The sequence below is a fragment of the Vanessa cardui genome, chromosome 8, assembly GCF_905220365.1.
Source record: "Vanessa cardui chromosome 8, ilVanCard2.1, whole genome shotgun sequence".
Classification (NCBI taxonomy): domain Eukaryota; kingdom Metazoa; phylum Arthropoda; class Insecta; order Lepidoptera; family Nymphalidae; genus Vanessa; species Vanessa cardui.
The window spans coordinates 4,185,608-4,257,696 of record NC_061130.1 but is presented as its reverse complement, the minus strand read 5'-3'; the positions used below and the strand labels follow the sequence as shown (position 1 = coordinate 4,257,696).

The 72,089-nt window shown below is 35.2% G+C and overlaps 3 protein-coding genes across 3 annotated transcripts; all 3 read right to left on the bottom strand.

The window, feature by feature from the left end:
- Positions 1 to 24,557: 24,557 nt before the first annotated feature.
- On the bottom strand, positions 24,558 to 54,033 carry LOC124531753. The gene is made up of 8 exons (XM_047106267.1): positions 53,837 to 54,033; positions 43,763 to 43,956; positions 38,915 to 39,070; positions 32,789 to 32,960; positions 31,596 to 31,692; positions 28,750 to 28,838; positions 25,661 to 25,727; positions 24,558 to 24,614 (listed from the first exon to the last, which is right to left on the bottom strand). The coding sequence occupies exons 1-8, from the start codon at positions 54,031 to 54,033 to the stop codon at positions 24,558 to 24,560; spliced, it is 1,029 nt and encodes a 342-aa protein (XP_046962223.1).
- A 2,480-nt stretch (positions 54,034 to 56,513) lies between these two features.
- Positions 56,514 to 62,476, bottom strand: LOC124531751. The gene is made up of 3 exons (XM_047106265.1): positions 61,904 to 62,476; positions 61,135 to 61,240; positions 56,514 to 56,530 (listed from the first exon to the last, which is right to left on the bottom strand). The coding sequence occupies exons 1-3, from the start codon at positions 62,474 to 62,476 to the stop codon at positions 56,514 to 56,516; spliced, it is 696 nt and encodes a 231-aa protein (XP_046962221.1).
- A 112-nt stretch (positions 62,477 to 62,588) lies between these two features.
- On the bottom strand, positions 62,589 to 64,362 carry LOC124531750 (actin cytoskeleton-regulatory complex protein PAN1-like). The gene is made up of 2 exons (XM_047106264.1): positions 62,788 to 64,362; positions 62,589 to 62,615 (listed from the first exon to the last, which is right to left on the bottom strand). Exons 1-2 carry the CDS (start codon positions 64,360 to 64,362, stop codon positions 62,589 to 62,591), a joined length of 1,602 nt encoding a protein of 533 aa, XP_046962220.1.
- Between the last annotated feature and the right edge of the window lie 7,727 nt (positions 64,363 to 72,089).

Sequence of the window (72,089 nt, the reverse complement as noted above, 5' to 3'; positions counted from 1 at the left end):
ATATGACATGTAAGAACACGTATATACTTATAAAACAAATATAGATTATTGTACTTATTAATACAATAACACAAATCTATTAAGTCCAGTTAGAAATAGAAAATCTTTGAAAACCTTACCTACGGAAAAAATACTCTAATTAAGTCTAGTCAATATGTATCTCTTATTAAGTAAATTGTTCATAGCATTTGACATGTTCTATTTATAGAATTAACTGCGATTCATCAATCAATCAGTTTTTTAATCTTTCTCATAAAAGGTAGAACAACCTATACATTTAACACAGTAAAAGTTATAAAAATATTGGAAACACACATAGCGAAATGTAACCCTAATAAAGTTTAAATATCGAACGGAATTGATTTACAAGATAAATGACAGCCGAGATCGCTTTCGGGGAAACGTCAGTCAAAATCACAGCAAACATACATTTTTTGACACGAATTAAACAATCGGGACATTTTATATATGTATATATATTGGAGCTGATATGGCCCAGTGGTTAGAACGCGTGCATCTTAACCGATGATTGCGGGTTCAAACCCAGGCAAGCACCACTATATATATGTGCTTAATTAGTGTTTATAATTCATTTAGTGCTCGGAGGTGATGGAAAACATCGCGAGGAATCCTGCATGTGTCTAATTTCATAGAAATTCTGCCACATGTGTAGTCCACCAACCCGCATAGGAAAAGCGTAGTGGAATATGTTCCAAACCCTCTCCTTAATGGGAAAGGAGGCCTTAGACCAGCAGTGGGAAATGTACAGGCTGTTACTTTTATATATATTGGCATTTGAAGCTCAAATCTAAGAGTAACCGTATTTCCAATAGTGGGTTATCAACGGGTATCTGGATCTTGCATTATAAAATTAACTTATTATTATGTTTATTATACATTATTTATCTATTATTTAATTAACAAATGACATAAATTGATGGACGATAGCGAACGCTGATCTGGGTTCGGAACTTGTCAATGTGTCCCAAAAGTTTTAGGACTATCGAATCAAATTTAATTTAGTTACCATTTTCGTATTTCACTAATGACACAAGCGATCAAACAACACTATGGAACATCATATATATAAATTTAAGCTGAGATGGCCCAGTGGTTAGAACGCGTGCATCTTAACTGATGATTGCGGGTTCAAACCCAGGCAAGCACCACTATATATATGTGCTTAATTTGTGTTTATAATTCATCTCGTGAAGGAAAACATCGGAAGGAAACCTGCATGTGTCTAATTTCATCGAAATTCTGCCACATGTGCATTCCACCAACCCGCATTGGGACAGCGTGGTGGAATATCTTCCAGACCCTCTCCTTAATGGAAGTAGAGGCCTTATCTGAGCATTGGGAAATGTACAGGCTGTTACTTTACTTTATAAATATAAATATATTAACAAAACAAAGTAACAGAACAATTCCATATCTAATAATTATCCTTCTTTTATCAAATCTATTACTAAAAGGATAAAATTATTCAAGAGGATTCGGAGTCTGAGGGTCTCAATCGCGATGACTCAATTGTGAAGCAAAGTAACTCCCGACGAGGGTCCGTAGGGTTTTACGGTCTTTATTATTGGGCTATAAACCATAAAGGCACCCCGCTTTATAAACGCTAAAACAAAACACAGGCGGGCGCATATTTTCTGCTTCATACACTTCGACCAACATTACACTGCGCAATCAAAAGAAAATATACTTTTTGGGGGAACCTTTTGATCCCTTCTCAGCGTTCGGAGTATTAGCGAGGAAGTGATAATGGAAATCTTGTGAATCAATCTCGTCTTAATTGTTTCAGTCTTGGGAGGTATTTATTGAGACACTTGGATTTGTTACTGGAAGTTTATACCTTTATATTTTATTCACGCAACTCCAACGATTCTTAATGTTTAATATTAAATGTGTGAAAATATATATATATTAAATCTTTATAAATAAATCGTACGTGCGTAAATAACAGAACTCCTAGGTTAGATCGATATTGATATGTTTTTGTATGTGTTTGTGTAAATTACTTTTTGGTTTAGGTTGGACCCTGTGTGACGTAGGTGAGGCTGCGTTTGGAAGTAAATGAAAATCTTATTTCATCCGTGCGAAGCCCGTTCGAACAACTAGCATATTATTCTCTATATATTTATAAATAAGCAAAGAAAAATAGTATGTTTTTAACTCATCAATATATAACATATATCGTACTATAAATATAATACTATCATAAACAAACAAGTACCTATTTTATTACATATTATTACATAGATCGTAGGAATTGTTTGGTTTCATCTCGACTGTTGAATTTCAACTTTGGATATCGTGTCCGTCTCATCGGAACACCTAGATGTTGATAAGGAGCGCGATTTTTAAGGTATTTTCTGTCTCTTTCGCTCTGTGGTTTCGCCAAGAGATTTTCCGAACGGATACGTCTTGGTAACTGCAAGCTCGTATTTCCAGATGTCCATATTCAGTGGTAGTTAATTTCCATCAGCTGAGTCTACAGTGAGTTTGCTAAATATTCTATAAAAAAGAACGATAAATAAAAACGATAACAGAAGTGAAATCTATTAGTTTGTTTATTTGTTATATAGCCTCTTGAGAAGGTTGGGCGGATGAATCTACACTCTCCATGAATGGGCCAATAAAATGTTTGATGAAACTATATTGGTGACTATGACATACTTATAAAGACATTGTGTACGTTACGTCATGTCATGGAAACGAGCGACGATATAACTCATTCTATTCATTATTACAAAAGATATGTTGATGTTTTTAAAATTAATAATAGAACTGAAACATTAAACGAGCTTGATGATACAGGACGGGTAAAACATAAAGTATTCAATAGAAGCGACTGCAAAAATATCTGGTAGACTTATTGTTAGTAATATTTTAAGTTATAGAATGATTGGCCTGTGTAAGAAGTGGTGGGAAATAGGTGAAGATGGCTAGGTAGATGGGTCAATAAGTGAATGGAACTCCTTTTTGATAGGATGAGTGGACGGTTCAATGAATGGTGTGGTGGTGAATTGGTGAATGTGTGTGATTGGTAGATTATTCATTTGATAGACAAAAGGTGAAATATGTGATTTACGTTTAGATCTGTGGGAAAATCTGAGGTCATTCACATTTAATATAGAGAATATATATTAACAGCAATTACGAAAAACAAGCAATGACGGTCCATAATATTATTATATCCCAAGGGTCTTGGCGACAGCCGCGTTGTCGAGAGATAATTATTTTGGCATTGAATCGACTCGCTGACACATCTATCTTTACACAAAGCTTCGAGTGATATTAATCGTTAACAAATATATAACATTAGTTTCAGTCTGCGTGTTAGGAATGAAAACGCACTATATGGGAGTCCAGACTCATCTAATTTTGTGCTATTTTTGACACACATCTTAACATCCATCTAAGCATTGGGATTTCAAATATTCGTAACATTTTAAATGGCAGCTAATACTGCTTTATTTAGGCAGTTTTATTATTTTAATTGAAATTATTGTATGATACAGTTTTGACGAAAGAGGGCTGACAGCATGCAGTTTTATATGCCTTAGCATTTATATTGTAATTTTTTTTAATGGCTTATTTTGTAGTAGGCCTCTTTGCAAGCCCGTCTAGGTAAGAACCATACATCAGATATTCTACCACCAAACAGTAGTGTTAAGTTTTGTGGTGTGTCGGTTTGAATGGTGACCCAGAGTAATGACAACCCACTTTCTAAGGTTGGTAGCACATGTGCGGTGTAAGGAAAACATTCTTCAGACCACTCCAGATGGGCTTACACAAAACCTCCACAAATTCTAAAATCCTTATTGAATTTGGAATGTTATACTTGATTATTCGAAATCAAAAATCTACCACCAGTTCGGAAATTAACACTACAGATTTGAGAAGAACCGTCGAAAGAAACAGCATATTTTTTTTTAAATTCATTTTTACAGTAAAACCTCCTTTACGTTTTAGTCAGCGATTAGAGTGCACGCATCTCTGTTCCGTACATGATAGCACGTATACGTAGCAACTGTATCCTACCATTAAGAGTTTTATTGTAATTGTGTATGTTTATGTTTTACACTTAAATACTTACAGTAAGTGTAATGTTGTCTTAGATTTTCGCTATTATTACACATTGAAATAAAACTAGTTTTAACGGATTTAAATCGCGTATATTAATTATTTTTATCATCCTGACGTTTCGAGCACTTTACAGCGTTCGTGGTCACGGGTAGACCTACCGTCTATATAATTCCGTTAAAACTGGTTTTATTACAGTAAGTGTCTAAACAGATTTGAGTTTTAATTATACTCTTATACAGGCCCTGTATAACACATTTCAGAAGATCTTTTCTGAGTTATCCGACGAATCTGCGACAACAATCTATAGGAATCTATAGCAATATATAGGTATATATAACAAAGCTAATGAACGATGAAGACCTCCGTTGTCGAGTAGTGAGTACACCGGTTTTCATGGGTACTCCACGACGTTCCGGGTTCGATTCCCGGCCGAGTTGAAGTAGGAATAGTTCATTAGCTTTCTATGTTATCTTGGGTTTGGGTGTTCGAAGTACCGTCATTACATTTAATTTTCCATAACACAAGTGCTTTAGTTACTTACATTGGGACCAGAGTTATGTGTGTGATGTTATCCAATATTTACATTTAATATTTAATGCTGGTGTCAGTGGTAGGTGATTTAGTACAGACACATCTGATCAGTATCTGTATAATTGCTAAGCAGTAATAAAATTGGTATCATCTCAAATTTATAGTTAGAATAAACATCTATATAATAATTCGTCTTCGTATTCAGGCTTTCTGTCGGTTTCATAAAATACCTAGTACTAATTACCGATATTAAGTGCGAGTGAGCCAGTGTAATTACAGGTACAAGGGAGATATCTTGAATTGTATTACGTGGTTCGATGAGGCAAATTTACAATTACTGCAACATAAACATGGACGGATCGTAAAAAGGCGAAGTAGAGCATACTTTCAGCCCCACTAACTCGTCAACATTTCCAAATAATTCTGAAAAAAAGAATAAAATGTTTATTGTTACAATGTAGAGCCGAGAAGTGGTCAGAACGCGTGCATCTTGATCGTAATCGTGGGTTCAAAACCAGGCAAGCACCAATGAATATTCATGTGCTTAATTTGTATTTATAATTCATCTCGTGCTCGGCGGTGAAGGAAAACATCGTGAGGAAGCCTGCATGTGTCTAATTTCATAGAAATTTTACCACATCTGTATTCTAACAATCCGCATTGACACAGCGTGGTGGAAAGTGTTCCAATACCTTCTCCTCAAAAGGGGAGAGGAGGCTATAGCCTAGCAGCGGGAAATTTACAGGCTGTTGTAATTGTTATTACAATGTTTATTTTGTTTTACGCTCCTTTATTTACACCAAAAAACATCTTATATATGATAAAAGTTTGACAATCAAAATATCGTATAAAAACTTCGTAAGCCATTTTAACACTTTAGGGATTGACGATAAGGATCAGCGAAATAACTTTGATTTTGTTTTATAAGAATATTCGCTAAGCCTAAGAAAACAAAATTGTATAGAACCTATTTATGATTTTTCATCCTTTTTAATGACACTTTTTTCCTTCTTAGGAAAAATTTAAGTAAAATGTACCCTTAACAATTTTGAAGGAACTTATGATTAATTAAGATTAGATTAATGATTATTCGATAGCTTAGTGATTATGAAACTTTAGTCTTAACGGATGATTTTGAGTTCGAGTCTGACCGCTGAATTTTCAGATCTACCACTTCCTTCCAACATTCTGAAAAAATATTTGTATATGGTGTATGGTGTAACAAAAATCAGGTATTAGAAGTAATAATATTATCGAAACCTTAAAACCTTTTTTATATGATATGACCTTTTTGATGACATTATATTAAATAGAATCGTCATTATATGACCTTCAAACTAAAAGTTTAAAGAATGTGGTCAATTAATTAGACAACACAAAACGTTGTATTGTAGTCATATATATTTTATAAAGTAAGACCTATAAAATATCTTCTCTTATATAAAAAAAAAGTATATAATATTTAAATCAAATAAATTCTAAAAGCATTAATATTAATAAATAAATACACGTAAAGCTATCCACTGACAGGCAAGCTGCAAGGTATTATTAGTTTGTATTAGACGTGGTTAATAAGACGAAGCGTAGGTAATAAAAAAGGAAGGGTCTCTTACTAGAAAATTAAACTGAGCCAAATCGAAAATTAGAGATCAAATTAATCATATATTATTATTATTTCTCTCCTTCACAAATCTACGCGTGCTGGCTTGCGATGTCACCGCCTAACTGTCACTTCGATCCCATCGCGCACGAAGAAATTTGGCAACTCTTATCTTTGTTGTACTGCCAAAAATGGAACTGTCTACCAGTGCACGTGTTCCCCTCCCTCCTCTTATAACCTGGGTGCCTTCAAAAGCGTCGTGAAGAGGCATCTTGCGGACCTTCATTGCGAGGGCAACTAGTGCAGCGCATTCCTACTAACTGTAATAGTCGTCTTCGCGTTTGGACTCCACTTTTACTTAACATCAGGTGGAGTGGAGTCACATGCCTACTCAGAAAGTATAACAAAAATTTTATAAATGTACAGTCGGGTAAGAAAAGGTTCGTCACCTTAAAATCTATTTTTGTTTGCTCAGTATGAGCAATAATCTGCTTTACCGATCGAGAATGACATATTGCGTCGCAATGGTTTGATGTTTAGATTCAAAAGGTACTAAGAGTTTGACTAGATAAAGGAATAAATTTTAAAACTGAAGAAGGTTTTCTCACTCTGACTGTACAAACAATTTAAGGAGATTATAAAGTTTCCATGTAACTATTATGACGCTTAATTTATTCTAACTTATTTTTATGATAAATTTCCAGATAATTTATTGAATTATTTTCCTTCTCTATATTTTTAGAGTAAATTCTCAGAAGTATAGCCATAAAAAGTTTATTTTTAAACCATTTTAAAGTATCTTGCAAAGGTCGAGAGTGCAAAGGCCTTCAAAGGAATACACGTGATTTTTATCTCCAAGATCCTACCTATCTTTTAATATTATCTGTTTTTAATGTAGTACTCTTAAAGCTTATTTGAAAATCATGATCAAAATTTTCCATCGTGGCCAATCCGGTTTCATTGAGTTTTTAGTTTTCTAATATATCTATGGCACTTTTTTTATTTTCATTATTATTTCCGTCGTTGAGGAAAGTTAAACTTAAATGCCTGTACGCTAAAAGTTATTTATTTTATATTGTATATTCAAATATATATTTTTATGATATGGTTATATAATCTGACTAATAAATTTAAAATGTATAAATTTATGTAACCATATATTTATGAATTCTCTTGAAATAGGCAATTTGTGATAAAGTAATTGTTTTTTCAATACAGAAGTTACCTTTTGTTTTTCTCAATCAATCAAAAAAAGAATTAAAAACAATATAGACTTTATTCAAGTAGGCTCTTACAAGCACTTTCGGGTTCGGAAAGTAGATTCTACCGAGAAGAACCGGCAAGAAACTCAGTAGTTACTCTTTTTCAACTTAGTTAAATTATCAATTATCCTGCTTGGAAGTCTACAGGTATTAACTCCACGCTTTTTTATCATCTACAAAATCTTGTATCGAATAATATGCCTTTTTTACCAATGTATTTTTTACAAACTATTTGAATTTACGAAACGGCATAGTTTAAAAATGTCTGCAATGGCAAATGTTCTTTCTTAGGAATCGAATCATTGCCTAAATCATTCGTTCAAATCACCTGTCATCATGATGTAGTTATTTTTTTTTATTTAGACGGAATAAGTTTATTGTATAAATAATTATATAAGCTTTATAGCAACGACAAGAACATAGACTTTGCCCAATTACTTTACAGTTCAATTTTATTTCTTATATTCCGATAGCATTATTATATACCGATAGGTGAATGTTAAAAAGCTTTATTACATATAGTATAACACGATTAAGACGATCATTAAAAATATACCACCGGTTCAGAAATTAACACCTCGCTACTGAAAACCGGTAAAAGAAACTTTTTTCATCTAACTGTATTTTTTACATTTATTGTCATACATTTACAATAAATATTAATATTTGATATTACCTTTTTATGAAACATACTTAACCTTTAGTTTACAAAAATATTAGGATATAGGTTCTTTAGTCGTTTGGTTAAATGTAATGAGGTCGTATAGTAGTTGCCTATTCTGAAACGATTTTAACACTTAAAAGATTTATATTTTGACACAATAAGCTAAATAAGAGTTTTAAAGTCTTTTGAAATATATAGTCCTTGAAAGTAAAATCTTCATAATGTGATTAAATACATATATATTACGGGTGATCCGAATAGTGATTGATTAGGGATGTACATTCCTTATTGCTGAGATAAGGCTTCATCTCCATTAGAAAGGTTAGGAGCATATCACCACACTACTCTAATGTAGGTTGGTGGATTCACCTGGGCAGAATCTCGTCGAAATTAGACACACGATTCGATTTTCTCATGAAGTTATACTTCACCACCAATATCGAGTTAAATTATAGACACAAATTAAGCACTTGAAAATTCCGTAGTGTTTTCCTGAATTTGAACCCACAATCATCGGTTAAGATTCACACTAACCGCTGGGACATCTTGTCCTTAAGGTTAAATTATATTAATTTTGCTTTAGACTGTTGTACTGATTTTTTATTGAATATCGAAAAATAAAAACTCACGTACTCACTTCTACGATAACAATAGAGAAACGAAAAAGTTTATTAATACAATATATCGAAGGCGATATTTATAACATTAAGGTATCGAAAGGAAAGTCTGTAATAAAATAACCTTTCCATATTATACCGATAATTTGGAAAAATATGTTTTGTTTTTGAAAGTGTAATAAAATGAGAAAAACAATCAACGTTTTTATTACGTTGTAAATCTGTACATTTATTGTTTCGTTGGTATCGCGATCGGTTAAGCGGTTGTTTACTTCGCAATTACGTTCCGTTTTATATTTGTTAAACAATATTAAAGATTTATCTTTTATTTCGTTAATTTTCTTTGTAATAAAATTAGATATCCTCATCCTCCACTACATAGTACATAGTATAAAATAAAGTCGCTTTCTCTGTCCCTATATCCGTTTGTATGATTAAATATTTAAAACTACGCAACGGATTTTGATGCGGTTATTTTTACTAGATAGAGTAAGGTAAGGTAAGGTAAGTAGAGGAAGGTTTTTGTGTATGAATAATGTAGTAAAGAAACACTGATCGTTTTAGAAGTTTCTAATGTGATGTCGTAAATAAATAAAGTTTAGTATATTTGTTATCAGCATTACACCCGTGCGAAGCCGGGGCGGGTTGCTAGTATACATAATATGAAACAAATTCCCTATGTATACTTAGATCTTTAATATTATACAAAGGATTTTGATGCGTTTTTTTTTTAATAGATACATAGAATGATTCGAGAGAAAAGTTTTTATATGTATATAATACAAGACAACATAGAAAATAAAGTATAAAAAAATCTTTATCTTATTTAATATCAATATTGCACACATATGAAGTTTGGGCGGGTCGCTATTAATAAATAAAATATGTTGGTGGGATTTGTGCGAGCCGGTATAGGTAGGTTCCACCCACTCATAATAATTATGTAGTACTACTACCGCCAAACAGTAATACTTATTGTATTCCGTTTGAAGGGTGAGCTCATGTTATTACAGGCACAAAAGACAGCATCTTAGTAACCAAGGTTGGTGGTACGTTGGTATGATGTAAAGAATAGTTACTCTGTCTTACATCGTCTATGTTTATATGCGGTGGTAACCACTTACCATTCTCTTATTATTCCTTCCGCTAACCTATAACTTTAAAATAATAATAAATAAAATATAATGCAACCGTCTGCTAAATAAGATACGATGATCTATACATATAATAAAATGTCTGTTTGTAAGATTTTTTACCCCTTATATACTCAATGCATATGTATACACAGTACGTACATATACCAAAATAATCTCTTTTAGAATTTTTGTCTATCTGCCTGTCTGTCTGTTTGTTCCGGCTAATCTCTGGAACTGCTGGACCGATTTTGATGGGACTTTCACTGGCAAATAACTGACATAATAGGGAGCAACATCATCATCAGCCCGTTTTTGTCCACTGCTGGATATAGGCCTCTCCAAGCACACGCCACTGTGGTTTTTCTCCGGCTACTCGCATCCAGCTCCTGCCTGACGCCTTGCGTATATCGTCACTCCACCGTGCCTGAGGACGTCCTACACTACGTTTGCCGAGACGCGGTCTCCTCTCTAGAACACGTTTTCCCCAACGGTTGTCGGTTCTACGACAAATATGACCAGCCCACTGCCACTTCAGCTTCCTAATCCGTTGGGCTATGTCGATGACTTTGGTTCTTTGACGGATCACCTCATTTCTGATGCGATCCCTCAGAGAAACATAGGGAATAACATACAGTAACTTTTTTTTGTTAAATTCAAACGCGTACAAGGTCGCGGGCACAGCTAGTCTTAAATAAATATGAATAATCAAAAAAACTCAGTAAGTCTGAAGTGATATACAATAGTATTAAGGAAGATATAGAATATCAATTAATATAATTAAAGTAATAACAAGTTTTATTTATAGAAGAAATATTAATATTCCGATCCTCTGGGCAAACGAACCAGCGTCCAGTCACCAGTGGAGGCAATAAGGTGTAGTGTATACTTTTAATGAAGCTTCATGTGTAATAAATATTATTTAATATAGTATATGAACATTTAATTGTAGATTATATTGTAATAAACTACCTATGAAACTTGATATAGCTTCAGTAAAATCTATATTAATAATATAAACGTGATAGTAACTCTGGGTGTTTGTCTGTCGGTCTATCTGCAGCTCTTTCACGACCAAACCACTGAATCGATTTCGATGAAATTTAGTATGAAGAAAACTTGAATTCCAAGAATGGACATAGGCAACTTATTGCCTATCACATGACAACTAACACGCTAAAACGCAAGCGAAGCCGCGGGCAACTTCTAATAAGGTTATATGTATAAATAAATTGGGTACAAATGTCAGCTGAGTATGTTTTATACTCTATATATTATATGTCAATCAATTTCAGTACCATGCGATGTCTGAAGTTATTGATAATAAATTTATCGTACTGCACGCTCCATGTCATATTTCTTATGCACTCTTCAAATCTACTTGTAAGATTTTATTGCAGTTCTAAATCATAGAGAATATTGTTTTTATTTAAAACTAGCGACTGCGCATTTAAATATTGATACTAAATATACTACAGATTTTTTTTATTTACGACATAACATTACAAACTTCTAAAATTATCAGTATTTCTTTACAATATTGTCCATTTATTATATACAAAGACCTTCCTCTTGAATCATTCTGTATATTAAAAAAAACCGCATCAAAATCCCTTGCGTAGTTTTAAAGATTTAAGCTTACAAAGGGATATAGGGACAGAGAAAGCGACTTTGTTTTATACTATGCAGTGATACTGGAAATTGTATTTTAAAATGTTACACTGGCTCACTTACCAGCAGTACCCACGTACCTCATCTCTTTGGAGTGCGCCAGTAGATTGTTTTCACATGCTACTATGACTTGTACAAAGCCCTATACGCTATTACAATATTTGGCTATATTTGTTGTGGCTAGCTCGTCAAGCTGAAAAATGCCCGAAACTAAATTATAAACTAGGTATAACTATAATAAATTAAAAATACCCCTTACTCGTAAATATTGGAAGAAGTTAACCAACCAAACTTACTTATTGTTATTGTAGTAGACTTACCTATCTTGATACGCCACAATACTATTATATTTATAGAAGCTTTAATGGCTTAGTGGCTAGAAGATGTGAATTTTAAGGGACAATTTTGAATTCAAACCCGGGCTAACATTATTGAATATTCCTATCCTTCATTTGTGTTTATAGTTAAACTGGTGCTGTATAAGGAGGGGCCGCAAGCAGCCAAAATTCTCCTTGAAAAGAAAATAACTCTACTATTATAGAAGTGGGCCATTGACATGTTACCTTACCTAACTATTGATCTGATGATGAATGATGCATATTTTAGTTAGTTTCCAATACGAAATTCCGTGGTTATAACGTAGTTTGTAACTTGTGGTAGATTAAAGACGTCAAACATACGTCAGTCAATCCTGATTACAATGTCAGCGTTACGCCTATGTATTGGGTTCTGCGAGTTGACAACTGGCTTCACGTTTATGCTTTGATGTTGAGAGCTCGCGTTATATCACAATACAGATTGTAATACCCATAATCAACGTAGTGCTGTATAATAACAAATAGCTACGTAGATACGATTCGTATGAAAAATGTAACTTAATAATTGATACAGAATTGGAAATGGAATACGAAATGTTTATGACTTACTAGATTATAAGATCCTGTGGTCAATTCTGTGATTTACCAATAAAATATCATTGAGTTTCTTGTAATCGAATCTGTAATAGTCCCCCGAAATTTGCTAGGAATATGTTTGTAAACGTTTATTAATTGTATGATTCTGAACTTGAAGAAGGCTATACAGTCAAGGCATTAAAAATTATAAACGCGAAAGATTTTTTGTTTCTTCGTTCGTTTGTTACGCTTTTACGCGTTAAATATTGATGAGTTGTTATGTATATGTTCTTAGAAAATGACGTAAACGCTCTTTTATTGTACACGATGCTTGACTTTTCAATTAGCTCTTAATGTTGTCTTAAATTTTCGCGATTACACATTGAAATAAAACAAGCTATAACGGATTTGAATCGCGTATATTAATTATTTTTAACATCCCGACGTTTCAAGCACTTTACAGCGTTCGTGGTAGACTACCCGGGTAGTCTACCACGAACGCTGTAAAGTGCTCCTAGTCGTTTCCTCATTAGTGAGGGTCGTGATCACCATGCGTGTCCCTCACCTGAACACTTCGCACCAACTTGTTTCAGCCATTCCTATTCTGTGCCATTCGTAGGCAAGCCTGGGCACAGGATCCAATTAATTATACTGATATGAATAAAAAGTCGCTTCGGACGCAAGGTCTCGTATCGACTTGCTTCTGAATTTTATGTACATTGATGTCAAAATTGAGCTAATAATACCTGTTGACTTCCACGCAGGATATATTAATTTAAATAATTGTATTTAACTAACATGACTTTGTATTTTTAAATGTTAAAAAGAGTAACTACTGAGTTTCTTGCCGGTTCTTCTCGGTAGAATCTACTTTCCGAACCGGTGGTAGCTTCACTTAATTCTAAAATGACGATTCAAAAGCGCTTGTAAAAGCCTACTTGAATAAAGTTTATTCTGATTTAGAAAAAAAAAATTGTTCTTGTATTATGTACTTCTTACATTTTTATATTAATTCATACATCTTCTCAAAACCTTGATCTTTTATTAAGATAAGTGTCAATCTTACCATGATTAACTGAATGGTTAGGTCTCGTAGTGTCGCAGGTAAGATCTTGATCTCTTGGGCTTATAGTTTATGGTTGTAGACATTCATAGCACAAGGTATAAGTTGAATTGGAAGGATTACTAAAGTATTAATCATTCATAAAAATGGGGTATTGCTACTATTATTTATAAAAAAAGTTGCGTTTTTTCTACGCTTTGAAGCTGCGAACGCACGGTTATATTGTCTGTTATCTATAGTAAGATGACAAATGCGAAAGTAGTTCTGTAACCTCTTCACGCTTAAACCGATCTGAACGGATTTTGATGAAAATTATTAAATATGGTTTGAGCCCATAGGATTTGACAGATGACTGTATGTGTGCTACAGAAAAGTTTTATAAAATTCGCGAAATACAGCCAAGCTTAGCTAGTATATAATATACTACACAATATATATCTTAACAACTAGAATATGAAATCCTCTTATCTTTAAAAATATATTATTTTTATCCTTAACGTAATTACTATATTGCTTTCTTGATTTTAATGACTTCGATGAAATTAATTGCTTTTTCCTTAATTAAGAATGTAAAGTTAATTAATCTGATATCGTATAGTAAGGATATCAAAGTTATAATCATATTACGTTTTTAAAAATAAAATGAGAACGAACGCTCTCTATACTTCGAAGATATCTTCATAAATATAATTTATGAAAAAGTAAAAAATATCATAAGATTATTATAAAATGAAATGGGTGGAATATTTTATGAACATATATTGGAATTGAAAATGCTACAAGCTATAAAGTAATGTTACACTGCTGGGCTGAGTAATCCTTTAAGGCGTTTGAAAATTATTCCATCACGATACTCCAATTTGATAACATTGGAATAAGACATGCATTCATTTCTGAATTGACGACCTCCGTGGTCAAGTGGCGTGTACACTGGTTTTCATGGGTACGCCACTCTGAGGTCCCGGGTTCGATTCCCGGCCGAGGCGATGTAGATTACCATAAGTTTTCTATGTTGTCCTGGGTCTGGGTGTTTGTGGTACCGTCGTTACTTCTGTATTCTATAACACAAGTGCTTCAGCTACTTACATTGGGAATTTGGGATCAGAGTAATGTATGTGATGTTGTCTCATATTTATTTATTATTTCTCATAATAATTTTCGCTTCCGGGTACGAGGTGAATTATTAATACTAACCTGGGTTTGAACTTACGATCATCGGTTTAGATGCACGCGTTATAACCACTGCGCCATTTCGGTCACTACAAGTGAATCTAAGCAATCTATACTAATGTTATAAATTTGAAAGTAACTCTGCCTGTCTGTAGCTCTTTCACTACCAAATCAATAAATCGAATTTGATGTAATTTGGTATCAAGCAAGCTTGTACTCCAAGGACAAAAAAGTAGCCTAACATATGACAATCAACCCCTTAAAACGCGAACAAAATAAACAAATGCGTTTGTAAAGAGCTCATATCGATGTTATATATTTAGTATTACAAATTAAAACTTTAATTTTTATGTATTCTATTTACAATGGTCTTGTGGCTATCTTATATGGCTGTCGATCCTGTCCACAGGTTCGATTTCCAAAGACCCTGTTGTATTAATAAAGGTGAAATTAAGATTCATAAGTGTTTGTAATACTTAAGGGATATCAAATGTATGTAACATCTTTTCTATAACAATGTTTTCCCAATTTGAAACGTCTCGTCTTTTGTAGGGCATCGTGAAAGCCTGTCTAAGGCACCATCCTCTTATAAATTATTCTATTCTAGTTTAAGGGGTGGGCCAGTATAAAGACTGTAACAGGAATATAACATCTAAGATTAAATATCCAGTTTCCATTTGCTCTCTACTTCAAATAAATAAAAACCCACTTTATACTCACATATTACTTAAAACATTTATTTATATTTATTTAACATTACTAAATTAATCGATGGAAAAGAGTAACTACTGAGTTTCTACCAATAACACCTATATTAAGTCTACTTATCCAAAATTTGAAACGCGATCAAGATTTCTTTTCGTTAGTCTGTTTGTTACAATTTTACGCCTTAACTATTGTCCGGGCTATAGAAAATCACATTGGTTACCTTACAACTCTAACGTAGACGATGTCGGAGGGAATACTAGTTTAGTTTAATATAGTAAATGAAAATTGTGTTAATAAGAGTTTAATGGAATGAAGTATACTTTGATTAGACTCAATTTGACAACAACGTAATATATACAGATATTTCAAAGGTTTGACTTTAAACAAAATTAGCTTTTGACAAATTTGCAAATGCATAATTAAATCATACAAATATGCATGTTAATAAGTTTAGTTCGAGTTGGATCCGCGTAGAGGCACAGATGGTGGAAATTTTGTGTAAATGTAACTAATACTGCATCGTAGTAACGATTCAGCATGTACCTGACTCACGATCCTAGGTGAACTTGCCCGAGGCGGTTCACCGATCGAGTGGCTAGCCGTGTCTGAAACCCGCAGCGAACTAACTTTGCTTTAATTTTAGACTCTGTCAACAACTAAAGGATTAGCACAGCGTGTTTCCAAATTGGTTTCTGCTTTTTAAATAACGTTCGAAATTATTCTTTTTTTTTCATTCTCATGCTAACACTGGCGACTTGGAATAAATATCGCGATTTTAAAAATAGAATTTTACAAAAATATTTAAATATATAAAGCATAAAAATAAAGACGAGTTCAATGAACTCAATACATTGTCTAGAGTTCCGTTGAAAGGTTATATACGGATCGACTTTATTATTAAAAATGTAATAACTAAATCCATAACAGAAAAAAAAAATGAAAAGAATATCGAAAACATTTATCGATAAAAAATTCATAAAAAATTTATTATTTTTATGCTTTTTGCACGATGAAGTTTTAGGATATAAAACAGAGAAAGAGCCTTCGGTATGAAAATGTTTAAAACTTTTTTTTTGTATTCATAAAAATAAAATATTGATACGAGTTCTATAATTTAACACAGGCCGCTGCACTATTCAGGTAATTGCATCTGCAACGTGCATAAACGTAAAATCAATCAGCAATCCCGGCTGCAGTAAGTGTAATCACGCCCTAATTTAAATTCGACCGTCCGCTACCGTCTGATCTAGATGGGCACTAGTGCTCGCTTCGACTATCAAAGAGTATTTTCAATTGCTCTTTATTTTTACATTTATAAAGAATTATATTTATACCATACCGAACTCTGAGCCGATATAGTCCAGCGGTTAGAACGCGTGCATCAGGCAAGCACCACAGAAAATTCATGTGTTTAATTTGTAATAATGTATAGTTTGGCATCGCGAGGTAACTTGCATGTGTCTAATTTAAAAGAAATTCTGCCGCATGTGTATTCCACTAATCCATAACAGCGTGGTGGAATATGTTCCAAACCTTCTCAAAGGGAGAGGATGCCTTAATCCAGCAGTGGGAAATTTACAGGCTGTTGTTATATACGTTACATAAATAGGTCGACTATTTCAGAGTAACCTCGTTTTAAGCTCGTTTCGGTTTAGTACATTGATTTATGAACCGTTTGAGGGCACAACTGTACAGTTGTATGTTTTTTTGCTTAATATTACATTGCGGTGGGTCACAGTTGGCTGTGCTGTAGTTTTCACTGTAGTGACAATATAAGCGTCCTTCACAAACTTCCCCACTTCTTGCCTTCCGAGATAAATAATGTTAAAACTTTATCTTCTTTTAACTTAACTTAATGTATATTTATACTTTGAGAATGTACAAGAATCAACAAACTGAATAGAGTTTGCTCTGAAGAACAAATATACCTGAGCATTTTATCATTTGTTTTGACCAAACAGTTAGTTTTATTTGATATAAAAAACAATTAACTGCGAAAAGAAAATTATAAAACATTAAATGAGCAACTTAGTCTTATGTTGGACTTACACGTGATAGCAGATAAACTTTGCATCAAGAACGTTGATTTATATAGTAACATATAAATAAAAACGTTATCCCTTACTCTCACTGAACTTGAAGATATCATTTTAAAAAATTTAAAAATTTAAATATCGAACGTGACTATAACTCTTTTTATAAATTACGATCTTATTGTATTAACAAAATATAAAGATCATTTGTTGTAATCATTGTGTGTACAAAAAATGTAATTTGACTGTTACGTTTGTGCATAAAATGTTTTTAAAAATAAATTTAATTGGATAGCATGCGTTAACATTTAATTATATTATGAGACGATAGCGAGCTATCCTTTAGTTTTGGTCAGCTTATTATTTATGCTCACATTGTAAATAGATACTCTGTTTTATTTTATTTATCTAATATTTATTAACTTAAAAATCGTTCGTAAATTTGTGCTATTGTTTGACAATAAAAACATAACACCTAATAAATACAAATTAAATATAAAAAACACCAAATAAAAAATATAAGAACAAAATAAAAAAAAAAATATTTTTTAAAAATAGAATGCTGAGAATTATTTATTCCGTAACATTAACAAGAATCAACTTATCAGTAATTCTATCGCTAGGCATCAATGTATTTTTATGGCAGTGTTTTAAGAGTGTGTGAGTGCTTATGTAACAAGCACAAGGGACATAATATCTCAGATTCTATTGATAGCTGTACATCGGTGGCATAAGGAGTGCCTTCTATTATGTGGCGTCTATAGGAGAAGGACATCACTTACGATCAGAGTAGATTTTATTGATATTCACCTACAGTTACAGTATTAACCTTTTTATAAAATTCTTAAATGGTGTGTGTTGTTAAATGACGAATGTTTAAATATAAAAAGTTGACATTTAAAACAAAGTCTATAAATAAATTGTAATGGAGGTAATCCAAGGTTAGCATAGCGTGGTTTAAAAGTTAAATTAATTTAACATGCAAAAGGCATTTGAGCTCAGATGGCACATTGATTAAAATTAACTGATGATTTCGGGTTCAAAGCAAGACGAGCACCATTATTTTTTCATGTGCTTAATTTGTGTTTATAATTTGTTTAATTTCTATACAATTCTGCCATCTTCATTGATTTATAAATAGTTACTTTTTAATATGAATTTTACTATTTAATTGTAGGTTAAATGAGGTTTTAGTTTATATAGTTAATAGAAGTATCTAACTTTTATTAACACATACGTATAAATCTCTTTATATTTTAATACGTTTATATTTTTTAACTTAGAATGTTTTGTTATCAACGGACGGTTTTTCTGATTAATAATTCGAGTCATCTTTTCTATATAAATTAAGTTTTATTTTATCGATTCGAACGCTTTTCAATGTGGACGCTGAGTCGTCAGTTTTTCAAAGTTTCATTGTTTCAAATCATTCTGGCACCCAAATTAGTTTCGTCATGGTCCAGTCTTTGCCACGTTCACGCCCTTCCATAATCATGGTGTCGTAATCCTATATTTCATTTGTTTTGCTTCTGTAACCCGTTTGAGATACAGGTTTCTGCAATTTCAGTTATTGTACGTAGCACAAATGTTTCGTAAGTAGATATCTCAGTGTGCGTGATAATTTTTTCCATATTCATAAATTGTTACGCCTTGTATATTTAGTTGTCTATTCGGTACAGAGAATTGACGATAAGGGTTATTATTATTATTAGGTAGATTAGGTATAGCTTGCCTGCCTTGTTAAAGTCGTAATTTAATTCAATAAACGGAATATACACCTCAAAAATGTTCGAAATCGGTCTGTGAGATACTGATATTAGTACTTTAAACCGTTAAATTTCTTATGCTTTATATATGAAATTATTTATATTTATTATTCTCCAAAGAATCTTTGTGCAAATATCATTGCAATATAATGTGTAACTTATAAAAAACAAATCCTATAGACCTAGGTTTGAGTGCCGGGTCGGGCTAATGTAAAGGATTTCTCGCTAGATAATTTGACGTATTTTGTCTTTTATGGTTTTCTTTCTTTATAATTATTATTCATATAAAATTGTATGTCTGAAAATTAAATATTTAAAACGCGTATATTATTTGAAGCAAAAAAATACAATGAATAATGTAACACTCTGAAATTAGACCAGTAAATCTTCAGCTAACCAAGACAGCTCCAGTTTTGAAACGAAGCCGCTACACTATTCTCGCATGGTTCGCCACGAAGCCTCCCAGCTGGTGCCCTGACGTCTAGCACATTGTCTTCCTATATGCATGAAAACATTCTTTCTATTTAAATAAATTTAGAGAATTCTCGCTTAAATTTAGTCCGTTTAACGTTTTAAATTTAGAATGTTTTATTAATTTATACAGTTCTATATAATAAAGTTATTCTTTTTGTTTAAGTATACTATTTACTAATAATATTTATAATATATGATGAAGGCTTAAGATCATACTAATCATCTTTATCTTTACGTACTATAAAAGTCGCTTACCGCTGTCTGTCACCATGTATGCTTAGATTTTTAAAATTACGCAACGGATTTTGATGCAGTTTTTCTAAATATATAGATTAAATCGAGACGAAGGTTTTTGTATATACCTACTCGTAGTAAATGGGAAATATAGTAAAGAAAAAGACAATTTTAGAAGTTTCCAATGTGATCTCGTAAATAAATAAATTCTGTAGTATATTTAGTATCAGCCGGAGCGGGTCGTTAGTATGATATAATGTATAGTAGTATATGTATATAAACTTCATCCATGTTGCGGGTGTTAGGTATCCTTTCAGTAACCTTAATAACATGTATGCGATTTCATGATGATCGGTTGAATAGTTAAGGCGTTAATACGTAACAAGCGACTGAACAATCAAACTCAATTTCGTATTCGTCGTATCAGTCAGGAATTTAATCATCAATCGAGTTCAAAATCAAAATGATGTAAAGATAATGCGAATTTTAAAGAGATACGACTTTTCTATTTTTAACCATTTAATTTAATAAAAATATGTGTGCGATTAATCGAAATGTATAATTTTATCATCGAGATTTATTTTATGGTATTGGCGGACGAGCAAATGGGCCACCTGGTGGTAAATGGTCACCTCCGCCCATAAACAATAAATCTGTAAGAAATATTAATCACTACTTACATGCCATGCACCACCAACTTTGGGAATCTATGTTGTGTTTTTTATGCCTGTAGTTACACTGGGTCACTCCAACTTTAAACCGGATACTACAATACTGAGTACAACTGTTTGGCGGTAGAATATCTGATGATAATGTGGTACTGTTGGATACAACAGGCTTGGCAAAAGCCCTACCACCAAGTAAAATCAAATTTGTTTTGTAACGTTCTTAGAATAAAAATACTTAAATTTTCTCTAGTGTATTTATTGAATATAAATGTTTTATTCAAAAATGAATCTTCAAAAACAGAGACGTTGGCACTTTGCCAGCCTAATCGTTGTTGGATGCACCAGTAGACGAGGAGACAATGTATTATTGGCAATTCTAGTAATATTTACGTACAATGAAATCTTTTATTAAGCCTTTTAAGTAATAAAATTAAATTTCCCAAAAACGTTTCGTAACAATGATTAATTGATATTAAATTTTATCGATGTTTCTGAGTGGGGCTGTTAATATGAAGATTATAATGTGTTAATTATATTAATCCTGTTTAATAATAATCTTGTTAACTGTGCGGTTGTTGTTTTAAAGAGATTACGTAGATATTTAACCGAACTAGTTGCAATATACCTGTAATAACGTTTACCATCAAATTTCAGTGTAAATACCGGGATAGTTATTACGTCATCCCTGATCAATGTCAGCTGATTTACATAATCGGAAACAGCTTAAAATAATTCCCGGATTTATATTCTGTATTGTAATTTAATCCTATTATTTTTGTTGACATATAATTTTAATATTATCTAAAACTAGGCTAATTATTTCAAGGGTAATTTTATGGTGAAGTAAACCTACATGTTTCATAGAAATTCTACTACATGTGTATTTCACCAACCTGCATTCAAACAGCGTGATAGAATATGTTCCAAACCATCTCCTCATAGGGGGAGGTGGTCTTAACCCAGCAGTGGGAAATTTACAGGCTGTTGTTGTTGTTGTTGTTGTATATATCACATATTTTGTAAGTGTTAAATTTCGGATCAAATAATTTGTAATTATATGAAAACGAGACCAGAATTTATAGACCATAGCTAACGAACTGTTACAAGATAAGAGTCCACTTAATGATAATTTTTATAAATAACCCAAAGTTAATAAAAACATTAAACTCTGAGACAATTCATCAATTCATTAAAAGCCATCAGGAGATATCATTGTTTTAGAAATAATCTACTGAAACAGTTTTGGTTCTCAAAAGAAAACTAATTCCAAGAGGCCGTAATACATCTTGATTAATTAGTTTTGTATTTCGACCAAATTGACACATTCGTTAAATCTTTTAATACGTCCATTCCAATCTTGGACTGTAATAATTCCCGTATACTATTATTACGTTTGATATTCACAAATTTTCGATTTCCCAACTATTGGGCTCCACTGCACTAATATACTATAAATATGTTTAACATGTTTGCCCATTTAACATGTTTGCTAATCAATATGGCAGATATTTTACAGAATATTGTCAAAGAGGAAGTTACATAAGTTATTAGACGTGTTACGAGTACCTCATCAAAATTGAAAAGCAAATATTATTTTTAATAGGATTCAAACTGGCATCAGACTCACCAGATTGAAAGTGATTATTACCGTGTATGGACTGTAGCACCCAGGAGTTTAGTGGGCCGACTTTGAGAAATGAGTAGATTATTTCCTTGAACGTACCAATAAATTATTCTTTTTGATGTCATAAGTATTAAATATCAAAATACTAGTCGGATATTTAATCAAGTAGTAAGTTTCGATATTGAAAAAACGAATTTGATTATTGTAAGTAATTAAATTTGATATTGAATTAGCTGATCTTGATTAGGCCTTGGAAAGTAGCAGCCTTACACCTGAGCCATGGCCCACGGCCAGTTTAAGCCATCTTCTCTTTTGGAAATGAAGTTTTGGGTTATTTCACCACGCTTCTAAAATATGGGTAGGTGGAGATATATTTGGTAGATTTACGGTAAGTCATGCACTTATTACATATACTTTTATCACGCTGTGATGGTTGCTTCACTACCAAATACGCGATGAAATATAGATACAAATTAAGCATTAAAAAAATGCTTGCATTGGGTCAAAACCGCAAGAATAGGATATAGATGGGGAAATAACAACACAGATGGATTTGTGGCGATACCTACTAATGTATTATATGTTATAAAACACAATAAATCTCTTTATTGATTACGCGCTATTATTTGCAAGGTGTTTAACTTTGCAACTCATAATATGTATAAATATTGTAAGAGATGGTAAAATTATTCAAATAGAAATAACTCACGAGAGTAGCAATAAGTTATACTAAATTGAGGTAAATCTATATGAAGCGCTGTGTAATAACTAAGATCTTTTACTAAATAAAATATATGGCTACGTGATAGTGTTTCTTCAATGAAAAACGTAGCATAACAGGTCGCGATTCATTTTCCTCAATATTATTATTATACCGTGTTCAAGTTTCAATGGATGTTCTTATTTCTATTGAAACTTTTTATCGCACATTTCAACTTTCAGTTTTATAGCCCGACCATAAAATAGGGCCATAAATGAAACTGTTACCAAGGAATAGGTATATTGAGATATATTCACCTTAAAATGTATTATTTTTATAACTCAAGTTCACCTTCGGTCATGGTTTTATCATATTTGAGTACATTTAAAAAGTAATTTAAACGAATTATTTTCTTTGTGACGTCACCGATATTGTATTATGAAATATAAAATGAAATTAAAATAAAAGGATTGATTGACCTTGAAGTATTTATTATATTTTTATAGCAAAGAGGTTCTTATGGGTTAGTTCCTTTTTCAAAAAACTATTCAACAAACTTTATATAAAACTCACCTGGTAGTATGTGTTGGCAAAATGCTGCAAGTGAATTTAAAACAAGATCCGTGCAACCGGCCAATTCAACTGAAATTTTGCACACACTCGTATATTTTATTCGTATAAACCAATGCTTGTCTCTGGGTTTCTTTTAATGTCAACTCTATTTCGACTTTACTGAATACTGTGGTATCAATGTAACTTATAAATAATTTGTTATTTTGCTCACATTGGTAACTGATGATAATTAAAATAAAACGAACTATATTTGGATGAGTCTTTAATATACTAACGCAAAGCGTGGGTAGGTTTGTAGGTACAATTTCATTAACATTTACTCTTAATAGCCGGCGATAAAAATTTCGAGACATCTTATATTGAATATCTAGGATTTATTTGTGTTTAAGTTACATTTAAATTAATTATAATTAATTCATAATAATTCATATTCATACACGTTATCTGTACCAAAATATTTTGTTTTACAATTTTTGACGGTCTATCTATCTGTCTTTCTACTTGTTCCGTTTCATCTCTGAAACGGCTGATACAATTTTGACGGGACTCTCATCGACAGATAAGTGATTAGATAGACTACTTTACATAAGAATAAAGTATATATAAAATAAAAAGTCAATAAATTAAGGTGTAATTTCCAAATCCTGCGCAGGAAGTCGCGGGCACGTTCTAGTTATGAAAAAATATTTTATGAAACGGCAAGCCCCTTTCATAAAATATTAAGAGAAGCATTGATTGCAGTTCAATTTAAATTCAATATTATTTATAAAATTATGCTCTATACAAATCACATATCTGTAGATTCTATTCACCTATCTATATCTCAGATTATGTATATATGTACCTATATAGAAGGTAGCACTACAAAAGAACTAAAGCAAACGGCCCATCTTTATTATCTTGGTCACGTGACAGCTACTCATACTATTTTACTACTGTGCGTGAACGTAATATGCAACTGATACTCATTTAAATCTATAAAATAACTGTGCATTGTAACTTTGGTGATTTTATCAGCGATTGTTGCAGTGTAGAGCTTATTATTTAAAAATAGTTTTAATATGAAACAGCAAATCCATTAGTCTTGATACAGCTTCGTAACCAACGAGATAAAGGACCATGTCATATTCATAATCTGAAAAAGAAAATGTTATATTAAAGCAAAATAAGCGAATTTAATCCGAAAAAAGACAACCTAATAATTGTCTGAGAATACTCTACGAATAGCGTAACAATGTTCAAAACGAATATTAAGATGAGCGCTTCTAAGAGCTAGATTGAGGCTAACGCAAAGATAATGATGAAAATCGGTTCACAAGCAAGAAAGCTATAACCCGTACATATAAAGAGTCCTCCTTTTTCATTCATAGTTTAAGATTGTACATGATATATAATTTAATCGGATTGAATATTTCTAGAATTTCACTAAGGATCTTTATGAACGACGGGATAGTTTATTTGCTTTATCTTATATATAGCTAGTTATCTGACCCAACTTTGGAATATTTAAATAAAAAAGGGTATTTATAACTGGTTAAACTAAAAATGTATGGATATGGAACATTTTGATGACAAACTAATGATCTAAAATTACATTGGATTGGATGATTTCAAACAATACGGTAACTCTTATTTGTTTGTGGGTTTGTTGTCTTCCACTATAAAAACACTTTCATACAGGTCTGTTTTGAAGTATTTAATGAAAAAATGTGAATGTTTTTAACATGTACGGTTTAAATTACAGCATCATTAAACTTGACTTCGCACCGGCGAAATGCTGATACTTAAATACTGTACAGATATTTTCTTGTTTCTTTACTATATTGTCCATGTATTATATACTAAAACCTTCCTCTCTAGTCACTATATCTGTTACAATTAATCTATTGCGTAATTTGAAAGATCTAAGTACACATAGGGACAGACATCGGTACCGACTTTAATTTATACTATGTAATGATGAGGATGCCCACTAAGTGACATAAAATTCCAGATTCGATCAACTAGACTTATTGGCCATCAATGCCTGATTTAACTATAACGCTGATTCTTTATATGAATACTGGTAAATCCCCAACAATCAAAATTACATTTTTCACAAAGGCATGACCTGACGTTTTAATTTAACACATTTATAAACGTAAGTGAATACAATAAATACTCTTTCTCACTCTAACTTACCGTTACAAATGTCTTCAAAGAAATTTCAGAGCATTTCATGGAGCGGATGTAAGAAGCTTGCTGTGACCTAAAAAGTTAACGTGTAAAAAATTAACAGCATCTTTTTCAATTTTATCTTAAATAGTAAAATCTTTAACGAAGAGCTGAAACGTGTCGTAGATATTTAAATGGATAAATTCTGAAGACGTACAGAAATGTTAATTTACTAAAAATTAAATAACTATCTGTAAAATTTTATCTTAAGTGTATTTTAGCCCACAGGTGGGCTTAGGGCTTCTTTCAAAACGAATGTTTGGAACTTTTTCACCACCCTGCTAATGATACATGTTGGTTACATGTGACAATTGGCTTATTCGCAAATTTTTCCTGCACGCCAATTGGTACTTTACCGATAGGAACTCGCAATCATAGGTTACGATTCTCTTGTTCTCAGGCATCTTGATTTTTCTACTATGATACATGCAAGATTAGCGTAATTTGTCTTTATTTACTTATGTATATATTTATTCACGTGAAAATTCAATACACATAGATTATGGCCCAATGGTTTAAGGGTGGTGTGAAAAGTCTAAAGTTCGATCGTGATCCCTTGCGCTATTTTCGTCTCCAATATAAGCAGAAGTTTTAAGCTTAACTTAGTAAAGGGCAATGTTACTAATTCCTCTAAAAGGGATCATCGATACCAATTGAATGAAAAAAATGGGTATTTTAAATGATGAAACTTGACAAAAGAAGTAGAGTAACAGGTTTGAAAGGTTTAGTAAGTGTAAGGGGTAGGCTAAATTCTTTTCCGCTCCTTGGAGGAGTCTTGAGTCCCACTGTTGACGTCAAATCCTACGACGATGGTGATAATTATTTACATTCGAAAGGTTTAGGACAACTGATTGTTCAACTCTTAATACAATGGAAAGTCCACAATTCGAAATTGAAGCTGTATAAATTTCACTAGAAAACCAAAGAACTCGACTTTCCGTCGATAGTTCAACCAAGTTAAGTAAGACTATTATAAACTTGGCACAAGTTGCAAATAAACGATCTATGCAAACTGTGCACATTGGATTATTCGAAAGCTTAGTCTAAGCAGCGATAAGTCAGCACAACCTATATTTTGCCTTTCATATTTTTTAAGACATTTTATTAGTACATTAAATTTCGTCCATAATGGATAATTTTATTTATCTAATTCTTTCTTCTTGCTTTCAAAACGGCAGATGTTTGCATTTATCAGAAGTTTTATGTAATCGGCTTTGCGCATTAATTCAATACTCTTTAGAATTAAGTGATTATCATATCATGGTAAATGGACGATGCCACCTGATGATACTTGATCATCATTAACGGTCCATTTAAATTGGTAGCGTAAAAATTAACCATTCCTTACATCGGCTTTGCGCTATAATTGGGAACTGTGATGTTTTCTTCCTTGTTCCTGTAGTTTACAACAGTACGCACTACTGCTGTTTGGCGTTATAATGTGCGTTGAGTAGTACCTACCCAGACGAGTTAGCACAAAGAGGTACCAAAAAAAATAATTGACAATCGTATTTAAAACTGAATGAAATTGGAGTATCTGTTTGTAACGCTAAGATAACCATTTAATTAAGGTCCATATAACAAAACAACATTTTGTCAGTGTTTATTCCAGCTAATCTCTGGAATGGCTGACCTTCACTGTCAGAAAGCTAATGTAATAAGGATTAACTTAGGCTAAAACAATAACTTTTTTATTAAATTCAAACGCCTACAAAAGTCGCAGGAATATCTAGTAGTCAATAAAGCAACTCTTAAGAACATGCCAAAATTGGAAACCTCTGATTTGAGAACACGATAAGTTATATAAATTATGGTATCTTTTTTCCAACGCAGTTATGTTTTAATACGACACTATACGGTGCTAAGCATTTTTTTCTATATATTCTACAATCGTAATAACTAAATAATTATACCATTGCAATCGTAATATATGAAAACATTTTAATACCATCAATAAAAATTTATTCGGGTTTCGTAAAACAATGTATTTGTCTACATTGTAGTTTATACGTATCACTATGAATCCTGTCTTTGTAACAATTTTTCATTTATTAAACTAATAATTTTAAATAAAACTCGTGTTACATCATTTTGTAATATTGTACAAGCTTATGCAAGAGATTATTAAAGAAGAAGCAGAATTAGCCGAGGACAGCAAATGTGAATCGATGAAAGATAATGGTGTCATAACAATAAATACTATACAACCAAGTGTTCATTGGAGTTTAATAAAATCAAATCGTGTTCAATGACGTAGGAACGTGATGTTGACACGTATCCGACGAAATTCCGCGATGAAGTTATCGGTGTCGAAATTGGTCATATCAGCTACGCCGGCCAATCTCAAGGGATATCAGCCAACTGCGCAGGACGTATTATAGTACACAAATGTAAGCGCTAAAACAGGCGCACTTTTTATTATCTCACTCCTCACTCAAACTCAAACTTAAACTCGAATTACTTTTTTCAACGTAGAAGCATTACACTTTCTTATTAATGGACAAATTAAACACTACCACCGGTTCGGAAAAAGGAACACCTTGACCTGAGAAGACCCGGGGAAAGCAACTCAGCGGGTCTTTTTTTCAAATTAATTAAATACATATTGTATATCAGAAACAGCCAGGAGGCGATCGTTTCATTCAGTAAAGTGTGCTATCAAACATAGACTTACCAAACATGATCCGATGATATATTCGACGTGGAATGAGTTTAGGTGTAGGACAGGATTAACGTGATTTCCAGACTCCTACTGAGACAGACAACCCTAAAAATTAGCCATTTGGCCTAGGATTTCAACTTAGGGCTATGAGATCAACAGCCTTATTTAGCAACTAGACTAGACAAGTACTCACAAATTAAAATATACATTTTGTTCGCTTCTATATTCTATGCAGAATATGATTTAAATTATCATGTTGTAAACTACCAAAAGTCCCGAATGTAAATTATAGCGAGAACCGTCAAGGAACTTAGTTACTGCACTTTTGAAACTCCTTAGAGATAATTTACAAATGATTAGTACTACAATATAATGGTGCGTTTTTATTTCTTACCTTAGTATCGTAAGCAGAATGATTTTCCTTTTTTTACACGATAGATCCTCCCAAGCACTGTCGTATGCTACAGTTGCGACATCCAGAGCCTAAAATATTTGAAATTTGATGTAATTAATATTTAGATATACTGTGTAACTAAATCCTCAGCATTTGCATGCATAAATATATTTTATATTCAGTGAAAACATTTTTTTTATTATTAGTTCTGGAGATTACACCCAATATGCAAACACACTCATTATATATATATTTTTTAAATGTTAAGATAAAAAATAAGCTTCACCGAATCAGTGACGAGTTGACCATGTCTGCAGCAGTTGTAAATATTGATGGTAGTTATAACCGAAATAAGAAAATTCTTCAAATCCTCTAGTCTACTGTTAATCTGAAAATTTGATAAAATATTAAATATCAATAAAATTACACACACATACACACACAAACAACGACACAGCAGCGACGTCGCTATCAATATATTAATAGTATATCTCTATTAATAATACAACACTACATCACTATACTACTGCATTCCATTTTAATTTTCCTTAAAAACTTCGACGTTTAAACGCAATTTTTTTTAAACCTATAGTGAACACCATACCAAGCTTTCGAGCAATCATATTGTGTCAATTGTTGTTTATTTGCCTTTTTACGAGTTGGCCCAGTGCTTAGAACGCGTGCATCTTAACCGATGATTGCGGGTTCGAACCCAGGTAAGCACCGCTGATTTATGTGCGTAATTTGTCTTTATAATTCATCTCGTGCTCAGCGGTGAAGGAAAACATCGTGAGGAAACCTGTATGTGACCATTTTCATAGAAATTCTGCCACATGTGTATTCCACCAACCCGCATTGGAACAGCGTGGTGGAATATGTTCCAAACTCCTCCTCAAAGGGAGAGGAGGCCTTTAGCCCAGCAGTGTGATTTACAGGCTTTTGTTGTTTGTTGTTGTTGTTGCCTTTTTACCTCTTATGGTTGGAATGGAGTACCTACATGGATTTTTACATGACTCGCTTTAAACACCAATACGTGTCAAAGGATGTCTCATATAAAATATTAATAAAAGATTCGAATTAAAAGTTACTAAATTTAATCAGAGCCTTTTAAATTATATTCTCATCCCCTGATGCTTCCACGGAAGTATACTATTCAATTATTTAATTATATTATAGAAAGAAAACAGATAATAGAAAATTAATCAAAACTTAATTCCCTACCGTATTCATGCTTGTAGAATAAAGATATTTTAATAAAAAAAAAGATTAAAGCAGTATATAATAATAAATGGTGTGTTAAGGCGTCGTAAAAAAAGTTGCTGAAAATGAAATTGATTTGACTTTATGTCGCATTTCCCCTTTTCCGAATAATGTACTTCTTTGTACGTTTCGAGTCGAACAGATCAGAAAATGGTTTTGTATTTAAAAAAATATATTTATCGATTTTTAAAAATTAAGAAAGAATACGCTATTTGACTGGTTTCTAAAATCCATTTTATATTATTTAGTAGAAGTTAAGGAACCAGTTTGCCGAAAAATATCATATTTAAAATTCTATATTTAAATAGCGCGCAAAAACGTACTTGGACAATATGGCGCTGCAAAGGGGTCGGTGACGTCATTTTCCTGTATTTTAATCTGTCGTACATATAGTAGAAAAGCAAGGTTTACAAGAAAGTGACTTCATCATAACCTCGGCCAATTAGGATAGTTTTGTGTCACATGTGGATTTTTGAATAAATTAAGTATTATTTTCAACTTTCTTTGGTAAATAACCATTTTTAAACTCATGATATACACTGATTATTATAATTCACAATATATTTTTCGTATTGTCAAATAGCCTATTGCAAAGAAGACCGACTTCAAACAATACATTATTTTAAAACAAATTAATTTGCACTAAAAAAAGTAATTGCGTATTTTTATACAACTTAATAATCAACTTACTTTTTCTACTCATTATTATGTTGGTACGATCTGTGTTTATGACGCAAGAAGATAGGTAGGTAACCTGCATATTATAAATCTTACTCGACAAGTATCGATGAACAACAATGGTCAAAATATTTTTTTGAGTTCTCCTAAGTAAAATGAAATGAAAAATATTAGACTACTAAAAATTCGATTTACGATTTTATATGATATATGATATAATGTAGTTACCATTACTGCTATTTTTGGAGTCGGTTTCAGCCAAGAAAATAATATACACATATAATAGTAGTATACCTAGCCAAAATAATACGAAAATACTTTAAAATTTTTGGTAGCACCGCACTCTAACCGGCCAGTAACTATTTCCGCTCTCTAAAATTAATTATTTTTTAAATCGTAACAATTTATCAAAATGAAATCAAGAATCCTCTGTTTCATCAGTAACAACATAGTAACAACTGTTGCGAATGCATTGCAATAGTTATTTACTTTTATAGCCGAACCCTCCTAGAATAACGTTGTAATACAATATATTAAAACAATACAGACACTTACATCTTACTCAAAGCAATTTGAAAAGTGACGTAACGTAAACGTCAAAATTGTTTTTAATGAAGAAATAATATTTAATCTGTATGCTATTAAAAAAAATTAAAGAAAAAAATATATCTAATAAAATAAATTACAAAATCCAAAGGTACTAAGATTTATTTTAGCTATTAATAAGACTACAATTTTTTTTTTCACATTTGACATTTCGAAATTCAAATTCAACCGTTCATTTGGTTTATTGAAATTCATTTATTACATTCCTATTCATTACTTAATTTTTCTTTAAAATGTACACGTTACCAAACCTCTATACTCACGTAAAAAAGTTTCAAGTATATAATTCTAATATAACTTACTCTTGCGGCGATGCCATAGAAACAAATTGTAACTGACAAAAACAGTACATGGATTGCGAAAATAGCGCCAAACGCATCACTCATCTCAATTAACAGGCTGAAAATTAAATTGGCATAAATCATAGAAAAAAAATCGCTTCTAACACCTACCAAAAAAAAAAGAATTTTACATTCATTCGATTACAATATAACTAGTTTATTTCGTTTAATTTTTATTTTAGGATAGCTGGTGAACTTATTTTGAGCTAGGTGATAAGGCACTTGCTAATGCAGTGTGCGACTATGGAATATGAGATTGTAAATCCCTTGTGCCTGTAATTACATTGACATACTGATCTACAATCCGGAATATAGCAATAGCAATAATACCAGTCATCTAGATAAATCAAAAGCTGTTTTCAAATTTATTTGTCATAATTCCAGAAATTTAAACTACCTATATATTTATTTTCACACTGTTCATAAAATTAGTAGTTTTGATTTTACAAACAGACATACATTTAATTTCACATTAACTATATTAGCTTCGTTAAGTGTAAACTGTAAATAAAATAAAGTGGAATAATTTATCTGAGTATAATAAGCAGAACGTAGTCGAGCGGTCAAACGCAGGTAATTCGAGATAAACTGATTAAACTCGTATAAAAACGCATGCATAATTTATAGACCCCGAAGAATAATTTTATCATTTTATTCAGTATTTTATTTGCGGTAATGTACATTCGCTCATTACAGGTATTTCAAACGCGAACGATTTATCGAAATCCACCGCAGGATAGCGTTTTCGTTGACGTCGCGATCATATATTTTGTCAATATAATTATTACGTATATTTTTTCCGCGAACACATAACATGAGCCAGTAGCCCAGTGGTTAGAACGTGAGTATCTGAACCGATGATTGCGGGTTCAAAGACAGGCAAGCACCACTGAATTTTCATGTGCTTAATTTGTGTTTAATTTATCGTGTATAACATCGTGAGGAAACCTACATGTGTCTAATTTCAACGAAATTCTGCCACGTGTAAGCTACTAAGCATTGGAGCATCGTGGTGGAATATGCTCCAAACTTCTAAAAGGGAAAAGAGGCCGTAGCTGAGCAGTAGGAAATTGACGGCATGTTGTTGTTGTTGAATTTATTTATTTTAAAATAATAATTAGAATAAACATATAAATATTTATATTTATACTGACTCAGAAAGCGCTGAATGTCGCTGAACAATTTGCTTTATTTGTAAATCCACGTCTTTTGATTTTATTACCTCTCTGAAATCTTCCTGCAGTAACATGTACAGGGTTCGTAGCTGGCTCATTGTTACTGATATAAAGAACAAACTGCAGGTAACAACATACGATATATTGAGAGCTGAAATGTTAAGATTATTGATATTATTTTATTTTTAATTATGGACATCATTTTTTACAAAAACAGGACTCTACATATTATATTAATCTTTCATACACATTACACACAGAGTTTGTTTAAATAAATTGAAAATCATAATCATGTTTAATGTGTTATTAAATCATATTTATTTAATTCTGTATGTATTTCAGGAACTTCGAAACTTTGCTGGATAATAATAATAATTTTTAACAATTCTTACAACGTATCATTCCTTTATATTCCTAAATCATGTATCATTTTAGGTTAAAATCAATGCCTCTGATTTTTCCATATTAAAAAACAACCAATGATCCATCTTTAACCAACAATTATATAAAGATGACATGTAGTTTCTTATTACACATTTCACAGACAATAATAATGATTTATTTTGAATATTCATAGCCTACTCGTACATTAGAATTGATTTACAATCTTATTCTGCGGTTAGTAGAGACAGCCCAATGATTAGAAAAAGTTAATCTTAACCGATGATTGCGGATTCAATTCATCAGTGCGTGATTCGTCTCTTGCTTGCTAGTGAAGGAAAATATCGTGAGAAAAAATACATGTGTTGGATATGAATCTGTGTATCTATTCACTAATTAGAATAGCTCTAAAATTTTCTCACTCTTTTTTATGACGTCGGACATTTTCCTAGGACGGCCAAATGGGCCACCTGATGGATGGATAATGGTGAGTGATCACCACCGCCCACAGACAATGACGCTGTTACAATGCGCCACTAATCTTGGGAACTAAGATGTTATGTTCTTTGTTCATGTACTTACACTGGCTCACTCATCTTGTAAGCCGGAACACAAATACTGAGTGCTGTTGTTTGGCAGAAGAATCTGTTCAGTGGGTGGTACCTACCCAAGGTTTGCACAAAGTGCCTAGGGTAATTTTTTCAATTGTATATAAGGCTTGTATTTATTTAAAATATATCAGTTTATATTTATCCAAATTAATTAAATATCATTTGTATACGATTCTTACCGATCATGTAATCCATTAAATAAGCGCCAGCAAATAGTAGCACATTACTTTGGTAATTAAAAGGCAATGTAAACTTGAACGGCGTGATGTATTCGACCTCCATATTCAGTAAGTATTTCTTGACCAATATTATTATCAATGGGAATGCAAAGTAAGTATTGACGAAGACTTTTACCAGTGTGCAGTAAACTGTTGGTAAAAAAATAGTCTTAATACATGCGATACGTTTATTTCTTAACGACCTGTGCCCGCGACCTTGTACGCGTTTGAATATAACAAAAAAAAAAGATTAATGTAGCCTAAATTACTCCTTATTATATCAGTTATCTGTCAGTGAAAGTCACGTCAAAATCGCTCCACCTCAAACAGACTCTCGCTTAAACTGACAGACAGACAGACCGACAAAAATTGCAAAAAAATGTTTTTTTTGGTACATGTACCGTGTGTACATACATATACATTGAGTAAAAAAGGGCTTTTTTAATATTACAAACAGACGCTCCAATTTTATTATATGAATAGATACACGGGAGGTATACCTTCATCATGACCCTGGCGACAGTTCAAAGAAAAAGAATAAAAATTTTTTATTAGTTGTTTTCCATAAGTTATATAAAGCAACTACAACTTGGGTTTTAGGGGTTCGTCAGGTGTTATGAATAAAAATTATCAATATATACTATGGAGTTCCTTAAAGTTCACGATTGCTTTATTACAAAGTTCATCAAATTCGGTTCAGTAGTTTGGCAGCAAAACTCCACACAATTATTAGAGATTTCGTCAGTTTTTACGTAAACTATTTATTTAGTCGGAATAATATAAGCTTGTTTGAGGTTTTTTTTTTTTTTTTTTTTTTTTTTATGGTATAGGTGGCAAACGAGCAGGAGGCTCACCTGATGGAAAGTGACTACCACCGCCCATGGACATCTGCAACACCAGGGGGCTTGCAGGTGCGTTGCCGGCCTTTGAGAAAGGAGTAGGCTCTTTTCTTGAAGGTTCCCATGTCGTATCGGTTCGGAAAAACCGCCGGCGACAGCTGGTTCCACAGAGTGGTTGTGCGAGGCAGAAAATGTCTAAGAAATCGCGCTGTTGTGGATTTTCGGACATCAAGATGGTGCGGGTGAAACTTAGAATTTTGACGAGATGTCCGAAGGTGAAATTCAGCAGCCGGGATTAATCCGAACAATTCCTCGGAACATTCCCCGTGAAAAATTCGGTAGAAGATGCAGAGTGATCCAACATCTCTACGCAAAGCCAAAGGATCAAGGAGATCGGAAAGGGCTTGATCGTCGATAATTCGAGCCGCTCTACGTTGGATGCGGTCAAATGGAAGGAGCTGGTACTGGGGAGCACCCGCCCAGAGGTGAGAGCAGTACTCCATGTGAGGCCGAATTTGCGCCTTGTAAAGTTTTAGGCGATGGGCCGACGTGAAGTACTGTCTCGCCTTGCTGAGCACACCGAGCTTCTTTGAAGCCAATTTGGCTTTGCCTTCCAATTGACCGCGGAACTGAACGAGGCTCGAAATATCAACGCCAAGTATTCCGATACTACCTGTAGCGGCTATCGGGATGTTCTCAAATCGTGGAGATACGACAAATGGTGTTTTTTTAGCGGTTAACGCGCAAACTTGCGTCTTTTTGGGGTTGAAATGGACTAAATTTAGCCGGCCCCAGTTCGAGACTTCGTTTAACGAAGACTCGATTTCAGACACAAGTTTGTTCCGGTTTTCTTCGACGTTTTCCCGAGAAATATTAGCGCGGCCGGTGTATAAGGTGTCAACGGTACTGTCGTCTGCATAGCAATGAATGTTCCCGATTTGCAACAAATCATTGATATGCAGAAGAAACAGAGTGGGTGATAGGACGCAGCCTTGTGGAACACCAGCATTGACGAATTTTAAGTCAGAGCATGCACCGTCGACAACGACCTTGATGCTCCGATCTGCCAAAAAGCTGGTAATCCAATTGCATAATTTCCCGGGAAGCCCATAAGAAGGAAGCTTCGAAAGAAGCGCTTTGTGCCATACGCGATCGAAGGCCTTCGCTATGTCCAAGCTGGCTGCTAATGCCTCCCCCTTGCTCTCAACTGCTTCAGCCCACCTGTGAGTAAGGTAAACTAGAAGATCACCGGCTGAGCGACCCCGACGGAAACCGTACTGGCGGTCACTAATCAGCTTATTCTCCTCTAGGTACCGCAGGAGCTGGCAGTTAATAAGGGACTCCATTATCTTGGAGAGCAAGGAGGTGATGGCTATAGGCCTATAATTGGACGGATCTGAGCGGTTGCCTTTTTTAGGGATCGGATGCACCAAAGCAGTCTTCCAGGAGTTCGGGACGACGCCTAATGCGTAGGATTGCCGGAAAAGACGCGTTAAGACCGGTGCCAACTCGGGAGCACATGTCCGTTGCACGATTGGAGGGATGCCATCGGGTCCACTCGACTTGTGAATGTCCAAGGAAAGAAGTGCTTTCCGAACTGCACTTTGCCGAAATTTAACCTCCGGCATCGTCGTATCACATCGCGGGATTGATGGAGGTGACTTTTCTTGGTCATCCAGAGTCGAGTTCGACGCGAAGAGAGACCCTAAAAGATCGGCCTTCTCCTTCGCGGTATGGGCCAATGACTCACCGTCCCTGTGCAAAGACGGAAAAGAAGGCTGACAGAAATTCCCTAGGACAGCCTTAGCGAGAGACCAGAACGCACGTGTTCCTGATGGGAAGCGCACCAGTCTCTCGCCAATTCTGCCAATGTACTTCGACTTCGCCTCAGCTATCACGTTTTTGAAGGACCTGGAGGCAGAGTTATATTCCTTTCTGAATGTGCTGGTGTTTGTATCACGAGACGCCGATGCGTTAGCCCAGTCTTGGTAGCGTTCCCATTTTCGGCGTGAAGCCGTCTTACAGAGGCGACCAAACCAGGGCTGGGACTTGCCACCAATGGGCACCGCAGAATATGGAATGAAAAGTTCCATACCCTGAAGCACCACATCGGCGACAGAGTCAGCAACAACGCTCGGATCATCCATCGAGAAACAAACTCGCCCCCATGGGTAAGATGCAAAGAAGGACCGCATCCCATCCCAATCTGCTGACTTGTAGTGCCACACGCGACGACAGCCCGCGAAACGAGGTCGTGAGTATCGTGTAACTGGCACTGTACTCCGGACGAGACAGTGGTCCGACGAGCCCAGAGGGGGATCGACGACAATCTTATAGCCGTCCGGATGCGAAGTCAGCAGAAGGTCCAACAGGGAAGGTGTATGATCCTCCACGTCCGGTATTCGCGTTGGCGAGGTGACCAGTTGTGTCAAATCATAAGCCAAAGCGAAGTCGAGAACAGATCTACCCGCATGATCAGTGGTGCGTGATCCAAGCCACTCTGTATGATGAGCATTGAAATCGCCCAGAATAATGATCTCTGCGGATGGAGTCTGCTGCAGCACGGAATCTGTAGCCAATTGGACGTGCTCAACCAGTCGGTCGGTTTCGGCATTACCGCTATGGGACCTATAAAGGCACGCGTAGATTCGCGGATGGTCGTCGCAGTCTACGCGCAGCCAGATAATTGATAGGTCCTGCCCTTCAAGGCTGCCGAGGCGTCGAGAGCAGATATCATCTCTGACGTAAACGCACACCCCAGCTCGTGGCACAAAAGTATGCTCCAATTTGTACCCGGGGTAAGAGAGAAAAGACGTATCGGCAGGAGAAGATATCTGGGTCTCGGTAAGAAAGAGCAAGGCCGGCTTCGCCGTCTCAAGGTGAAAGTGAACGGCATTCAAGTTGGAGTTGAGTCCCCTTATGTTGCAGAAGTCCACAGCGAGTGTGGTAGGGGTTGCCTTATGATGCCTGCTCCGCTTGCCCCGAACAGTGGCGAGCGCAAAATTGCCCCCCCCAGAATTCGGAGGGCAGCCTGGGCATCCCTGCTCAGGCGGTGTACGTCCTGAGCATGGATGCCCAGAGAGGGATTCTCCATCGCAGTCGCTGATGGTACCCTCCTGGGGTAATGTCACCAAATTCTGCACAACCATGTTTTGGGGGGAGAGGGATCGGGCCTCCGGAACTCTCACTTACCGGACGAAACGCGGTAGCATAGCTACCACTTCACGCCGATTTTAAGTGAGAGAGTGGTACTTCCCCGGGCGTGCCGGCCCATTCGACTGCAACCGAGAGGTATGCAGTGTGGCACTACCACTTACAAACTTCTGGTTATAGTTTCAAATTCTGGGTTGAATAAAAGGTTGTTAGTCATGTCGAATTCCCATTCAATCGGGTTATGAATGAGCAATGAGGGAACAGAGATTGACACACAGAGACTACCTAGCAACTGATATTTTTGAGGACATAAGAGCACACAGATCTTTAGTCTTTCTGATTAGTTTATTTATGGATTTAGATGACCCCTTTTCACCAAGTCACACAAAAGCCTGCTTACATCCATGAGGATGAATATGAATTAGGATGAAGTAGGAATATTTAACATTGATAAATATAAGCGGACTCGATAATATGTAACCTGATGGTAAGTATTGTCAAAGCTTAAAGAATATAAGAAATATATTGAAAATGCATCACCAACTTTGGGTACCAAAATGTTGTATACCTTTGCGCAAGCTCAAGCATCATTAAGCAAAGACAGAGTTACACTATGTCTCTGACTATTACAACAGGAATACAATAATACTACGTAGTTGTTCTTTTTTTGGCTCCATTGATATGCATTGTGTCTTTTCTTTCTCAAAACTAAATAAGGTCAACGCTATTTTTTTTTAAAAAAAAAACTACTTTTTCCTTCAAATGGTAACAATAATTTAGTGATCGCATATATGATGCCTGATCTTGACTAGGTGATATGCTTGCTCAAAGATCATGAAGAAATTTTGTTGTTTTTTTATGAAACAATATCTAAGATTATTGAAAAAAAATGATAATTCTCACCCAGAGTATAAATATCAATGTGCTTAATTTGATTTCGTTTCATCGCAATGGATTTCGCAGTTAAGCTTTCATCGTCGCGCCATTCTTCACCGAGCTTCACCACATAGTCCTTGATCCGATTTTTAATTCCACAAAAATGCAAATATAATAAGCAACCTTTAACAATGAAATATATATCAAAATATACCTTATTTCAGTATTCTTACAACTAAACCTTTCAATCGTCATTTTACACGGACAAATACCGGTAAGAAACTCTGTAGATACTCTTTTCCAACTATCAGTTGCATAGTTGCAAGATCGATCCTCACCCCTTGGGCCATCCCCATTCCTATCACAAGATACGGTTGGCGGACGAGCATATTGGCCACCTGATGTGAACCAACCAACCACCAACTAAAGTGATTTAGTTATTTATTTAAAATATACTTATTACTTACCTATCACTGTCTTATAAAATAAAAATCGAAATCTAATTGAATATGTCAGATAGTAACCTTAAATCTGAATACCCAAATTATCTACATTTTAATAAAATTTATAGATTAAAAATATAACTATTATAATAATAATTTTGTAAAAATAATTTTATATCATTGAATCTTTAAAAATCCGGTTAAACTGGTTAGATTACCGCTACCAATGCCATGATGCGGTTTCCGGATCAGGGCACCTGAAAGACTCAATTCCGAACAAAACGTTGCTACGTTATACAACGAGTGTGCGCTCACGATTCTACCCGTACGGTTGAAACTCCGGCTTACTTATTTAGGGCAAATTACAAACATGACGTCATAAAAACTGTGACCCTCACATCGAAATAAAAAATATATAACGTATAATACGTATTTATACGCACACATGCTTAATTGATTTTAAATTAAGAATATTTGCAGTTCTACAATTCTACAAGTCTATTCAGTTCAATAACTGATGCACCTGGTCGATCAGATCATACAGCGAAATATCGAGATTTATTTTGAAAACATGACAACGCGTTCATGGTTGATCTCACTAAGGTTTCAACTCTAGCGCACTATTGCCGAATTTATATCCGAATGGAAATTACAAGATTAGTTTGATAATGGATCCAAATAGATCCAATCAGAAAATTCTATATGCGGAGCCAGGCTTAGCGATGAAAGCATGAGAGTATTTCAAATTGTTTTGATTTCAAATCAAATTTTCAACAATGTTTTGATAATATAAACCTTTCGTTAAACATTTATTACGTTTTTCCGTAAACGGTTATAGTATTTTTTTTAATTTTCATATACGCATTTTTATGTATATTGCTATCCTAGTTTTATATTCTTATTTAAACTTCTAGTAATACGCACTACATATTATTTGTGCTTAGAATCATGCAAGATTTTATAAATTGATACTTCAATTATATTTCCTTAAACCACTATTTCAAATAGAAAAAAAGATTTATTCTTCCCCCTTCGATGAATAAGTGTCCGGCATACACAAGAACAATGTAAAACAATGCGGTTCCCAGCCGAGACCCAAGCATGACTGGTTATTAATACCCCTTGTAAGATTAACTGGTAACGTATGTGGAGTACTGGTGACTTGTACTGCATCAACTTGCAATAAAATTATGAGAATAAAAATAAAGTAATATTTAAAAGAAGAGCTGAGATGACCTTGTGGTTAGAAAGCGTGCATCTTAATCGATGATTTCGGGTACAAACCCAGGTAAGCACCACTGAATATTCATGTGCTTAATTTGTGTTTATAATTCATCTCGTGCTCGGCGATGAAGAAAAACATCCTGAGGAAACAGCATATCTCTAATTTCATAGAGATTATGTATGCCACATATGTATTCTACCAAGAATCATTGGAACAGCGTGGTGGAATATGTTCCAAACCCTCCACTTAATGGAAGAGGAATGCCTAATGCCTTAGCCCAGCAGTGGGTAATTTAGAGGCTGTTACTTAACTTTACTTTTAATTTACTTTTAATTTTTACTTTACGGTGACGCTGGCAGGGCCCTATTAAGTGACATAACTAATCTTTGCAATTTTATGCTATCTGGTAAGGTGATTTCATCCTTTTTACCACATCTTTATGGTGCAAGACTATGTGCCTTTAATAAAAAAGACGGAAGTATCCGTCCAATAGCAATCGGGACCACTTTTCGCCGTTTGGCATCTAAATTAGCATGTAGGCACATAGTCTCCACCCTAAAAACCAAATTTCAACCAATTCAACTCGGTTTTGGAAGCAGAGGTGGTTGTGAAGCAGCAGTACACTCTACTCGTACCTTTCTAAAAGGAAACGAGGCCGAGGTACTTCTGAAAGTTGATGTAAAGAATGCTTTTAACTCCATAGATAGAGGAACCTTGCTGAACGAAGTCTTCTCTAATTTGCCTGAAATTTACCCATACGTTTGGCAATGTTATAGTTCACCTTCCAAATTATTTTTTGGTGAAGATACAATTCATTCTAATGTAGGCGTTCAGCAAGGAGATCCATTGGGTCCTGCTCTTTTTAGCTTAGGTATTCATAGCTCCATTTCGAATTTAAAATCTAAATTAAACGTTTGGTATCTAGATGATGGAACTATAGGAGGTAAAGTAGATGACGTTATTGAAGATTTAATTAAAATTAAAGAACAATTTGATAAAATTGGTCTTAAATTGAATTTTTCAAAATGTGAAATTTTTTTTACGGACAATTTAACTCACAAAAATATTAGTTTGGCAATAGATAAATTTAATGAAATTACACTTAACATAAAAATTCTTCATAAAGATACACTTTGCCTCCTTGGTGCACCACTATTTGATGAGGGCTTAGAGCCTATTCTTAACGAAAAAATTAAAATATTTTCGGACAATTTTGACAGACTGGGCATTTTAAATTCTCATATAGCTTATACAATCTTAAAACATTGCCTATTTGTTCCAAAATTAATGTACATTCTACGTGCGAGCCCAATCTGGAAATATCCTAGTCTTACCAATCAAATCGATGCCACCCTTAAAAAAGCTTTAGAAAAAATTCTAAATTTATCTCTTGATGAATATTCTTGGACTCAAGCTACACTTCCCATTCGTTTTGGTGGCATTGGCGTGAGAAAAATATCAAGTGTTGCTCTCCCGGCCTTTCTCTCTTCTGTACATAGCATTTCAGCATTTCACCTTTGTTCAGAAATTTTAAAATCAAAATCTATAAAAATCATAAATGTTACTGAGGCGATAGAGACCTGGAAGGTAAAGTGCCCTAATGATGATATCCCTAAGGAAGTTACAAAACAAAAACTTTGGGATTCTTCATTGGTTCATGCTACACTACACAGTTTGACACAAAATTTAACAAGTGCTCAAGACCGTGCCAGGCTTCTAGCGTTATCATCTAAAGAGTCTAGTCACTGGTTGAATTCATTACCCTCTAAAAATCTTGGGACACTTTTAGATAATGAATGTTTTCGCATATCGATTGGTCTCCGACTGGGAACACCTCTGTGTTCTGAACACAGATGCCCGTGTGGAAAGGAGGTAGACTCTTTCGGTTTACATGGTCTCTCATGCCCAAGGAGTTCAGGTTGGCTTTTCCGCCACGGTTCTCTTAATGACATAATAAAAAGGGCTCTTGCCACCATCGACGTTCCTGCTCTTACTGAGCCTCGTGGAATTAATCGTGATGATGGTAAGAGACCTGATGGATTAACATTAGTTCCCTGGGAACGAGGTCGGGCCATTGTGTGGGACGCTACATGTGTTGACACGTTGGCCCCATCTCATATCCGAGAAACAATGTTAAGAGCCGGTGCCGCTTCGGAAAAAGCTGAAGCCAAAAAAATAACTAAATATTCGTGTATTATATCTAATTACTTTTTTTGTTCCATTTGCGGTCGAAACGCTTGGCCCTTGGAGTAGTGGTGCAAAAAGCTTCATCAAAAGTATAACACCTCGCCTCATTGCCTCCACTGGTGACAGGAGGGCTGGTTCGTTTTTTGCCCAGAGGATCGGAATTGAGATTCAACGGGGAAATGCTGCTAGCATTCTTGCCACCATTCCACGCGGTCAAGATTTATACAGTAACTAGTTTTAGTTCATATTTGTATATATATATTTAAGCATTTAATGTTGTTAATTCTTATGTTAATAAATAGTTAAACTTTACTTTTTTTAATATTTAAAATTGTTAGTGTAATATTTTAGCAGCTAAAATATACAGTTTCAAATCATAAGTTTTGGGAAGACTATGGAATTAGGTTAGCAGATGTGTTTTCCTATCACAAAAAGTATGGTAATCTTTCAGATCTCTTGGTGGACGAGCTGATAATAGACCAAAGCGGGTATACCAAACAATTAAATGAAATGAAATCAAAATAAACTTTATTCAAGTAGGCTACTACAATACAAGTAATAGCTTGTGCTTTTACAAGCACTTTTGAATCGTCATTTTACAATTAAGTGAACCTAACACCGTTTCGAAAAGTAGATTTTACCAAGAAGAACCGGCAAGAAACTCAATGGTTACTCTTTTTCAACATTTAAAAATTACAGTAATGTTAGTTAAATACAATTACATATGTATGTAATATATTCTGCTTGGAAGTCAACAGGTTTTAACTCCACGCTTTTTTATCATCTATAAAATCTTGTATCGAATAATATGCCTTTTAGCAATGTATTTTTTACAAATTATTTGAATTTACGAAACGGCAAAGTTAAAAATGTCTGTGGAATTTTATGAAGTAAAGCCTATGGCTATGGAATTGATTCTGCCTTAATTCGAGCTGAATATTTTTTTCAGGGATTTTAATGAAGGTTTCTCTCATATATTTCTGAAGGTTGCTAGGAGATATAAATATATAAGTCACTGACCTTCGAAACAATTGAAGCTGTAAGATAAATCAACCGCCAGTTCGATCAAATCCGTCCCTCCCAAAACTTCTTGAATCACATATTGCGAATGACTTAACGCACTGCAGATGTACAGTACAAATATCACGTAGTGTATCCTTTTAAATTTATAAACGATTTCATTTTCCTCGTCGAAAATATTAATTCCCGACCATCTGAAATAATTTAATATAGTTAGATATGGTACCAAAAATTCTTTGTTGAGCTGATTAAATTTAGACATTCTGTTAAAATCGTGGTCTTCGATTATGTAATAGCGAAGGGAAGCGCGCTTCATTTGTTTTATGGAAATAAACAAGGAGTTATGAAATTAAACAGCAAATCGTTACGTTTTATACATTCAACTTTCGATATAAACGTTTCCATGTTAAAATTCACAATATGTTGCAACGCAAATGAACGCCAAAATATCAAACCGATGTTTTAAGTACAAAATACTTACGAGACCAATAACGACAAAATAATACATTCGAATTATATTTTAATTTTGCTCTTTCATATATATACGAATGTATTATTTTAATCTTTCAGTCTACAATTAAACACTCTTTTTTATACAAACATATCGGTATTTTTAACCCATTTAAATATATGTATATATTCCTCCAATAAAGAGCAATACTCGTTATTCTTGTGTTTTAATTTGAATGGTAATCCAGTGGATGATATTATCATAGGTCTAATCAAAGTATGTTAGTTAGTCACTAGTTCTTACCGCAATATGCCAACCTAATGGTATGTTTTGATAGATATTTTGGCACTGGCTCACTCAGTTTTCAAAGCGGAAAATAAGTAAACTGCTCCTGTTACAAGAACAAAAATAGCCTGTAAAATTCCCACAGCTGGGCTAAGGCCTCTCCTTTTCAGGAGAAGGTTTGGAACATATTACACTACGCTGTTTCCTCACGATGTTTTCCTTCACCGCCGAGCACGAGACTAATTATAAACACAAATTAAGCACATGAATATTGTGTTTGTTGGTTTGAACCCGCAATCATCGCTTAAGATGCACGCGTTCTATCCACTGGGCCATTTCAGCTTTGTTCCTGTTAGTATTAGCTATAAGTTCCGAGTAGCTTTTATTTAATCTTACAATTAAAATAGAGTTCTAATTAGTTTGGTTAATCTGCCGTTGATTCAACATTTTTATTACTTATCAAATTTAAAATAAATAAAACCACATCCATTCAGAGTATTTTATTTGCTTAGTTTTAAAGCGCAACCTGTGATTATTATGACTCAATAATTTGTACGCAGACATATTTTCATTTCATATTAATCGCATGTGTCTTGCCCGACAATCATTTTAAATGTTACCTTAGCTGAAAAATTGCAGTTTTATATAAAATACTTCTTTGAATATTGTTTTTGCATTTTCATTTTTAGATGATGGTATATTTATTTTTATAAATGGACAAAGATAAATAATATTTCAAAAATATTTTTGTTCTGAATACTAAAATTGTTTAAAAATTATTGTTCTTTAAAAAAAATTACTATATGTTATTTTTTTTTGTACGATGTTTTTGTGTACAGAATATTCCGAGCTATAACATAAATAGGTACATATATATATAAATGTTTATGTGCTTCATTGATATATTTTTAAGAGGTTGAGCCGTAGACATGTAAGAAACAGCTAAAGTTAAAAACCAAACTGAAAAAATACCTCTTTCGATATATTAGATAATATTTGTTAAATTTTCACAATTCAGAATATACATTCAGTTACAGGGCAATCAATACTTGGTAAATACTGGTTACTATATAGACGACAGTAGATATTAAGAAAAATAAACTATAACAAATATTTTTGAATGTATTAAATCCCCGTATCTATGATTAATGTTTAATTTCCCTATGTAACGTACCTTTGGTTTAGAAAGCCTTTTATCCAAAGGCACGCCAGTAAAGCAACGTTTTATTCTATTTTCAAGAACTTGAAAAGCATTTAAAACAACTACCTATAACAAAGCTCTTTGCCTAGTCTTCCATACAAGGTAACGATGAGCTACGAACCTCACGTAACGTTTCATTGTTAATAGCAAAAGCAGGAAAATTAATTATGCTGTCAGTCAAAGAAATTAAAAACTGTTCTTCATAAGACACTGTCGGATATTATCAAAAGAATTCCTCTTAGTAACGATTCTGTGCAAAGAGAACAAATGAAATGGCAAAATACGATTTGACTGCTTAAATCATATGTTCTTTAATGATTTCATGAGGAGATATTAATTATATATTACCTATTTTCAATATATTGTCTACTAATATCGAATTCATTCCATTGATTTCAACAGCGTATTTGATACAAGCAGTGCCAAATGTTGATTTAGTTGTATTTGAATAAGATTCACTCAGCTATTGGGTGTCAGAAATACACACATCTGAAGATTATTTTTTAGTTTTATTAAAACTCACTAAAAACCGTTTGACATGATAGGAGAAGTTGAAGTATGAAAGTCGGATAACATTGTTTTAGTATCATGTATGATGTATGGTTAGTTCAAAAATCAAAACGTACGTTCATTAGAAAGAAAAAAAGAAATAAATTTTTATTAGGGCACAGTACATAATAAAAGAATAAGGAGTATAAAAAATTAAAATAAAAAGAAAACTACTATAACTACTCGCTAACTTAATATACAAAAAAAACAACAAAAATACAAAATAACACAATGATACTTAACGTGTCCTTAAGGTTACCATCCATACTATTCATTCATTAGCTGTGAATATGTTCGTCTTGTCCATTTTGTTTGAATGACTAGTAGAAATTCTTGGCACTCTTTGACAAAGACCATTATTTTTTTAAAAAATATTGTGATAATAATCTTATCTCGTTAGAAAATAACATCAACAACAACAACAGCCTATAAATTCCCACTGCTGGGCTAAAGGCCTCCTCTCCCTTTGAGGAGAAGGTTTGGAACATATTCCACCACGCTGTTCCAATGCGGGTTGGTAGAATACACAAGTGGCAGAATTTCTATGACATTTGTCACATGCAGGTTTGCTCACGATGTTTTCCTTCACCGCTGAGCACGAGATGTATTATAAAGACAAATTAAGCACATGAATCAGCGATGCTTGCCTGGGTTTGAACTCGCAATCATCGGTTAAGATGCACGCGTTCTAACCACTGGGCCATCTCGATAACATCGATTAGATATAATTGTTATTGCAAAATATTAATAAATATTTTGAAAAAATCTGCAGGTAATATTATTTTTAACAAACGAAATAAGCACAGGTAAACAACAACTTACCCACATTATCAGTAGTGTAAGCAAAACCGGAAGTGTAAGTTTAAGTCATATTATTAATTCTTCGTAATTGTACGAAACGACTTGAAAATATGTTCGTGAATATACTGAGTCAATATTAGATCCTGTCAAAAATAAAGATGTAGAAGAATTCAATTAAGAAGCCCAACTGTTAAAACTTATAACATGCCGAAATAACTTCAAATATAATTTGCCGTTTCTGCTAGGAGATATAGTAACTAACCCATCTTGAACCTAAAGACATACATGATAAATACCTTTATTGAAAAATGTAATTCTTAGTATTTAGTTATTTGTAATATAAAATATATTATTGAAATAAAAAATTGTCTTTAAAAATGAATACCATTTCTCAACCCGGATTGTGGACTGTAGTACTTAAGATTTTAATGGTATTCCCATTGACGTTAGGACGAATCCTATGTGCGAGACTGAATCTGAAATCAGTGCAGTGGCTAATTTACTTTCACAGAAGAGGAACAGGTCACACATTACTGGACGTGGCGATTGATTCTAAGGACATTGGAAGCTGACATTAATAAATTGTTTACACTCTAGAAGCCTCGACTTACACGTTTAATATTTCAATTCAAAAGATTATTCGGTTTTGGCTATAGTATATTTGCTTTTAGACTTTAATAGAAAAATATATATAGATAGATAAGTTTTAATAATTTATACTTAATATTATAAATGTGACAGTAACTCTGTCTGTCTGTCGGTCTTTTGACTACTAAACCAATGAAGCGAATTTCATTAAATTTGGTATGAAACAAACTTGAACTCCCAGAAAAATTATAAGCTGCTTTTTTGTCTAACATAAGACAACCACCCCTAATTCGATCGCCTTGATCGAATCTGCGAGCTACTCCTAGTATTTTAAATACCTAATATTTAAAAAGTAGAGATGGGAAATCAATTGTGTAGACAATGAAGTTCGGATAAATTAGCAACTTCATAAAGATTGATGTAGAAGATAATATAAAGAAAGTTAAAAAGTCTAATAAAATCATAAGAAAACATGGCATTCGTTCTCATAGTTATGATTATAGTGATGCAAATTTTCAATTTGTAGATCAGGTGATACGCGTAATATAGTTACGTAATACCCAGGTGGGATTTTTTTCCCCTCTAGCTCCGTAATTCAAGTAAACGGAGAAGAAATTGTAAAACATACTCACGTAGCTCATTTCCTTAGTAATGGGGTTATATTCCGCGGCACAATTTTCAATTTCCAAAACTCTTTCTGCATTATATCCGCTATTCGCGTCGGAGTAAGTTCGTTTTCAACATTCGCTCTCGACGACCCTTCTAACGAGCATCAAATTGTATTTAACTGACATAAATTTATAATTTTACTTTTGCTTTATTCGGACGGATGTTTTCGCTAATGTAATATATCATTATTTTGTTTTGCTATTGTCTTTTCTTCGTGGAATGCAGAAACTTTGCTGGTTATTGGTTAATATGAAAAACAGTAAAAGATTTTAAATATATTCACTTCCGTTTTAGGGTGTTGGTTGGATGTTATTTCTTGGAGTTCAAGTTTGCTACATAACAAATTTCATAAAATTCGGTTCATTGTTTGGTCGTGAAAGTACGACGGACAGACATTACTTTCACATTTATAATATTGATAATGTAGATATCGCATTTGAAATATTGAAATATATTTTTTATAACAATAAATAAATAAAAACATACTTGATATTCCAAATGTTCTCATACCAGAAACAAAATGAATACAAAAAAGCGCAGGGAACACAACAAAAGCATTCATGATGTTTAGATGCCGATACCGTTTCAATACTGGTGCCGACTTGTTGTAAAGAAATCTTAACAAATTTGATTTGATAGGGCTTTTAAATACTATTATCCCTTTGAAAAAGTAGTCCATTTATCATGTAAAATTAGATAGAGAATCAGCACTGTACAAAGTTATACATAACTTTCAATGTATATAAGTATTACTTGTGTGGGTTATGTAACGTACAGACAGAGTAAGAAAACCTTCGTCAATTTCAAATTCATTCCTTTATCAAGTCGTGAACTCTTAGCACCTTTTGAAAATAAACATCAAATCATTGCGACGAAATATGTCATTATTAATCAAAGGCAAAGCAGATTATCGCTCATACTTAGCACACGAAAATAGATCTTAAGGTGACGACCCTTTTCTTACTCCGACTGTACATATATACTAATGTACTCAAACACCTTCACGTCATAGGATTACATGTTGAAAATAATAATTTTTATATAAAAGCTACTTTACTTAATGAGAAAATACAGTTTACTTTCTACCTAATTTCAAAATAAAATTGTAATTTTTTGATGTGATACTTCAATTTATAAGCGCCTTGAGGTGAGAAGTAAGTAAGAAGAAGAAGAATACAAGACTTTAGAAGTGTTATATACAAGCTGTTACTACTATTACTATTTACTATACACATGATTTAAAATAATAATTTTCTCATTTTTTTTATTTTACACAATCTTTATTTATTTGTTTTCTTTAATTAGAGAACTATTATGAATAATAACAATGACCTTCAATTTCGATGTTGAAAATTTGGCTCATTTTTTATGTCTAATATTTTCGAAGAAAACGTCACTAAATCCACTTCATTCTTATTCTACACCCATTCACTGCTTAAGGAGTCGATTTGTGTAGAATCTATTGTTAGTGAATGTTAGTGAATGTTCAAATAAACATGGAATATAAGTCACAGATTTCATGTTTGCAAACTTTATCGTATGGAGAAAATTTTACCAACACTCCCTTATACAACTTTCTACTCCCTTTGGGGTTTGATTTGCTAAAATCTATCCGCAGTGAGGAGCCACGTAGCCACATCTGTCATACTCAAAGTTATTTGTGCCATTTCGTGGAGAACTAGTTATGACTTGTGTTTCGCTTGTACTTATATCCGAAAAATATATTCCAAATTTGAAAAGCAAATAGAACACAAACAATATTTTTTTTTACTGGCAACGTTGATGATGAATGCAAAAATTAACTAATCACTTTTTATAAAAAAAGGTTTCAATGCAGGTTAGGAGATACACATACATCTTATTTTTCATATAAAATATCCAGTTCGTATGATACTCGCCTTTACAACTGATATACAAATACATGAGAATCTGAAAGCGTTTACTTGAATTTGATGCGTAATCATTCGTTAAAATTAAGACAAGCGTGAACTTTACGTTTGATTGTTGCCCATCTTCTATCTTAAGTTATTTCTCTTTGGGTCAAGCTAAAGTTTGCACACATCGGCTACAACTTTTGTCGAACACAAAAGAGCAAGCTGAGTGAAACACTGAGATATAATAATAGAAGCTATATTACTGACTTTAATATTAGTTCAGTTTACACGCCTTCCCGGAATCACAAACTTGTTACCAACGCGCTTCCACTATTGAGCCTCACTGAACTGTAAAACTGATGAAATATATAATATAATTGTAGAATAATATTGAATCAGATAACTCCATAAATCGTCAATATCCGTATGCCAACTTAATCTGGTAAACAACTGGCTCTTACATCGTAGATATTTTTGTATGTATCGACTATTGTTTTTCCAAAAAAAAAAATATCATTCAAGTCCTCGACTTTAGTTTAGAACTTGGTCATTGTGATATAAAATTATATTATTTCAGAGCTAGATATATAGGAGTTACCAAATTTTTGTAAACCAAAGGGCTCACTCATATTTCTGCAATAACTAAAGGCACGAAGGACATAACATGTTAGTTCTCAAATTTGGTGTTGGCGAAGTAAGAAATGGTTAATATTTCTCACAGCGTCAAAATCTATGGGCGTTTGTGACTGCATAAAATCGGTAGCCCATTTGCCGGTCCATCTGTCTAGTTTATAAAAGGCTATACAAAAAAGAGAAAAAGTGTAAGTAATTAAAGTCATGTATAACAGAATCAAACTTTCAGAGTATTTGTAGGAGTTATTTTTATCTTATCTTATAAGTTAGTAACACACTTTAAGCGTCAATATGTGAATATTAGCGCTCTCTAGGGTTAAGGTAAGTTTTTCTGTTTTTTTTATAATACTACAATCACATTCCATATAAAACATAAATAAAAATTTTAACAAAAAGAAAAACCGACTTCAAACAAAACACTATTCTAAACAAATGAATATGCACGAAAAAGTAATAAAAATAATTGCGTATTCAACATATTTTTTAGAGTTTTCCTAAGTTAAATGTAATGAAAAATTTTAGACTACTTAAAAGTCGATTAACGATTATATCATGTAGTTATAATTATAGTTATATTTGAAGCCGGTGTCAGCCACGGTGCCCTTGCCCCAACAATCAAAAGAAAGAAGCGATACGAGCCCCTTGATTGATCCAGTATATTATTGTGTAAAAGGTAATTTGTAAAAAACATATTTGTTAAAGTATTCTCGTATTGTTTTTTGATAGATATACTGTAGGGTTTTATTGGCTGACACCGACTCCAAATATAACTATAATTATAACTACATGATATAATCGTTAATCGACTTTTAAGTAGTCTAAAATTTTTCATTACATTTAACTTAGGAAAACTCTAAAGAATATGTTGAATACGCAATTATTTTTATTACTTTTTCGTGCATATTCATTTATTTAGAATAGTGTTTTCTTTGAAGTCGGTCTTTCTTTTTGTTAAATTTTTTATTTATTTTTTGATTTTAAGTGAAGCTGATGTTGACTAACTAATTTTTTTTAATAGGGATAGATTAAGCGTTCCGTTTATATGAGTCAGAAACTAATTCGAGGACAATTTCAAAGGAAACTTGCGAATAAAGCAAAAATAGACTTTCGAAAATGCGGATTTAATACGTCACGCGGAGTAAACTACAAGGATCCCTCGAAAGAGCTGTAATCGAACTCAGCAAAAAAAATTTGAAAAAGACCAACTATATTTCGTACATCATATGACATCACATCACATACATAAAATTTTGATTAAAGATAGTAAGAAATTCTGCCCCATATCGCACCCTAACTGCGAGCCGTATAGGAGTTCCATCACTACATAGTATAAAACAAAGGCGCTTTTTCTGTCCCTATATCTTTAAATCTACGCAACGGATTTTGATGCGGTTTTTTTTAAAAGATAGTGTGATTCAAGGGGAAGGTTTGTGTATATAATACATGAACAATATAGTAAAGAAACACTGATAATTTTAGAAGTTTGCGAAGTGATGTCGTAAATAAACAAATTCTGTAGTATATTTAGTATCAGTATTGCACCCGTGCGAAGCCGGGGTGGGTAGCTAGTTGATTATAATATTCGACTATGATAATTACATAAACATAACCACATTACGGAAGGTGACTCAAATATCCAAATAACTTATAAATAAAAGATTCGACTGAGTATCGCTAACGTGCTCCTCAGAATTGTTCCGTTCCCTTCCGTTCCGTTACTTTGTCATGGATCCTGTGCTCAGAACCTTACCAAACTTTCACCAAATTACCCTTGAAATATATATTTTATAATAAAAAAAGAATTATCAAAATTGGTTAACGTGATTTTCAGTTATTCACCTATTTGTTCATATGGATACCATCATCGGAAAAAAATGGGACCCCACGGGAAGCACTACCTTTCAAACAAAAAAAAAATTATCAAAATCGGTCCACCCAGTGAAAAGTTATGAGGTAACAAACATAAAAAAAAAAATACAGACGACTTGATAACCTCCTCCTTTTGGAAGTCGGTTGAAAATGGGCTGACGATGCTTCTTGCAGAATGTAAATGTAAAACCTTGTCTGAATATTGTAATTTGAATATTATTATAAAGACCTTAACTTAAGTTATAATTGTTGCTAATCTTCAATATTCAATCTCGATATTCAACCGACTTCAAAAAGGAGGAGGTTATCAATTCGTCTGTATATTTTTTTTATATATATAGATATATATAGATATACTATAGAGTTTTCTTGGCTGACACCGGCTCCAAATATAACAATAACTATAACTACGTTATATAATCGTAAATCGACTTTTAAGTAGTCTAATATTTTTCATTTCATTTTACTTAGGAGGACTCTAAAAATATGTTGAATACGCAATTATTTTTATTACTTTTTAGTACATATTCATTAAGATAGTGTTTAGTTTGAAGTCGGTTTTTCTTTTTGTTAAAATTTTATTTATTTACTTATCAAACTCGCACGACTAAATATTACACTATTCACATACGAATTCACTGTAAAAAACCAAAATTATAAAATAAAATCCGTTTTATATTAAGTTTATTTCGTCGAACAAGTTCTAAGATTATTTGAATAAAAAGCAATAATAGAAATAAAATGAATAACAAAAAATGAGATTAATAAAAAAATTCCCAAAAACTGGAATTGTACGCGAATTTCCGTATTTTATTTGAAATTTTTTCGACTCGTGTACTTCAATAATATAAAGAGAGTATAGTATATTTTTATTAAAAGCAAAAACCGTTAAAGTGAAAAGATAAAAATCGTTCGGAAATGAATAGACAGCCCAACATTTGAATTCTTTATTACAGTATTCTATTTATTTATATAAAGCAAAATTGCTAAACTTTTATTTGATTTTTACCGGTAAATTTTGTTGAAAGCTAAAATAAAATATTGTATATCTACATTAAATTTTCAAGGGTTGAGTTTGATCACAAACATAAATAAAAGTACTCTCAGTTTAAAAAATCACGAAATTTAATTTAATCTTTTTTTAAATTTATTACTCATAATGATGGGAAAAGTTGCCGGAAGGAGAGCTGTTGGGCGCAGAAAAAAGTCTTGGCTGTGCAACATCCGAGAATGGACGGGAGTTGCGAGTGCTGCCGATCTCTTTCGCCTCGCGAAGAATAAGAAGGAATACTCCAAGCTGACTGCCAACCTTCGCTAGTCGGAGTGGCACTCGAAGAAGAAGATTACTCATAATGCTATCAGTTATTGTGATAAAAATTTCATAATTATATCTATTTACAAATAATCGAGAGCTTCCTTCAGGGTTATTTGTAAAACCGTTTTGTTATATTTATTTGATTAAATGCTTTTGACGTTTACTGTATTTTTTCTCCACAAAAATAACACCCCCTGTCAAGTAAATGTCCTGTAAATTACCCATTGCTGGGTTAAAGGCCTCCGCTTTCATTAAGAAGAGGGTTTGGAACATATTCCACCACGCTCTTCTAATGCGGGTCGGTGGAATGCACATGTGGCAGAATTTCGATGAAGTTAGACACATGCAGGTTTCCTCACGATGTTTTTCTTCACCGCTGAGCACGAGTTGAATTATAAACACAAATTAAGCACATATATAATATAGTGGTGCATGCTTGGGCTTGAAACCGAAACAAATCGAACCATCTCAGCTCATATGTCATTCAACTATTTGTTATTTTCAAATAATTGTTTCACATTTCGTCATTTGGTTTTTGTCTATAGTACATCAGGTATTGCCTGTAGCTAATATATATTTTTTTTTATTATATACAGGATTACTTGGTGTTATTGTTTGGTGAAAAACCTTAGGTGGCGCTAGTACAGGCACATAACATCTTAGCTTCCAAGGTTTGTGGCGCATTGAAGATGTTAGGAATAATTAGTTTCATGAAATACTAACGTCTTTGGGCAGGCGTGACCATTCAACATCAGCTGGCCCATTTGCCTATCTCTCCATCTTTATAATAAAATATATTAAAAGAAGATGCTCATTAAGAAATTATCTAAATTGCACAAGTATAAATTTTCATTTTCAGTCTAGGATAAAGTATTAATAAAACGATAATCACAGTTACAGAATTACCTTTCCTTAGGGAAATTGTTAATTTAATAAAATTCAATAAGAACATATTCTAAAATTTGATACTATTTTTTATATTACCTTCATATTATTTATACTACTTGTAAGAGTTTTGTCAATGAAGCATAGTAATATTTAAGTTATAAATATATATCTCGTCTTTTCCTTTAAATTAAGACTATATCATCAGTAAGCTAGAGAATGAAGTTATTTTCGGTCGCATATCATAAAAAACTAATCAAAGAAGTTTTTTCTAATTAAACTTTTTGATCAATTGTGCGAGTCAGTTTGTCTTATCGTGACTAAGTTTGGTTTTAATCTAAAAACTACGTCGCAAAAAGCGTTCTTGATTTCTCTTAAAAAACCATAGAGTTTTAAAGATAATGAGATAACGTTATAATAAAAGAAAGCATCAGTTGAGGGACGAGCATTTTTTGAAAAGAAATCACGGAAAGGAGCCTTGATAAGGAGGAAGGAAGATTTACGACTAAGTTGAAAGTTACTAAAAGTGATAAAACATCTTAATCAGTAGTTCCCAATGTTATTTTTCTTGTGGACCACTTTCAAAATTTTATTGATATTGGTGGACCCCTGCTGCTACATTTCTGCTACATTATTAAAGTCGTCAAAAAATAAAAATTGTCTCGCTTTTGAGTTCTGTCCCTATATTCCGATAGGTAAAATAAAAGCGAAAAATAGTGCGTATTTATTTGTATTTTTTTTTATGGCATTGGTGGCAAACGATCAGCAGGCTCACCTGATGGAGAGTGACTACCACCGCCCATGCACATCTGCAACACCAGGGGGCTTGCAGGTGCGTTGCCGGTATTGTATTAAAATAGTGTTTTGTTTGAAGTCGGTTTTCTTTTTTGTTAAATTTTTTTTTTATTATAAGTCTTTCGGTTTGCGTACTTCTTTTTCGTATTCAGTCATTAAAATGAGCGTCAAATTTCATCGTGTTTCGTTATTCTATTAATTGTTCTTATTATAGGTATAGCGAGAACTTAAAGAAACAATGTCGTAATCATAATGAGTCGAGATGGCCCAGTGGTTAGAACGCGTGCATCTTAACCGATGATTGCGGGTTCAAACCCAGGCGAGCACCGCTTATTCATGTGCTTAATTTGTCTTTATAATTCGTCTCGTGCTCAGCAGTGAAGGAAAACATCGTAAAGAAACCTGCATGTGACAAATTTCATAGAAATTCTGTCACATGTGTATTCCACCAACCCGCATTGGAACAGCGTGGTGGAATATGTTCCAAACCTTCTCCTCAAAGGGAGAGGAGGCCTTTAGCCCAGCAGTGGGAATTTACAGGCTGTTTTTGTTTTGTTGTTCAATCATAATGACTCCTAAATGTATATAATGGCATTAAAAGTGAATGCTTATCCAAAAACCTTGTGGCTAAAAGAACTGGCACAAAGAGTCGTAAAACGAAAATACTGGCAAAAGTTTCAAAACTCACATCGAAACATAAATACTTGAATGAACAGATCTATTATAAAAAAAAACCCCGATTCTATGTTTCTAAGTTTTATATTTGTGTTTAAGAAATAATATTAAGCTTTCATTATTTTATAATTAATGTTTATTCGAATTGATTCTTAATTTTGCTAATGGATCTTAGGATCTGTGCAAATATTAACAGGTATAGGTTAGACATTAATAACAAAATAAGGAGTCTTTTTTATTCAAAAATTAAAATAAACTTTATTCAAGTAGGCTTTTACAAGCACTTTTAAATCGTCATTTTACAATTAAGTGAAGCTACCACCGGTTCATAAAGTAGATCCTACCGAGAAGAACCGGAAAGAAAATCAGTAGTTACTCTTTTTCAACATTTAAAAAATACAAAGTCATGTTAGTTAATACAATTATTTAAATTAATATATCCTGCTTGGAAGTCAACAAACATTAATGTAAATACCTAATAGAAACATATTTTTGTCATTTGTTTTAACGCCTACTAATAATAACAAAAAAATGATAAATAACACTACATATACTTCACATATTGATAAACTAATTAGTCGTATTAAAATAAATAATTAAAGAAATTGCAAACAAAACAGAGCTACTAGGGATTTTACCTACGCTTCCTGTAATTAGAAAGTAAGGTGTCTATAAAAAAAGATTATTTAATGGAAACTTTTGAAAGTTTTACTGTTTTTAAATTTGATAATTAACGTTCATAATTTAAATTGAATTTTCATATTATTATAATTTTTTTTATTTTTTATTTTAAGGAATAGGTTGGCGGACGAGCATATGAGCCACCTGATGGTATATGGCATCATCACCCATAGACAATGACGCTGTAAGAAATATTAACTATTCCTTACATCGTCAATGCGCCACCAACCTTGGGAACTAAGATGCTGGCTCACTCACCCTTTAAACCGGAACACAAAAATACTGCGTATTGTTGTTTAGCGTTAGAATATTTGAAGAGTGGGTGGTATTTACCCAGGTGGGCTTGCACAAAGCACTACCACCAAGTAATATTTAAATTAAATATTTGCATTAAAGAGCGAATATGAACTAAACGCAGCGAATGCATTTTAACGCACCACATTTGACGTAGGTACGTGACGTACTTTAACAATTTCGATCCTCGGGACACACTATAGTTAATATTACCCATACGATGCGCGATGACGTTTCGACGCCGGATCACACACACGCTTTGGTGAGCATATTTACAGACAGACGCAAACGGGAGAGTAGTGGAGATCGCTTCGCTAATTAAAATCATGTTGAATAAATGATTTTAAATCAAACCGTATTCGAACATTGAAATAAAACTAGTTATAACGGATTTGAATCGCGTATATTAATTATTTTTAACATCCCAACACCAACAACTAACACGGGTAGACGTGGACACGGGTAGTCTACCCACTAACTAGTTTTAATTCAATGTGTAATAATCGCGATAATTTAAGACAACATCACGTATTCGAACACTCACGAAATCAATACTTAAGTTGATACGGCTAACGAATGCCACAATCAAGACTCTGTCTAGAATTATTATTGTTAATTTAATAAGACTAAAATTAATTAAATAAATAAATAAATATTGGACAACATCACATATGTTACTCTGATCGCAACGTAAGTAGCTAAAGCACTTGAGTTATGGAAAATCAGAAGCAATATCACAACAACAACCAACACAAGATAGAAAACTAATGAACTTTTTCTACATCGACCGAGAATCGAAGCCTCAGGCGTGCGTATCCACTAAAATCGGTGTTCTACTCGACCACGGGAGTCGAATTATTTTGGTATATTAAAAGAACTCTTGGCCCCAATGGCGTTTCTGCTCTTACTGAGCCTCGTTGAATTAGCCGTGATGATGGTAAGAGACCTGATCGACTGACATTGGTTCCCGGGAAATGAGAACGGGCCCATGTGTGGGAGTCACATCCGATAGTGTTAAGAGCCGATGTCGCTATGGAAAAAGATGAAGCGAAAAAAGGATGCAAGTATTTGTGTCTTATTCTCAATTTTGTTTTTGTCGTATTCACTGTTAAACACTTGGAGTAGTAGTGCAAAAAGCTTCATTAAAAGTATAAGACCTCGCCTTCTTGACTTCACTGGTAACAGGAAGGCTAGTTCGTTTTTTACCCAGAGGATCGGAATTGCGATTCAACGGGGAAATGCTGTTAGCATTCTTGCCACCATTACACGCGTTCAAGATTTATGCAGTAACTATTTATAGCCCATATTAGTATATATTTAAGGACTTGATGCCAATAATTCTTTTGTAAAAAAAGTTACCATGTAATTATCGAATTTTTGTTTTGTGACGATAAAGTTTATATTGGAAGATGTATGTCATAAGTGAATTAATTAAGGAATTTAAGAAGCTGACCCAGGTTATTTATCTTGAATTATCTGTGTAATAAATTTAAAAAAATAAGTTATTTACGTATGCGATAAGTGTTTGCTATTGATCATGCTACACTCAGCCTTGTATCATAATATAAATGTTTCTTTATATTTAATTTCATTATATACATTTGGATCTAATAAATTATAAATGTTGAAGGACCTCTGTACATCTGCTCGTTACTCTTTCATATAGTGGAATATGTTTCAAACCTTCTTCTCAGCGGGAGGCCTTTTTTTTTTTTTTTTTACGCATTACGCGCTTCCCCCACTTGATGGAAAGTGGGGGGGTGTGTGGGACTCCCCGGAGCCCTGGACGCCGAGTGCGCCCAAGTACGCCGGGTTTACCCACTAAAAAACCAGCGGTACCCTCTGCGTCTTTCGATGGACGCCACGGGATCGCTTACGCATGCTACCGTGACGCCCTGACGGTCGGCCCACCTATGCGGGCCTCTTACACCTAGGGGTGATTCCCGGGGTACTGGGACCCCCCTAGTCCCTGCGGCGCCTATTGAGGCGGTGGGAGAAGGTGCGCGTAGCGCCTTTTCCTCCTCCCCGGTCGTCTTCTGCGGAGCGAGTCAGCGGCGGCACTCTCTTCCCGCTCCCGCTCCGCGGCTTCCTTCTGCGACATGACACTTTCGCAGAAGGAGCGCATCTCCGACCAGCACATCTCGCTAGCGAGCATGGCGTTGATGATGCTCGGCAGCGAAAGGTCTCCGCCCATAGTCGCCGCAAGGGTGTGCCTCTGGGGCCCCCACGCAGCACACTCGTACAGGGTGTGGTACGCCGTATCCACTGGCGCACCACACTCGTGGCAGGAGGGTGTCTCCTCCCGCCGCGCTATCCCGTGCAGGTACTTACCGAAGCATCCGTGTCCAGTAAGTACCTGCGTCATTCTGTACGACAGTGTGCCGTGCTTCCTCTCGACCCAGCGACTCAAGTGGGGACGGATCGCCTCCACTGTCGCTAGGCCCGCCGTGGGTGATCCCAGATCTTCCTGCCATCGGACGATCAGGGCTTGCTGGGCTAGAGCCCTGATCCGCCCGATCTCCGCCGACCCTGGACGTTCGCCGCGGTCCCTCGCCTCGACCCGGAACCGGTACACTTCCGCGAGCACCTCAGCCTGGAGCTCCCAGGGCGGATCGCCCGCGAGAAGTGTCGCCGCAGTCCACGACACCGTACGGTAACCTCTGATGAGTCTCACCGCTATGACCCTCTGCGGCTTGCGCAGCAGGGCCCGATTTTTAGTGGTGAGGGCATCTATCCAGATCGGGGCACCGTACAGCGCCATCGACCTCACTACGCCGGAATAGAGACGCCGGCATAGTGACCCCGGCCCCCCCACATTCGGAAGGAGGCGACCAAGAGCGGCGGCGGCGTTGATGAGCCTCGGGCCGAGATGGATAAAATGCTGCCCGAAGCTCCATCGACCGTCCAGGATCAGGCCCAGATACTTCATCTGGGCCTGCACCTTGATCACCATCCCGTGGACGGTGATACTCGCACCTCGTGGGGGTCCTTTCCGTGGACCGTGGAAGAGGAGGGTCTCCGTTTTGGATATGGAGACCCTCAAGCCCAGCATTTCCATGCGGTCCACGGTGAGAGCCGTTCCGACTTCGGCGAGGCGAGCCGCCTCCCGGAAGTCCCGCCCAATCGCCGTGACGAGGGTGTCGTCAGCGTAACACAACACCCCCATCCCGGGAAGGACGGGAGCCCGCAGGAGCCAGTCGAAACCGACATTCCACAGAATTGGGCCGAGAACCGACCCCTGTGGAACGCCGCAGCTCACTCGATGCCGGATGAGCCTCCCATCGACCCCCGCCCAGAGGATCTCCCTGTCCTGGAGGTACGCCTCCAACAGCCTCCTGAGATAGGACGGCACCTCATGATATCGAAGTACCTCCCGTATAGTCTCAAAGGGGAGACTGTTGAAGGCGTTAGCCACGTCGAGCGAAACCGCCAAGACGACTTGCCCCTGGGCCACCGCTTCCGTCGTCCGAGTCTTCAGGGCGTCCAAGGCGTCGACCGTCGACCGGCCTGCCCTGAACCCGTACTGAGCCGGCGAGAGACCCGGACCGACCTCCTCGAGGTGCTGAACGAGACGGGCTGCGAGGATCTTCTCGAAGAGTTTTCCAGTCTCGTTCAGCAGCACGATTGGCCTGTATGCCGAAGGGGAATCTAACGGCCGACCTTCCTTCGGCAACAGGACCAATTTCCCTTCTTTCCAAGGCTTCGGAAACTGCCCACTGCACAGACACTCGTCGAACAGCTCCCGAAGCCTTGCACCTAGGTATTCCAGGGCGTCGCATAGAACACGCCCAGGAACCCCGTCCGGACCCCGCGCCGTCTTCTTGGCCTTCAAGCGACCGAGGGCCATCTCCATTTCCCGCTCCGTGATCAATGGTAAAGCCACTGTGTCTTCGGTCACGGAGCTGGGGGCCATCTGTGGAGGGACATGCTCGCCTGGGTGGGGAAAAAGTTCCCCGACCAGGCGCAGAAGGAGTTCCGGCGGCAGCGTCTCGGTGAGAGGGGCGCCTTGGGTGCGGAACTTCCCGCGCACACCGCGGTACGGACGCCCCCACGGGTCTCGATTGAGACCCGCCAGAAGCTCCTCCCTGGCCTCCTCTTTAGCCTTCCTTATCGCCAGCTGCAGATCTTTTTTCAACTGGCGATAAATGTCTAGCAACTGTCCCTCCAGATCCGTGTCGAGGCCGTTGCGCCTTCGACAGCGGACATAGGCCCTCCGCGCCCGGCAGCACGTCGCCCGAAGGTCGGCGATTTCGGGCGACCACCAGTAGACCTGCCGGCGCTTTACTCTGCGCCGAACCGACATGCCCGACAAGCCGAGGCATGGCCGCATCACAGATCTTCTTGAGTGAACTGCGCATGCGGCCCGCCAGCTCCTCTGCGTTTCGCCCTCCCTCCTCCCTGCGGAACCCCACCGCTGCACGATGGCGGCCTCCTTGACCAGCTCTCGATCGACCTGGCCGAGAGACCATCTCGGCAGCGTGGTCGGCACCCTCTGGGGTTCCGCCGGCCTGCGAGAGGTGGAGATCTCGAATCGGATGTAGCGGTGATCCGATAGAGTCTCCGCCTCCTCCTCTACTCTCCAGTTCCGCACTATGCGAGCCACCACAGGGGTGGCGAAAGATACGTCCACCACGGAACCCCCCTGTTGGCGAACGCAGGTGTGAACCTGCCCCCTGTTGAGAAGGGACAGGTTGGAGAGCAGGGCCCACACTTGAACGGCCCTCCCTCGCGGATTCGTAGCGGGGTTGCCCCAGGCACGCGACTTCGCGTTTAAGTCACCGAGAACCAGTGTCGGTTTCGGCGACTGCCTGGCCACCGCAGCTCTGACAAAGCCGAGATATGTCTCGAACTCAGCCAGGCTGCGGTTAGGGGAGAAGTACGTACCGACGATGGCGTACTTCCCCCACCCCACCACTACGTAGCCCGAGCCCCTCTCGATGAGTGAGAGGGGGGGGCCCGTTCCACTCCTCGCGAGGACCGCCACGGTGCCGTCCACGTCCCCTACCCAATGAGTTAAGGGAGGTACGTAATAGGGCTCGCAGGCCACAGCCAGGTCAATCCCCCACTCCGCCATGGACTGCAGCAGTAGATCCTGAGCCCCGGCGCAGTGGTTGAGATTAGTCTGAAGGAAGCTGAAGTCGGCACTCATGTTGACATTGCAGCTTCCTCCTCGGCCTGGCGCCGTCCGACGTTGTTGGTGGTCTGGGTAGCGAGGACCACCTTACCTTTCGTGATGGGGGGGTTACATTCTTTCGACCCCATCACGTGCCCGGAGGGCTTCCCGGCTTCTGCGCACACCGCGCAGCGCAGGTTCCCGGTGCATTCAGCCGATTTATGACCTTCAACGCCGCACCGGAAGCAAAGGTTACCTCGATCCGCATTGAATGGGCATAATATCCTAGTATGGCCAAGGCCCATGCACTTGTAGCAGCGCAAAGGGCGCTGCTCTAGCACGCATACCCTGGCCGAGCTCCACCCAACCAAGAGACGACCGGCGTCAGACAGTTTCTTTGCCGCAGCTATTGGACATGCCACGCGGACCATACCCATGTAACCGGGCCCACGTGCAATCTCTCCACATCTTAGGTCTTCAGGGGCACAATTCCCCTCGCGGGCGACTGCGGCGATAATCTTATCTTTGGTGACGGAGTCATCTAGCCCCGTCACCTTAATGTCCACTTTTTTTACGGGATGAACGACGCTGGCCACCCCATCCAACACTGTGCGGAGCTTATCGGCTAGTTTTTCGGCCTGGTCCGACTGTGCTCTCGGCAGCTCCAGCACCCTGGCTCCCGTCGCGGAGCGTCGGACTTTTAACCCTCCATTGATGCCGAGTTCTTGCAGTTTAATGCCTTGCTCAGCGCGCTCCAAGACCTGAGCATATGTGACACCTTTCTGCTCCGCTTCTGGCTGCAGCGTAACCACTACTGCAGCTGTACGAGGAGCAGTCAGCTTAGGCTTGGCCGCTTGAGGTGTCTTAAGCACCGTGTTCGCCACCGTGGCATTTGTTCCAGCCGGAGAGTGAGCCTGTTTCCCCTTCTTCCCCTTTTTAACTACAGTGGACCAGGACATTTCCTGGACCACCTGAGGTGGAATTGTCTCCGACACGAGCGAGGCGCTTGAACAGCCAGCAACAGGTGCCGGTGGGGCAGCTGATGGAACCCGCTTAGGTAGGGGTGCAGAAGTCAACGGTGGAGCCGAATTGACTGCCTGCGCTCGGGACACAGCAATTTGCTGTGCTGATTCCCGCCTCTTATCAGCAGCTAATGGTGGGCGCTGTATTTTAGCCGGAGGAAGGCGTTCCTCCAATTCGGCAAATCGGGCGTTGATCATAACGCCTATCGACGATATAATTGAGGCTTTTATATTATCCACCGCCCGAGCATCGTGTGCAGAGCTGGTGGATGCCTCATTGACCACAGCGACCTTGGACCGCATCTCCGCAAAATCGCGACGGTGAGCCTTCACCTCGGCCTTGAGGCTGTCTACCTCTTTGCGCAGGCGTCCGTTATCAGCGCGGAGCTTTCGAGTCTCCTCGGCTTCCGTCCGAGACGCTAAGGCATCTACAATGGCCTGTAGTGCAGCCGCCGACTCCCTCAGCTTTTTGCCAAATCCTCCTTTTAAATTGGAGGACTTTTGTGCCACCTCCAAAATGAGGGCTGCGCTTCGACCAGCCTGTGCGCGAAGTTCCTCGGCGCCCATTTTTGTGGGATCCTTGGTGTGGACATCCGAGGAAGAAGATTCCTCGGAGTCCAAAACAGCCTGAGGAGGTTCCTTTCGAAACGCTCGACTACGAAGCGATCGTTCGAAGGCCTCCTCTCTAGCCTCACTGGCCTTGGCCTTCAGCTCAGCCTTAGCCCGAGCAAGACCACTTCCACGACCTTTAGTAGTTTTGCCGCGAATAGCAGGCTTGCTTTTTGCAGCCATCCTCATCTCCGTCTCCGTATCGGAATCGGAGTTAAAAATAACGAGGCCCTCATATGGCCTTTTTCGGCGAATTAGGGCATCGGACGATAATTCAGTATCGACTTCCATCGCCAAGAACAAACAACATAAAAAACAACGAAACAAACAATATATGTATTTATATCAATATAAATGCATAAATCTGTAACAATAAATATGATCTAAAAAGACCACTTAACAACAACAAAACCAATCCGTAAGCAAAACAAGTGTCCGATAAACAAAGCAAATAGTCGAGATGTGACGTCAGAGATAACGAAAACCAGTTTTCAAGCCAGATGTCGTTTAAATTCCTCAAGTCGTAATATTTAATCGCAATATTCAACACAACCTCCGTCTAAGACGTCCGAACGTTGAATCTCAGCGGGAGGCCTTAGCCCAGCAGTGGGAAATTTACAAGCTGTTGTTGTTGTTGTTACTCTTACATGGCCAAAGTATAGAATTCAAAAAACAAAGGACATGTGCTTTAATGTCTTACAACGGACGACCATCATTAAAACGTGAGCAAAGCCTTAAATATATATAGTAGTCTAATAATAGCATACCATATAAATTCATTTTTGTATTTGTTTTTAATTTCTGTATTTACGCAAAAACTATGAATGCAATATTGATTTCATATGTTCAAAGCTTCAATATGTAGAACACAATGTATTTGTATATTGCATATTTTTTTAATATAACAGATTGTGTGAAATTGTTTTCGAAGCGAACGAAAAAAATTTAAACTTTTACATGAAAACTCATCAAGAAGAATTTTCAAAATATCTATCGAAAAATCACTACAACTCATTTATAATACATACATTTTTATTTTTACAATAATTGGAAAACAAAACTTTTTTGTTTTCATTACGTAGTATTTCTATAGTTCGTTATCAGTCTGAAATGTTACATATTTAGCGTATAGGATTAAAAAAGAAAACAAAAAAACTTCCAAATTTATCTTAACATAAAAAAATCAACAAATCATAAATATTGAAGAAAACTACTAACTCAGTTAAGCTAACAAGCTCAAAATAAAACACAATGCATACTTTAATAATATACAAGTCGCGCCAATATCGAAATAAATATTAATGGCGGCTTAATTCAGTTTCGCGCGCTTTTGTTTTTTTTTTTATTTGTTCCAGCCAGTTTTATGGATAAAGGAATCTCTTAAGTATATAATTAAAAATCCTAAAAACACTGTAATTTATGTTTCATTGTTAATAAAGAAATTAAATAAAACGAAGTATGGCAGAGCGATCGCTTGACCCGATACTTATTGTAACTTATTATTAATATTTATTTCTATAAATTCATTGTTGAAAAATACATGTCTTAGAGAAAAAAAACGAAAATTTACTCAAACGAAATTTAGATATATATTATAGCCGATTAAAAGTATTTACGTATTAAATTGTAATATTTTTATAGTATTAGTCATGTATTAGTAGGTATATAGTAGGCATGTATTAGTCTGAAGTATAAATTAAATAAAAGAAACCATAGAAATCTTCAAGAAGTTCATCTTAGTGTATTTTTAAATATTTTTTCAATACATAATAAGTATATATTATCAGCTATCATGAATCAAAGTAAGTTATCCATGTTTATTCTGGATCGAACTCAACGTAACAGCTGTTTTCAAATGTTGTGTTAAACAAGTTTATTCTAAACATTTTGGCTAAATAATATTACCTACAGCAACGAAACAGATAAATAATAATAATATATCGATAGCAAAAAACTGGTTAAGTGGGAGTAGGACTTACGCAAGTTAGGTTCCGTACCGTTTATCTAAAAAATGGCAAATAAAACGTTTGTAGTAAATCCCCTTAAACGTTTATTTTATGTATATTTTTTAGTGTTTGTTGTTATAACGACAATAAAAATACATTATCTATGAATATTCAACTGTCTAACTATCATAGCTCGTGAGATACTGATAGTCGAACATTGGACTATTAGTAGTAGGGCCCCGTTTTTCCCTTTGGGTTCGGAACCTTGAAAAAGGTTTCGAATAATGAATGAAAAAAGATCATTCATCATACGTTCCAAAGACCAGATCAACATACGAGTACGTGTTTATTCTTTTTTTGAAATCGAATGCGTTCTATTTAAGTGAAGGAAAAATCCTCTTTGCTGCAATGGTTGATACTCTGTTTTCGTTCACTTTCGATTGAAGCTTTTTTCAAACCTATCAATCCTATCTAAACGTGGCTGAGTTACTCGGCTCTTCTCTTTAGAATCTATTCAGAACCGGTGGTAACTAAAAATCTGCTATATATTTCAGCAAAGCAGGCAATAGGAACTGTTGCGGTATTTTTTGGTAGGTTTTCAAATCCTGGAGTTTAACTTGGGACGATATAACAGGAGTTACTAGTAGTCAACCAGCCCCGACTTCGCACACACAATTCTTCAACTATTCTTTACTATATTTTTCTTGTACCTATTATAGATATAGACTTTCCTCTTCAATAACTATGTTTTAAAAAAAACCGCATCAAAATCCGTTCCGTTGCATACATAGGGATAGAGAAAGCGACTTGCTTTTATATTATGTAGTGATGTTTGTATTTATTTAAAGGTTAAAAGGGAAACCGAAACAGATGGCTAGTTTATTATATAATATGCATAGGCGTTATCGATTTGTGTGATCGTTATGAATAAATTTAGTAATCCGGACCAGAAGCTATTATCTAGCGATCACGTCGATTTGAATACTTAATCAGGAGTCAAATAGTGTTAATATGATATACAGATTATACATTTTTCCGTACAGGAATAAACGAATGTTTAGAAATTTACTTGGTGGTAGGGCTTTGTGCAAGTCCGTCTGGGTAAGTACCACCCACTCATCAGTTATTCTACCGCCAAATAACAGTACTCAGTATTGTTGTGTACTGGTTTGAACGGTGAGTGAGTCAGTGTAACTACTACTAATACTACAAGGGACATAACATCTTAGTTTCCAAGATTGTGGCACTTTGATGATGTAAGAAATAGTTAATATTTCTTAAAGTTTCGTTGTCGATGGGTGATGGTGACCACTTACCATTTAAGTGGCCTACAATCTCATCCGCCAACCTATACCATAAAAAATAAGGTCTTCAAAATTTCTAGATTTTTATTCTTTTTCGTTGTACGTAAATAAAAAAGCGTTAAATGGAATAAATAAAGAAACAGATATTGCTGTTTTTGTTTATTTACATTTGCCGCGTATCGTATACTGAAAGTTATTTTTCCATATTTGAAATAAGTAACGTTTTATATTACTTTTTGAAGAATAAAATATTTGCTTGAAATAAAATTAATATATTTTATTTATTACTTTTATTAGAAATCAGAAGCGGTTTAAATTAAAAAAAAATACTAAAAAAATACTAAAATTTATAATTACAACATAAACAATTATTTGAAAACAAATGAGACAAATTCTTTAAAAATTGAAACAAATAAGAATTGATAAAGATATGACAAAACGTAAATGACCGTTCGCCCGACAGATGCAAACCGAATAGAAAGAGGCGCTGGTATTCAGCCTCTTTTGTAGCAGTCAGCGTAATCCCACTCTTAACTTAAGGAATCTCCAAAAATATACCAACAAACCTTATTTTAAACGACCTCCATGGTCGAGTGGTGTGTACACCGGTTTTCATGGGTACGCCACTATGAGGTCCCGGGTTCGATTCCTGGCCGAGTCGGTGTAGATTATCATTAGTTTTCTATGTCGTCTTGGGTCTGGGTGTCTGTGGTACCGTCGTTATTTCTGATTTCCATAACACAAGTGTTACAGCTACTTACATTGGGACCAGAGTAATGTATGTGATGTTGTCTCAAATTTAAAAAAAAAAAAACCTACCTACCCTATATATATATATAGGGTAGGTACCACCCTCATCACAAGATGTTCTACAACCGTTTTAGTATTGTAGTTTGTAGGCGCACCATGACTTTAATTTGCCTGATCGCTTATCTATATTGCAAAAAAATACAGATTGAATTTAAAATCATTCAGTTAAATTTAAAATCGGATCGATCTCTATATCAATATAATTTCATATTTAAAAATCTTGCCATACTTTGTGTTATTAAATTGGTGTCGAGTTGAATCTACGAAAATAATTTCCGAACCGGGTTTTCTCAGGGGATACCTCACTCTTCGTATCTACAAAATTTGCAAAAGAAGTATCTTGTTTATTTTGAATAATATGATTTCCTTAACATTGAATGTTTGTGATGCCATAAAATATTTTAATGACACAAATTTGAGCTAATTTTTTCATAGAACTTTTTATCTCTCCCTTTTTAATTGTCACAGATAATATAAGCATTTTTTACTACAGAGAGGTAAAAATATTCCCCAACTCTTATACTGTGGCTGTACTGAGCTTCCTGCAAGCACATACTAACCATTCATCGTATATTCATTCGCCAAGCAGTTTTACTCTTGCAAATTATTATTATTGGGTAACGGAAGATCCATTGGAACCAAAGACCTCAACATCTTAGTTCCCACGATTGGTGGCGCACTGGCAATGTAAAGAATAGTTCAAATTTCTTTCGGCGTCTTACCATCAGATTATATTTCACAAAATAACATATTGCCCAACGAACTATGTAGCACAAAATAAATAAAAAGTGTGATGAATTTTTTTTTTCTTTTTATATAAAATGTTTAAAATTAAAAAATTTATTTTGATAACACTTTAAAATAAGTTTTGTTTGTATCCAAACTTTTTTTTTAAATAGTATACTCTGTAGATATTCCGATTTCAGTTATATTTATTTAATGAATGAATATTTGACATGTATTACTTACACTGCGTTATTTGTCTCCATAAAAATCTATTTCTGATACTAATAATTTTATAAGTATTTTGCCTTATGTAACAGTAATGTTATATAAGAAGTGTAGGTACTTAACGAGTAGTATGTGTATCTAACAATTTCCGAACGCTATCATCCGAGGAATCTAAGACGCTATGTCCCTTGTGCTTGTAATTAAACTGGCTCACTCACCCTTCCAATAGCTCAATCAGAATTCAAATAGAATAACTAAAGAGAGGACGGTACCTAGCTAGACGGTATTGCACAAAGTTGCAGAACCGGTTTGAACCGGTTCTACCCCTACTTAATAGACAAAGATACAAAATATGCATTTAATGTTTAGTAAAATTTTCTCAGTTCCGTAAATTATGACGAAGCGGAACTAATATCTACTACGAGCATGGAAGGAATGATTTCGGTACCTGGCACGAGATTCGTCTAAGTTATTATATTAAGACCTATAAAGACGTTGGAGGGGCAATTACAGAACTGTTTAAAATGGCACCTGTACCATTCAATAACTACTAGAGGTAAGAGTTTGGAAACAATGTTGCCTTGGAAGATTTTATCCAATCTCGTAAAGCTCGAGCACTGTCTCGTCTCGTAAAAACCCTGGCAGTGTGACAGGCAAAGGTTATCAAAGACTTTTTAAAACACAGGAATACAAATAGTACCAATCCAGAGCCTGCAAGTAATCGTATCAACTGTAAAAACCAGCTACACGACCTTACATTCGACCTCGAATGTCTTGTTGATAAATAAATAAATAAATATGAGACAACATCACATACATTACTCTGATCCCAATGTAAGTAGCTTAAACATTTGTGTTATGGAAAATCACAAGTAACGACGGTACCACAAACACCCAGACCCAAGACAACATAGAATACTTATGGTAATCTACATCGACTCGGCCGGGAATCGAACCCGGGACCTCGGAGTGGCAAACCCATGAACACCGGTGTACACACCACTCGACCACGCAGGTCGTCATAAATCATAAATGCAAATATAAAAACTGTTATAAGTATCACAGTCAAGTTTGCCTTTGACTATGAATATGGGTTCGTTATTATCATTATTATATTATTATTATTAGCTGTTCTTTCAATATCTGTATCGCGTTTAGTAATGTACTGTGAGAAATCATATTACCTAAGTTACCTAACTTTTGTAGTGAAAGGTGAGGAGTAATGAATAGGGATTTCAATGAAGTTTCGACTGCTAAGCGATTGTTACAAGCACTGCAACTTAACTGGCTACATTAAGATCAAATGTTTAATATTTTTAATGAATAATAATTATAATAGATGTCAAGTGATAATCATTTATATGTATACACAGGAATATTAGTTTCAACGTAGTTTCCATTATTTTAGCAGCAAAATAGAATAATAATAATCATTAATACGACACAAGATACGTAAAAAAAAAGCTAGCTGCACATTATTTATCCGTGATCAGCAGTCAGATATGGTCAGCAGAAAATAATTCATGGCACATAAAAAAAGATTGACAGTAGTTTCAGAGGTACACTGACTAGGCTGACTTAAATATTTTCTCTTAAATTGAGAAAAGAAAGTCCAGCATGAATAAAAGTCTAAAAATCAAAGTAAACATTACAAAAATAATTAAATGTATCGTAATTTCAATACAAATAAACGCAATATCGAGGAGCATGAAAATGAAAATTTATATCAAATATTTTATTGTTGCAAAATCCAAACAGATAAGGCTATTTTAAATTGGATACACTTTTTTTATAAACTTTTTCTCAGTAAAGGACTGTTGTACTACTAAAATTTTTACAAATAATACTGAATATTTTTTCAGAAAACACGAAAATATTCAATTGCATAAAATGACAAACCGTCAGATATCTTTATTTATTTAATGATTTTCTTAACAACACTTAAATGCACAGAGAATAATTACCACGGCAAACAGGAAAGAAAATAAATCATTTTTCATACTCATTATAATGAAGTGTAACAGACTCGACTCGGATTTGTGTACCAAGGGTTCCGTACAAAGTTGGAAGTATGTTATTAGTTCGTCCATCACGAAAAAATGATTATTTTTATGGTATGACTATGTTACTAAGTGATTCTGGATTGGTTCCACCCAACTATTATATTTATTGCTGCTCTTGTGATTACAATTTCTAGCAACATTGATATCCTATTTTTTCACGCAGGGAAATCTTCATAGGTACCTGACTCCTGGGGGGGGGGGTGATTGTCGGGTTATGTGAGATTGTACTCACTAAAAACCCTGTGATGGCCGCCATCAGCACGGAAACGGAGAGGCTGCGGATCGCTTTCACAGCACGTCCGCTGCGTACCGTCCGTTGTTCCATTCGTTTCTGGCGGAGCATGACTCAAAGGGGCGAGGAATGAGCGACATTAATATCTATGGCTGATGTGGTCATCCATTAACATAACCTAACCTACTTCCCCACTACTACGTGGCCTACTTCCCCATCTGCCTACATATTTGATAAAAAAAAAACACATGTATGGTTTTCGGATTTTTTCTTATATTTGCATCAACTTGCACGATTCTAGTTCAACGGGAAATAATTGTTTTGAATTCGAAGTTTGATTTTTTTACTGCCTCAAATAATTTCAAACTTGGATTTTCATTATATTATATTTGTTACCTCAATGGATTACTGAGAAGAAGATTCTGAATGGCAAGACGGAAAACAAGGGTTCCATTTTTCTTTCCACTATTATGATTCCATGATTTATTGATTTCCACTTTTTTATGTACGAAACTCTAAAATATGCTATGCTTATTATATGATTAGCTACAATAAAAATATATGATTGTTGAAAGATTTGTTCCTCGATACGGTTCGAGATCATTAATCAAAGAAAAACGCTTATAATTTCTGAAATAACATTGCCTTTACATTTTCCTTAAATCTATGTATATAACATATAAAAATAAATACCACTCAGTGATTAATTACG

What these genes read in the sequence shown, in the direction of transcription:
- LOC124531751 (XM_047106265.1), bottom strand. Translation starts at nt 62,476, where the DNA reads ATGAGTGCCGACTTCAGCTTCCTTCAGACTAATCTCAACCACTGCGCC. An exon ending in GCATAGTGCGGAACTGGAGA is followed by an intron (nt 61,241 to 61,903) that starts GTAGAGGAGGAG and finishes GTCCCTCCACAG; the next exon opens with ATGGCCCCCAGCTCCGTGAC.
- LOC124531753 (XM_047106267.1), bottom strand. Translation starts at nt 54,033, where the DNA reads ATGAGTAATCTTCTTCTTCGAGTGCCACTCCGACTAGCGAAGGTTGGC. An exon ending in CATTGATATTTATACTCTGG is followed by an intron (nt 32,961 to 38,914) that starts GTGAGAATTATC and finishes TTAACATTTCAG; the next exon opens with CTCTCAATATATCGTATGTT. An exon ending in ATTCTGCTTACGATACTAAG is followed by an intron (nt 25,728 to 28,749) that starts GTAAGAAATAAA and finishes TTAACTTTTTAG; the next exon opens with GTCACAGCAAGCTTCTTACA.
- LOC124531750 (XM_047106264.1), bottom strand. Translation starts at nt 64,362, where the DNA reads ATGGAAGTCGATACTGAATTATCGTCCGATGCCCTAATTCGCCGAAAA. An exon ending in TTGGGTGGAGCTCGGCCAGG is followed by an intron (nt 62,616 to 62,787) that starts GTATGCGTGCTA and finishes CGGTGTGCGCAG; the next exon opens with AAGCCGGGAAGCCCTCCGGG.